At 32.0% G+C, this 70,723-nt stretch overlaps 5 protein-coding genes and 1 non-coding gene across 10 annotated transcripts in view; 3 read left to right on the forward strand and 3 right to left on the reverse strand.

Annotated features, from left to right (window-relative positions):
- LOC118053377 (transcription factor MYB3R-3) overlaps window positions 1-236 on the forward strand; it is a 6,753-nt gene extending 6,517 nt beyond the window's left edge. For both annotated transcript variants that reach the window (XM_035064613.2, XM_035064614.2), the window contains exon 9: window positions 1-236. This exon is cut by the window's left edge and continues 100 nt beyond it. The gene's annotated coding sequence lies outside the window, so the exon portion shown is untranslated.
- Window positions 237-6,261: 6,025 nt separating this feature from the next.
- LOC118053378 (E3 ubiquitin-protein ligase PRT6) lies at window positions 6,262-20,087 on the reverse strand. Of its 4 annotated transcripts, none has more exons than XM_073410019.1 (18): window positions 19,678-20,087; window positions 18,156-19,262; window positions 14,841-16,042; window positions 14,626-14,766; window positions 13,739-13,982; window positions 12,945-13,652; window positions 12,475-12,666; window positions 11,673-12,352; window positions 10,777-10,828; window positions 10,026-10,692; window positions 9,079-9,287; window positions 8,462-8,997; window positions 8,265-8,369; window positions 8,054-8,120; window positions 7,843-7,920; window positions 6,915-6,983; window positions 6,514-6,609; window positions 6,262-6,415 (listed from the first exon to the last, which is right to left on the reverse strand). In XM_073410019.1, exons 1-17 carry the CDS (start codon window positions 19,750-19,752, stop codon window positions 6,535-6,537), a joined length of 6,207 nt encoding a protein of 2,068 aa, XP_073266120.1. In that variant the 5' UTR covers window positions 19,753-20,087; the 3' UTR covers window positions 6,262-6,415; window positions 6,514-6,534. The 4 variants fall into 4 exon arrangements, with proteins under 4 accessions (XP_073266120.1, XP_034920506.1, XP_073266121.1 ...); XM_035064615.2 differs by having other exon boundaries at window positions 10,026-10,665; window positions 19,678-20,086; XM_073410020.1 differs by having other exon boundaries at window positions 6,289-6,436.
- Window positions 20,088-37,899: 17,812 nt separating this feature from the next.
- Window positions 37,900-41,344, reverse strand: LOC118053379 (transcription factor AS1). Its single transcript, XM_035064619.2, has 2 exons — window positions 40,808-41,344; window positions 37,900-39,301 (listed from the first exon to the last, which is right to left on the reverse strand). Exon 2 carries the CDS (start codon window positions 39,249-39,251, stop codon window positions 38,154-38,156), a length of 1,098 nt encoding a protein of 365 aa, XP_034920510.1. The 5' UTR covers window positions 39,252-39,301; window positions 40,808-41,344; the 3' UTR covers window positions 37,900-38,153.
- A 5,636-nt stretch (window positions 41,345-46,980) lies between these two features.
- LOC118053380 (ABC transporter I family member 20) lies at window positions 46,981-49,420 on the forward strand. Its single transcript, XM_035064620.2, has 7 exons — window positions 46,981-47,258; window positions 47,347-47,480; window positions 48,016-48,135; window positions 48,237-48,332; window positions 48,497-48,649; window positions 48,736-48,813; window positions 48,930-49,420. Exons 1-7 carry the CDS (start codon window positions 47,090-47,092, stop codon window positions 49,164-49,166), a joined length of 987 nt encoding a protein of 328 aa, XP_034920511.1. The 5' UTR covers window positions 46,981-47,089; the 3' UTR covers window positions 49,167-49,420.
- A 1,874-nt stretch (window positions 49,421-51,294) lies between these two features.
- TRNAK-UUU (transfer RNA lysine (anticodon UUU)) lies at window positions 51,295-51,366 on the forward strand. Its single transcript has one exon. It is a non-coding gene; the product is annotated as a tRNA-Lys (tRNA).
- A 2,795-nt stretch (window positions 51,367-54,161) lies between these two features.
- LOC118053381 (expansin-A6) lies at window positions 54,162-56,426 on the reverse strand. The gene is made up of 3 exons (XM_035064622.2): window positions 56,067-56,426; window positions 55,551-55,869; window positions 54,162-54,844 (listed from the first exon to the last, which is right to left on the reverse strand). The coding sequence occupies exons 1-3, from the start codon at window positions 56,218-56,220 to the stop codon at window positions 54,535-54,537; spliced, it is 783 nt and encodes a 260-aa protein (XP_034920513.1). The 5' UTR covers window positions 56,221-56,426; the 3' UTR covers window positions 54,162-54,534.
- Between the last annotated feature and the right edge of the window lie 14,297 nt (window positions 56,427-70,723).

Below are 70,723 nucleotides of genomic sequence, written 5' to 3' on the forward strand. Positions count from 1 at the left end.
CTATGAATCCTGCATCATCTATCTAATCAGTCATGCAGATACCATTTTTTCTTGTCTTACAGCTACGTCTTACATTATACCATCCTGTAAAAGGAGCCGGTGGCTGTAGGCTTCTGGTCTGTGGAATAAGAGATATAGGTCCCAATTGTGCTACCTGAAATGTAACTTTCTGTACAGAACCTCCCAATAAGAAGAAAAAAAATAAAAAAAATTGACGCTCCAGAATTATGTCACAACTCACAAGTGATGGTCGTTTCCCATTAGGCTTGTTATTTCTTTATTTATATCTTTATAGTCTTTCAATTAAATCCTTAATAAAAACATGAAATAATCAATGGTGAGATGATATTATTAATGGCAATGATGGTGGTTATGTTGGAAACAAGATGATAGTTATGTTGGAAACAAGATGATAATGGTGGCGACAGAGATGAAAGATAAATGGTTTATGGTTATATTGGTAGTCAAAATCTATGTTAATGGTGGTCACAACTATGATGATGAAGTGGTAGATGTTTTGATATATACTAGAAGTTGATCTAGCGATTAAGACACTGCTATATCTTTATAAGGATAAGAATATAAGTTCAATTCCTAGAAAATATACTTATTGAGAGGGGAAGCCACGGACCTCGAACAAGATTAATTTTATTTTTTAAAAAAATTAAAGGGTTGTGAGGATACTCAGGTAAAAAAAAAAAAATTACTAGAAGTTTGTAAGTTTTTATTTTCTTTTATTCATTGCTTTTTATTCTAAATATGTAATTCTTTGATTATAAATTTTTTTTCAAGGTTTTAATTATTTTGGTTTATGTTATGTATATGTAAAAGAAAACCATATGCTTTTGTTAGCTTGTTACATGGATTACTTATGTTCAGTGTTTTTTTTTTGTTTTTTTTTTTCACACTTTTGATTAAGAAATCTATAATATATTTTCATATTTATACAATATTTAATATGTTAAGATATATCTATTCATTTTAGCTATTTGTATATTTCTAATAGTATCCTAAAAAATTGAAGTAGTTTAGAAGTATGATTTATGTGTTAGATAATCAGTTAATTTTTTTGTTCTAATAATTTAATTCATTTTCCTAGCTAAAGTGGTTGATAGGTGGTATTTAGTGCCTGAAAAGTCGAGGTGATTAGTGAATGATGCTTACAAAAAGCTATCTTTAATAGATGTGAGGACTCTCGAATGTTTAAGTAAATATTTTCATAGAGAAAGAAAATGAAATGATATTTTTAAAAGATAAACTCTGAAAATATAAATGTTAAAAATATTGAGAAAGAAGAAATTATGAACCTTGAACTTGATGGATTCATAAGGTATTTGTAACTAATAAGTCTTGTTCTTTTGATATTTATAAATTAAAGTGATATTTTGAGTTGTATTACATCCATAACAATATATATTATATCAGTATAAAATATCAAGAAACCTATGTAGAATCTTATAAAAAATTCTTAAAGAAGTGTTGAGTTCATGCTTAAGCCTATTAGGGATAAAAATGAACATAAGTCAAGGCCGCGTAGAGCTTAAGTCTAAGATGCTGAGTGTGTGCGTATTTAAACTCTTTTTATTTTTTTGTGGTGCCATTAAAGGTTTTAATCCTGTTAAATTTGAATTATTAATTTCAACATTTTAAAAAAAAAAATTATTGCTCTGGCTCTTCAGGAACACAATCACAAGGGAAAATGCAACAAAGGTTTGATTATGAATTATGATACCTCAAATGCCAAAATACATTAAAATCGAATTGTTTAGTTATAAAAATGTACAGTTCAACGTAGTGAATCGTGAAAAGACATTTGAGATGTGTTATTGAAAGGACATTGATCATATATATCATAGTTTGCCCACACGCTATTCCAAGGCTTTTTTTTTTTGTATGTTGCCGACGTGTATCTTTCTCTGACTTTCTCTTTCATTTCTCAACAACCAAGAAGAATGAAGTTTTAAATAATAAAAAAACTATAAAGAACAAAGATGAAAAAATATAGAAGTTTAGAAACTAAACTAAATGCTTTTACATCTAACTAACAATTAAAAATGGTACTATATGTATGAAGAATCCAATATGCTATTAATTATAAGAGGGTTTATATTAATTAACCTGCCATTTTAACCTAAAATAATCTTTGATACGTTGGACATTAATATATAGAATTTTTAAAGACTAAATTGAAAGATATTAAAATCTGATGATCAAATTAAAACAAATATAAACTTCGAGCTACTTGGAAAGGAAACCGGAGGAAAAAATTTCACTATGCTGACCTAGAAAAGAAACTTGCCCAAAGAACAGTGATATAAATAATAAAATGTGGGAGAATGAATATATATAGTAAAATACTAGTTAGATGACCCGTATAATATCATAGGTTAATTATTTTTTGTATAAAAAATATATAAAAAAATTAATATTTAAAAATATTAGATCTTTTTTATAAAATTATATCCAAAAATTTTAGGTTTGACTGTAACACCTACCTAAAAATAATATTTATAATATTAATAATAACATATATAATTCAAGTTTAAATGGATTTTACTGTAATACCATACCCAACATGGATCTCCTTTAGTTTCCTTGTGTTTTTGGCAGGCTTAGGGTGCTTCAACGTTTGCTAGGCGCAGGTATCTGGAAAGAGGTGTTTCCCTGGTGTGTGTTTCGGTTTCTCGGACCCTTCGTTCTAGCATGATTCATCTTCAACAATACACGAGATTTTGCATGCTTTCATACATATAGAAGGAAGGAAGTTACAGGGTTCGTCTTTCTTCTTTCCCATGACTCCACACAAATGAGTGGTGTGCGTATTCTAAGCTTCTTCTTGTGAGTTTGGGCTGAAGTATTTACTAAAACGACTAGGAATTCTATAATGAACTAGAGCCCACCTGCACAAACACAAGACAGTGAACAAGATTTCAGGGGAGTTTCTTGCAGACGACGAGGACGACGACGACATTGAAGGGAAGAGCTAGCGTTTAAGTGGTTGAGATTAGTTAAGGCATCCACGACTCAGATCAATTTGTAACTTAGGCTTTCCGCATGTCAGCTAATGCAAGGAGGACATCCCATTTGTTCTCTCAAACGGCAGCTTTTATGAGGATAAAACAAGCAGCAGCCCAATTTAGTTTAAACTAGATTTGCTGGCCGTGATTCCTCGCGGCCTGGATAAATGTTTTTTAGGGTAAAAAAAAGAGAGAGATTCAAGTTATTGATTTAATTTTTAATTTAAATAATAATAAAAAAATATAATAACAATAATTGATAATAAAAAAAACAAGAAAAAAAAACAAAAAAAAAACTAGATATGAGCCATCTAGATTATCAAATAACTTAATATTTAAAAAAATTATAAAAAAACTATATATATATATATATAAACATAATCTCATACAAATGGGTAAATTTCTTTCAATTATTCTTACAAACCTTAAAATTAAAAAAAATGGGCCTTCTCGAATTTTAATTGTGTATCACCAAATTAATTATTCCCATGTTATTTTCATAATCAAGTTTCACCTTAGAGATAAAAATTTCCACATCCCATACAATGAACATAACCTCTCCAAAGTCCAAGGATTTAAATTTGCCAATTTTTATAAGATTAATACAAATAAAGCATAACTAGCCTGTATTTCCTACTAGTTTAATCCTTAATTCATGTTATAACACCACAATTCACAGCAATTACATTAATTACTAAAATCCCCAAAATTGACATAAACCCTAGCTTTCTTAAATTAGGGACTTTCCAATTTCTAAGACAACTAAGAGAAAGAGCACAATTAAACCATATAAAAACACCTTACTAATGAGTTTCAATCCAACCTTCCAAGCTCTTTAAGCTCCTCTTTCAAATTTCACTCATTTTTCTTCAATTGAGGCCAGTTTCTTTCTCTAGTTCTTCCACTAAAACTTACCAAGGCTTTATCTTAGGCAAACCTCACTAATCAAACACTTTTTAATTCAGACTTGTAAGGAAAAAGGAGAGGAAATTTTGAGATTTTTTGCAAATTTATCTTCCTATAACAACCGGCTAGAATTTAAAAGATAAAGGGGTAGAGACTTTTCTATTATTTATAGTTTTGCCTCTTCTTATAATATCTATAGGTTAATTCGGTTAATTCCCCAATCATCAGTATTTTTCTTGTACAATTATTTTCTTTATTCCCTCTGAAGCTATACACTAATATTTTAGGAGATTTTATCTCAAAAAAATATTTTTATTTTAATTAATTTATTTATTTTTCCCGATTAAAGATTTACATGAATTATCATGGGTTTACATGATTACCTGACTATCAGTTATGCTCGCATAACGTTTTATTTCTTTATCTTGTTCAAGATTTTATGCTAATTTAATGGGGATTTTTATCCCAAATCATAAAAATTTTCTTCAAAATTTATTATTTTTCAGTCTAGGGTTTACATTATTTAATATTGTTTAAGATTTTAGATAGAGGGTTTACACCTTATCCCTTAAACCTGGTTAAAAGGTTTGATGGCTAATGAGAAATTTTGTCATTATATTATTAGTCTTGGTGAATAATAATTTTCTTAGGGTATTTAGTTTTTTTTTTTAATTCAAATAAGTGATAAATCTGTTTAAAAATTCAATTGCTTGAGTAGATTGAAAATTAGACTCAATTAAAAATTCATTATAGATTTAGAGACCAAATTAAATAAAGAGAACAAAACTGACATGTATATTACATATGCTAGCATATAGGTGAAGCCTTTGCATTGAGTCGGCACATACAAGGTCCTCTAACCTCAGCACTCCTAGGAAATGAGCATTCTACTAAGGCGGTGCGTGTATCTAATAAACCTTTAATTTGTTTTCGATGATCAATTTTTCTTTTTCTTTTTTTCTCACCCTTTTCATTTTTAGATAAACTAAAATGCAGAAATCGCAACTTTGCGCACGATTGATTGCCATATTTTCCATGTACAAAATTATCCAAAATTTAAGGCCCCACGTTGGCCAATGTGATCCCACAATAAATCATGAATAAGCTACGTTGCTTAAAAATTGTCGCAATTCTTACTTTTAATACTGTTGATTTGTTTTTAATTCACTTTCGTGCGTGTAAAAACTAATTAGATCACACTTTAAAAAAAAAACGACACCTTGTTTTAAGATCTCGATGACTATTTAAAGTACGATAAATTTAGCGTTTTTATTATTATTATTATTATTGAAGACTAAAAAGAGATTTTTCCCAAGAAATAATCACTCAACGATAAACAAATTAAATTTTGAGCTCCGTTATAATTTCCAAAAGCGGAAGTGCTCAGAGGATGTGCTTATGTACAACATTTACACAAGGTTGTTAATTTTCCTTTGACAAGAGCAAGTCGCCAAATGCACAGATAATAAACAACCGTGCCTCACATGCGACCACAAAGCCAGTAACATAGGTTCCTCCCAGCATTTTGAGCTGCACATGAGACAAAAACACATGCATGAGAGCCAGCAGTTACAAGTCATGTAGAAGGAATATTAGAAGTATCTGCAAAATCCAATTATATATAAATAATAATAATAATAATGAATAAAACACAGGTAAGGGTTCCTCTGCAAAACACAGCAGAAGGGAAATTAATCTGCACACCAGAGAATCAAACGGGCAAACTCCAGCAAAAAATAATACTTCTTTAAAGCAAGAAAAGGAAAGATGAGGCATTCGTCTGAAAAAGGCATGCCCTAAACCTTCACCAGGCCACTCCAACAACATTTTCTGAACTCCTTTGCATTTTAAACCCTCAACTGAATGTAATCATGGGATGATTAATAATTTACTAGTAACTAAGATCCCAAACCAGTGCCCCAGTTTATGTACACAGCCAAATAGGAATGTCCTCAAAGTGATACATTAAAGATGACAAGAAAGAAATCTGACTTGAATCCTCCCATTGCCATTCATTCATTTCGAGAATTACACAGGTTGCAAAAATATTCTATGTGCATTCAGCTGTTGAGGAACTAGATATTGTTCATAATCTTACAAAGTATTCAGGCCCTAAGAACTCTTCCCCTACAAAACCATACTATAACTCCAGTTTAGAATATTTTACACCCCCCCCCCCCCAACCCAAACTAATCATTTTGCAGTTGACTACAAGGACAACACGAATCCTTTTCAAGTAAAGAAGGCAGGGTGCCTTTTTGGCATAAAAACTAAAATTAATTTGGGAAACAAAAGAGAGTAACACTACAAAATGTAACTGTAGTGAACTCACCGGTATGAAGTGCTTATCCAACTGCAGAACACCTATATCCTGAACCCTGGATCTTTAACTAATTTCCCCCAAAATGTGTGGACGATTTGGCAATCTTTGCATGTACAGAAAAGCACTTGTCATCCTTCCAATATCAATCTGATTCAAAATCCTTCTATGCCTGAGAAATCCATATGGAAAACTAAGAAAAGAAAATAACCTTCAAGAAGCAAATCAATACACATAAGAAAACACGATGAACGAGCTAAAAAAATGAACCTTGAAGATGAATCTTCCCAGCTAGACCAAGAATAAGGATCCAATAGTAGTTTGGCCGAGAACCTTAGAGCTCCGATCAAGGCCATGAGAAGCAACCTAACATGCACAATTAAATAAAAAATCTATGACAAAAACATACAAAAATAAAAAAGAAACATAGACAAACAACAATGTGTATAAAGAAAGACTCCCTACTAAATTGAAAGCACTGCTGCCACAATTACAATATCCACACCATTTTTCTTTTTTATTGTCTCCCAATTGAATAGGTGAGTAATGGATTAAACTCCAACTAGCCAATATTAAGATGCTCAGATGAGGCAAAACCCAATTATATTCAATGGTTCAAGATAGTGGGTATACAAACTATCAAATAAGGAGAGCCTGTCAAACATTCTCACCATGTAAGCTAGTGCAGCATAGCGCTCCTCATTCAGGTACAATGGCTTTCCTCTCTGAATTTGAATATCCTGCAAGAAGTTTTAGGAATATTAACAATATCACATAAAAGATTTCACTTAACTTTGAACTCAAAACAAGCAATTCTAACTTCATAGTATTTTAACTAGATCGAATCCTCAACCAAACATGATGTGCATTTGCAAATCGAATCCTCAACCAAACATGATGAGCATTTGTTAAATGCAAATGGCATGTGCCTTGCAATCCAAAAGGAAGAGAAGAAAGGGAAACAGGGAAAAGTTCATAAAATAAATGAAAACATCATCATTTCATTTTCCAATATTTTATATATAAATATTTATATTTTATTCTTCTCAAATTCTAAGAATATTTTTATTTCAGTTATGGTGATTATATTTTTTTTATATAGTTAATCCAATAAATTACAATATGATATAGCCCTGACACCATCAAACTGAACTCAATTTCAATATGTTAAGGCCCAAAATTCACATAATGTAAAAATAAAAGCCCAAAGTCCAACAAGAAAAATAGGTATGATTAGAAGAATTAAGTAATTTAATGTTGCCAGTTGTAATACACTCAACAAAATCCCAAGTGCATCGTCTTCCTTTTCTCTCAACTAATGCAGGTTTTCCGTCAACACGGGTATGGTGAGGTAAATTGGCAAGTGGGAGCAACAAAGGAGTTTGAAAACAAAAAAGTCAACAAAACATGGGCCCCAGTTAGAATTAAGACTTCAACACTTTACACGACACACCTGCCCGTGCATACACACATCACAAGATACTTCCATTTCTTTCTTAACCAAAATTACCACAAAACATATCAAAATGGCCTAAAACAACCAGTACACAAGATTCCATCATTGAAACACCTTTTACAAGAGCAGAATAAACAACTTGCCTCTTCACCAAATGCATCCAAGTATGGAGATGGCCAAGGAGCCTGGCGTGCGCATCTTTGTAGCAGAATTGTAGTTCTCTATAATTACAAACACTATTATTTGTCACCTCTCCAAATAGAAGACACTCGCAACAAATAAATAAACTTGAAATAAAACAGAATTGATAGGACTTGCCAGAAGCAAGCTAGTAAAAGTAAGTAATGCCCATACCTTGATCAACAGAAATACACCAGTACCAGCACCGCAGGCCATAGCATGAGTTTGGCATCCACTTTCCCTTCGATGAAAATAAACATATCATCAATTAAAATCCATAAAGTGGTGCCTTCTAAAACATGACATTCAGATTCAGAACAACTACGCGTGCAAGTGTTTAGCTGGAGATTTTAATAACAGCAATGAGAATGGGCAAGACATGAACCTGCAGCATGACTTCCAGTTGAGAGAGCAAACTCTACCACAGAGTAGGCAAAGAGCAGGGTCATCAAGCAGAGTCTTGCAGCCAACACATTTCTGTTTTATATACCTGAATAACATACACAAATTCTCTCAGTGAACTGGGTTATTGAAAAAGGTTTTATCTAAAAGCATATATGAAGAGTAATACTCATGGCAGACCTCTGCAGTAGATCCTGGTAAATATGCGGTAGGTGCATTAACTTGAATGGAACTGCAGGTGTGACATGTAGAACATGTTGGGGACTAAAGACTTCATACTGCTTGCAAAAATGATGGAGCCATTTTGTAACTAAAGATCGTAGAGTATGATCCTTGATGACAGAAGATAATGGAGGAATTTTGAACATCTTTTCCAACTCTTGAACTTCATTAAGCTCGTCTTGAGCTCCACTCATGTTATCCATCACGTAATTGACAGCATTAGATGATCTATTCAACACATCCCTATCACAGAATGGTGCTGAGACCGAGGTACTCAGCAATTTCCACAACAAAGCACACCTCCTCAAGTAAGGGAAACTCAATCTCCGAATTACATTGATGATGTCTGAAGACGAATCAATGTTGTTGGAAACAAAATAATCCTTGATGCATCTAGATTCCCCAAAAACCTTGGAGATGTCAGTAATCAGAGAATCATCATAATTTGATTCCCTCATTTCACGTTGATGTTTCCCACAAAATATTACTATAGCCTGTGTTGCAAAATACAGGAATTAGGAAACTAGAGTTACAGGAACATTGAGGGGGGAGGGGGGGGGGCACAGTTATCATACCTGAGCTACAGAAGCACCATAGAAAACATGCACAAGGGACAATAAGGAATCTTGACAAGACAGAAATGGGCATGGGAGACAAAACAGGGCCCACATCAATGATGAAAAAGCATCATGAGCAAGGACAGGTTCAGCAACCCAATTCCAAAATTGAACGTCAGAGTATGAAACTTCCTTCCCAATGTGTGCTAAGATGCACGACATATTTTCTGTGTAGAATAGCATCAACATTACCAACATAAAATAGAGAACAAAACAACACAGTGCAAGATTGGCTATTAGTCAATAAAAAATATAACCATCTTATGAGCAATTTTATCATGTAAAACAAGCACTTCATAAGGCCTTCAAAGTTTTTGATAGATAATTCTGTGGCTTTGTCGAAAGGTTGCCCCCAGGTTTTTCTTGAGGTTGATTTTCAAGATGAAATCCAAATGATCCAAAGATTCCAGCCACAATATGGAACAAAATCATCCCTGATCCAATACATTCTCCTAGTCAAAAAATGAAGATTGAGGATGCAACATAATTAGAGAAGGGGATGGGTGGACTGGTTGGGCAATGTGTGGTTGCATCACAATCTTATAATCTTCATATGGCTGCTGGCAGCTTGCTTCCCTGAGTTTATGATAGGAGTTTCTTAGCCCTGTATCATGTAAGCAGTTCCTTTTTTTTTTTCACCTTTGGCCCTGAACACCCCCCCAACAACAACAACAAGAAGAGAAAATAAAACAAAGCATGCTCCTATCTCTTAAAATCTATGACCAACCAATTATGCTTGACATTATATTTCAATGCAATAGGCACGGTGCAGGCATAACAGATCTTAGAACTACATACAAAATGGTAGCCCGTGACTTGAAAAAAAAACATTGGTGCTTACAAGAAGAAATCAGCAGCAGCAATCCATTGGGTGCATTAAAGCAACACAATAACAAAAGACTCACCTCCACACCTATAAGCACCACTGGGATAATCATTGGGAACTCCTGAGCAAATAGACTCTGCAAATAGCTGAATACCCCTAAATCTCTGAAGCACATGAAGAGGATTCTTACTCCTCAAATTTTGGACAATTTTGAGCAACAAGGATAGTGTAAATCCACTGGTAGATTTGAGTTCCTTGTACAATGCATTTAGGCTATATGTAGGAGTCATTTGAGTTCCTCCACAACGTGCTGCAATCTCCATAGATACAAGGGAATGCTTAAGAGTATCCCACATAATCATGGAATGGTTTACCCTTGCAGATCCTGAGAACTTATCCCATCTGTTTGGGAAATATAGTTTAATAAGGAGACGGGAAATTGAATCAAGATTCGGCCACATTTTTTCACCCCTTTGCAAGGGAATAGCTTTCAAGATATCTCCCTTTTCAACCATTTTTGCAGCAGATTTCAAGAGAAACAAGGCATGTTGAAGCTGAAGAGAATCACATCCTTCACTTGATGAGACCAAAGCCCCCACAGCATGCAGTGAACTGACAGTTGAAATCATGGGCTGTCTCCAAACCTTTTGGAAATCCCCAGGCAATGAAGGCAAGACAGAATTTGCAAGTTGACGACATACAGGGCAGAGAAATTCCCCCTGAGAAAAAGGCGAGAAAAAATGAATCTGTAATGTTTTCCTTCCTTCCCCCTGCAGGGGGGACAATAACCTTTAAAAATGCACAAATTTACTTGTAGAAAAAAGAAGTACCTGATCTGGGTCGACAATATGCCCTCCTTCAAAAACAATTCTTCTGACATATCTGTGTAAAGAATGTGATCACAAAAATTTAGCCTTTTCAGACAAATACATGGCCACATAAAAGGACTATAGGCCTAACCATCTCTTTGTAGCATGTTGTAAAATACCACACAAATGAGAGAAAAAAACTATCCAGACACTAACTTATATATTCGAAGGCATTCATTCCCTTCATACTCGAGGACCATCTAGATGATAATGTCAGGAGCTAGAAGGCATTTTGGGTGTCCTAGATGTTGTTGCCAAAGGGTAACACAATTATATAATGTTTTAAGCCATTACAATTAAGCAATTGTCTCATAAGCAAAAGGTGTGTTTTTGCAGTTTTACGCCTTAACATATTATATGCCATAAGTAAGGGTATTCTAATATTAAGACATTAAACAAGCTTTTCTTATATTTGAGGTGCTGTCTTCTTTTTACTATTTTCAGTATCATTTACCATTAACAGAATGCAGAGAAGTTTCTTTATTAACATGATGCATTGAAATTTAAAGAAATATGCTCAGTTCCATTTATGTTGTTGTATCTCATACCAGTCATTTATTTTATCTCCAGTTGTTTTTCTTGTAAACCATATCCTGGAATAAATTGGCAGCTAAACTTCCTGTGTACTTTTCTTTTTTCAATGCCCATTAGCTATGTATTTGAGATTAAAATGACCATCCAAAGCAATTACCGATCCCAACCCAACAAATTAACTGCAGAAAATAATAAAGCAGGTAGCCTTTTTAAAGAAATTAAAACTCCATGTCTTTACGACAAGATATTTGAGTCAAACTGAAAAGTCAAGTAAGAGATCTGATAGTGACAAGCTTCAATTTTTTCACGCCAGTGGCACTTACCGTTCCTTCAATGATGACAAATAACGATCAAGACATTCCTGATGCACAGCATGTCCACAGGAAGATAGATGAACCCCATCACAATCTGCAGGGCCAAATCCATCATATGCGAGAGACCGGGAAGGAAATTCTGCCTGTAGCTCATCATTAGGAGAACTTTCAGAAGAAGAAGGGTGCTCTGTTATCTCTCTAGAAAGAGCTGCTATATATTTTCCAAGCAAAACAGATTCAACAGGACTGCTTGTCTGACCACCTTCAGCAGCTGTAAATTTCTCAGTCTGCAATCCAGAATTTGAAGCGAGCATATTATCATGCATTTCTTTCCGCATGGAGAAGTACATGTCTTGTTCTAACATCTCAAAAGTATTCATAGTCTTATCTTTCCCATCCTTGGATGCAGAAGATACTTGGGAACTCCTTAATAAAGGGAACCGAGCCTTGATGAATTCAATAATAGCATTTACTTCCCCAGGTTGAGCATAATTAGCAAATTGGTTGACTACATCCTGAACAAAATGTGTTAGTTGAGTAGATGAAATCGTTCCCGAACCACTTGAAGAGCTTATTCCAGATTGATTGGTCAATGCCTTTGCAATTACAGAGTTTTGCTCCTTGTCAGGCAGCTGATCTTGATCCCATGATGGAGGGCCTCTGTCAATGAAGCTCAAAAGCCTTGATTTCTTGGTCCAAGAAATCAGTATCAAATTCACATTGCAGAAGGAAACTCGGTCAACAATCAAAACTATTTCAGTTATCTAATATATATATCCTACAAAAGCTGACCTACAAAGCAGTAGCTTACCTGAAGCAGAACTAAGAAGGACACAGGATTTTTGGAATTGGGATCATGGCAAAGAGAACAAACATCTTGCATCGACTCTTCCAAATTCTGTGTGCCATCTGAGTCAATTCCTTCTGCTCCAGTATTTGAAACATCATCAGTAGCAGAGTTTATACTCGACAAAAATTTGGACTGCTCAGCTTTCATTTTTGCCTGCATTGAAGGTTTAGTAAGCTTTGATAAAATAAAATTCATTAGTATTCAAGATCATATTTCCTTGGGTCAAAAAATCATCTTAAATAGTGAAAAGACAATAAAACTTGGGTCAGCACTGGTTGGAATAATATTCATCTTAAATCTGTGATATTAACAAGAATGAATAAAAAGAAAATGTGCCCTTTCTCTGGTTCACCTTTGGGAAGCAAACTTAATGCAATTTTCATTCTTTGTGAAAATTGAAAAGAATTACAAGATGTGCAACAGCATCTCACCAATATGGTAGCCTGTCTCTCGAGAGCTTTGGCTTTGCGTTTCTCACTATCAGAAGCTGAACCCAATGTATTTTTCTCAATATTTGGAACTGATTGTGATAAATGAATGGCCATCTCAGGGGCAAGTTGCTGCAGTTTGGTCATACATCCAGCATCTATCTCTGCAAACCTCTTCAACAAACTTTCAATCAAAGAAGAGAAGTTGTAACTGCCTGCTTCCAAGAGGTTGTCAGAACTCTCTCTCTTGTGTATCCTCATGAGCAAGACAAGAAGTGACAGCAAGCTCTGGCCACCAGAGCTGTAATTTAATCCCTCTTGGATTTCTTCACCCGCAAAAGCAAACATAGAAGTGGAGTTTTCAATGTGAAATGACATATCCATTTCTTTCTGCTGAATACAGATGTCTAATGCTAATGAGAGCAAGTGCAGTGCAGTTAGAAGAACACCATCAGGTGCACGCTTATGCATGAAAATAGCATAAAATAATACAGCACGGATGATTTTAATGACCACTTTACTACTAGCTATTCTAGCTACGCCCTTAAGAGGAGGGTAAATATTTGTCCACCTAGGAAGCTGTGTTGTTCCTGCAGAAGCACTACAGTAGCGCAAATATCTTTCTTCTGCAACTTGTAAATCCCGTGAATTCCAACGAGGGTGGTACAGATCTAGCTCTTTCCAATATGCCCAGCGCAAAGAATACATCCCCTAAGATTTAAAATACATAGAGCAACTTATTGAAATGAACATTTAACTCTTAAACACCATCAGATGTTGTGGGCCACAAAAATAACCTGATTGAAGCCGGATGGATTAGAATATACAGCAACTGTGTCCAAAACTTCCTGAAGTTGGTCAATCTTGGAGAGATCACGGGGCAAGGATTTAACTAATTGACTGCGAGTGGCATCTCCAATTGCTAACTTATGAACCAACTCTCTCTTCAAATTTTCAGCAGGAGTCAACCCAGAAAACCGCCTTTCCTGGACAATTTGTATAAGAAGCATGAGCATTTCCTGCATCAAAACTGGTTCATACCTGCAAACACAGCATAGCATACATAACATTAATATTATAGATCTGGTATTCTATCAACTTCAATATGCCCTGACACTGAAATGCAGAATGTGGACCATATATAAGGCATTCTAAAGAGAATCAATAAATAAACTTCCTACTGGAAGAGGAAGTCCCTTTTTCTTTAGCATGCGGGGAGGGGGTGGGGAATGCAAATAGAGATTACATGATGCACATATGTCTTGGCCTGGCACTTTATTAATAATAAGCACATCAAGCTATTCTCTTGTTAGTGATTAAACAACAAATTGGAAAAAGAAAATTCAGGAAGATGAAGTGTTCTTCCAAAGGTTAAAGAACAAAACATTTCAAAAATGAATCACTAACGTATTTAATAAGTAGAGGCCCATTTGAAAACTTAGACACATGAAGTGAAAGAGAGTATCTCAGACTTGGACTTTTCAAGGAATTAAGAGCAGCAGTTGTTTCAATTCTTCTAAGGATATGATAACAAAAACTGGGAATAGAAGATCCAACAAGACATGTACATCACCTTTAGAAGCATATCTGAGAATTTCCATTGGATGAAATATCAATAACATGAAGCACCTAAAATTATATGAAACCATGCTAAACTACTAAAATTAAGGGAAAGTTCAAGTACTCTGTAGATTTCTCAGCTTTCAGAGAAAGGTAGTCTGACAACCCAAAGCGTTCTAGAATTCTACTGACATAGAGGTCAGGTGGAGCCAAAGCAGCACAGCACTGCAGAAGAAATAGATCAAACTCTAAACCTTGTTCAGACCTGCATGACAGAAAAGTGAGAAATGCCGCAACCAGTAATATCCAGAAAAAATATAATTTGCACAAAGTACCCACCAGCGTACTGAGCGGTACCACTCACAGCATAAAGTGGCAGAATCCCCATTCTTCCTCCACATTCCAGCATGGACCTGGGCACAAAACACCCTATTCCGCAAAGGGTGCTCCATAACAAAGGCAGAAAACCCACAAGGGTGGCAACCCTCAAGAAGACATCCAAAGAAATCATCATCGGTTCTAGATAATGAAGTTGAGGTGCTAGCATTGATTGCATTTATAACCACAGATCCACCATAACACCTTCTTAATGCTTTTTGTAAAAGCATGGAAAGTAATCGATGCAAAGGAGTGTGCAGAGATACATCATGTGAACTAACATCATAAATTATGTCTGGCCAATCAGACAAACTTAAAAAATGTAGGAGGTCCAATTCTGATGAACTGCTCCCTTCCATCAAACCGTCACTGGAGCCTGCACAGTCAGCATCACCAGGAACTGTTGTTTTGCAGTCCTTTACCACATTAGCATTATCTACATTGACACTCGCATGGCAGCTACTATATGCAACTGAAAAACATTCATCTTTGCTTGTACTGCCATGGCCACCAAATATATATTTGCCTTTTCTAATCTTATACAATTTTTTCTTAAATGCTGAAAAGTTGCTATTGGAAATGCTGCTAGTATCCACAGAGACTTGAGCCCCAGATGAATCATCAGCTCCCAAACAATTCTCAATGGCCCTCAAGCACTCATAGGTTAACCACGTCACTGAGGAAGGAAGTAAGTGATGATAAGTGGAATCTGAATCAACTTCAACAATCTTCTCTGCAGAAATGAATGAAGTACTTTCTGTCACGCTACATACAGAGCTTTCCTGAGACAGCCGTCCAATTTTTGTGTGTCTTATGCTATCTTGTTCATCCATATCTTTTCCATGCATGTTAAGAAAAGTAGCATCATCTGCCTCCTCACACATAGAAAATGCTCCATCCACCAAAAGAGAATGGATGTTGGCAATAGAATGACACAAAACAAAAAGCAAATTAATATTCTCACTTTCTTCTTCTACATAGAGGCCAGTTTCTCTCTTTAAGGGTCCCATCCCCTGCAGAAAAGAAAGAAGTTCCATCCAAGTTCTCAAGACAGCCCTCTGTTCATGAGTTACATTTTTTGGTACAACACCATGGCTCATAACAAATCGAACATCTTCAACTACACGTATACCAATCTCATACAAATGTGCCCACTTGGTAAACTGCAGAAAGATAATAATCAACAATTTGACATGTGAAACATGAATAACAAGAAGAGAAAATTAAAACTTCAGCTGCTAAAAGCAATGAAAAAGAAATATTTAAAATTGAATCCATTAACCTGCTTAACTATGCCTTTAAACATCATCATCAAGACATAATTGCATAAAAACAAGATCAGTTTAGAAATCTGATTTTGTCTCTTATAACACAATATAAAAGCATCTGAAAGCCCACATCTTGAATGGCAATGATTACTTATTAGAAATGTTTGCATGGATCTCATCAACACTCCAATAACTAAGATGTATGTTATATCCTGAAGCTTAATGAACAATTAATAGTGTTCCTTTTATAACACTAGGGTTTTCTTTGTTTTTGGAAATGTTTTCTATTAGCAGAGGACAAATCTTATTAGTAGTTTAAATTGGATTTTCACTCCATTTTGCCTCATCAGACAGAGAAATGAAAAAAAACAGACAGAATGTGAGAACTAAAGTCAAATCAATAACCATTAAACATAGAACATGCACCAGCAATTCAATTTTTACACAAACACATCCCCACTTTCATATTTTTAGTATGCATAAATGAAACTCGTAGTCATACTCTTTATCAATCAGTCTTAAACATTGTACTTACAGAATCTAAAATAAAAAATGGGTAACCAATTGAAGACGTACATTACAAAAGCTCTTTAAAATAAGAACAGATTTTACCATAACAAAAATGTAAAACCCCAAACAAAGGGATTACCAGATTTCAAACAGGAAGAATGTGGATTTCGTAAATTTTCATGGTTAATACAAGAAAATTCTCCACAAGCAGATAAACTAGTCATCTAATTTGCTGGCTCCAATTTCTCTCACAACTGAAACCATGGGGGAAATTATAATGGTAATAACCAATCAAAATTTTTTGTGTCGCATGTCATACCAGCTAACCACAAAAAATTACAATAAGGTGTCGTGGTAATATGCAAACTTATAAAATTCTTTTTGTGCTAAGTGTCAACACGTTCCTTTTTGGTAATATGCAAACTTATAAAATCCTTGTTGTGCTAAGTTTCAACATGTTCCCTTTTTCAGGCATGATTATGATGGACAACAATAAACATTTGTTGTAATTTAAAATCCAACACAAGTCCTTGCTATGAAATATTTGTGTAAGATGCCCCAAGCATAGAAGACACAAAGCCACCTATTCCTTAAATGCCTAACTGCATGGGATATGAAATTGAAGCTGGAATTGTAGTTATTTAATCTTTAATTCTATACATTTTGATATTTCCTGTAAAACTAGTCTATTTAGGAATTCCATCTTCCTTAAAGATAGTAATATTACTTAGGAATCCTAGCTTATATAGGAACAAGAATATTAATTAAGAGCTTTCTATTAGTTATGATTTCCCATTCCTGTTTGGTTTTCTATTTCCTTCTTAGTTCAGAACTATTAGAGGTTTAAGAAGCACCAATTATATACAATCATAGGACTTTGAACAATGAAAGTGAGTATTTGATTTAGTTTACGAGTTGCAGCCCTATGCATTGTTTCTTTCTCTTCTCTTTTCTCCAAGCACTTTGTTTCTTGGCCCTTTCCTTCTATTTCTCCTTGCTATTGGATTAACATTCACAACAACAGTGACAATCCCAATCCCACCTAAAACACATCCTCAATCCCATATACATCAAATCCTAACCCTAATTTTCACATAAATCCCAAATTCTTCAAACCTAGCTTGTCAACAATCACAAAACCAAAGTTGTCCAGAATAAATTATTTAACTAAGAAAGTGGAATAGAGTTCTTTTTTGTTATTATTTATGATGATATGCTTGTAGCATTTTAACGCCACTGCTTAGCTAACATTCAGTAGACTTGGAAAGCTCCTTTATTTAAATTGCTTTAATTTAGTAAATGCCCTATTTTCTTATCATAACTCTAAACTCATTTCTTTCTTAACAAAATTTTGTTCTATCAAAAGTAAAATCAGAGTAAAACTTATTCTAGCTTATTTGCAAACATAATCCAGTTAAGAGGCTCACTACAAGGTATGAGGAGTAAAGTATGAGATAAAGCATTAAAAATATTATAAACTGAAAAATAAATGCATTACCTGTAAACGACCATCTTCTCCAGCACAATAGATGAATATATCATCCAAGCACCGCAACAACAAGCCTAGCAAGTTCATCTCTTTAACAAGTCGGGGGGTGAGAGTGGGCACAGTAAAAATTTGCACAGAGAATATTGATAGCAAAGGATATTTCTTGGGCGTATCATCAACAGTTTCTTTCATTGCTTCATGTACAACAAATGGATAATAACGCAAAAATTCTTTGGCGAACTCGTACTTGAAAAGGGGCTCTCCCAACAATTTCAGGAGCAGCTCATGAAGTTTCTTCACAAAACCCTCACTCAAGAACCTCTCTGACCTCACGAGAATCTTCAATAAACCTCCTAGAGAAATCACCCTCCTGGAAACAAAACTAAGCAAACTCTCACTGCATTTACAGAACTCTAGTAGCATCTCAACAACTGCAAATGTTAGCTGATTTGCAATCTTTTTGCCCATAGCAGCACGATCAGCTGCATTTGGATTTTTCTGGGAGATGGTATCAGCAGACACTAGCTTATTTTTCCAACACCCTAGAAGAGCATCGAGAACAGGCCCTACAGATCTTGCAAACTCCTCTGGAAGGGGTTGTATTTGTTCAGCACCTTTATGCTTTGAGCAAAACCCCTCTCGTTTCCATGCTGTCACATCCCCACAATCACAGCAACCTCCGTTTGTGTATATAATAGAATAGTCATGATCCTTGTGGTTCCCATTCTGAAAACAAGGAACACAAATTGCACATGTGGGGTCATGTTCACAAGTTTGGCACCGATATGCTATATCATTATTTCCCCAAACAGCTCCACAAACACCACGCCCAGCACTCATCTTAGATAGGTTCTTAAGTGCAACAGCTGGTTCGCCCAAAAACATCAGCCATTGTAACCAAACCATGCATTCCCTGAAACAGGATTTCATTGTCTGGCTAGCATGTTTTTTAGAGACTAGCTTAGCATTTTGGAGAATCTCTGCCACTTCATCATCAATAGGCAAGATTGCTGCCACTAGCTCTGGTATGCGAGACCAATTATCCATGATATAATCAACCAGGCCAGAATGCAACATAACACGGTACTCCTTGGGAACTCCAAACTGAGTAAGCCTCTGTTACAAAATAGAAAGATTACATATATAAAACAAGGTAGAGAGAGAGAGAGAGAGCACATTTTAAATAACCAAAGAATCGTTTGGTATCAATTCCATTGGTTAAATTTTTTTCTTAAAAGTTATCAAAACTTTTGAAAAACACAAAAGAAAAATAATGGTCTTCTTTTTTAGATTTCTAATAGACACCATCTCCCACTCCTCTTCCCGAACCACCACCATCACTGTAACCGCCATTTACATACACAATTGAAAGAACAACAACAATAAAGCTAGCAGAATTCGTAATCAAAACCGTAGATTCAAATTATAAATTGGCAATCAATTGGACACAGAGATCCTGCTAAGTAAAAGCTGAAACTGAATTCTTTTATATATATATATAACGACGATTTAACAGAGAAATGGAGAATACCAAAAGAAGTCGATCACGAGGCTCGATGGAGCTAGGAGGTTCTGGAGGCAAATCGATATCCATGTTATCTGTCATCTTAAAACGCAACACCCAATCTGAAAAACACCACCGACGACTCAATAATACTTGCAAACCCTAAACCTGCACCAATTAAAATTTTATTTTGGATCAGCAAAAAACCATTTCTCAGTATCTGTATCTTCCTTCGCTCTCAGTTTGTTTGGGTTAACCTTGTTTTTCTTATCTGGAAGAATCTATGAGGGAGGACAACGGAAGAAAGAGATTACTAGCCTCCTCCTCCTTCTTTTTTGGTAATTTTTTATTTAAAAAATAAGAAGCAAATAAAAAATTATGTTAGGGGGGTGGCGTGGGCATCTTGATTAGTCTGGCTTTTTCGTTTTCATATGGAGTAGTTTCTGTGAGGCTAAAGCTTGTGAAATATCAAGTCGTATGTGGGCTTTCGCCTATTATTTCAATCCAACAATATCCATAGCCCATTATACTCGCCTTCTCGGTGGCTTATTTGTGAATGAGAGAGCGTTGATTCATTCATGGAACAAGCCTCATTATAAATAAAAAAAATATTTTTGATTTAATTTTTTATAACCTTATTCCATAAAAATAAAATTTTAAATTATAGGAGAAAGATAAAATTTAAAAAGATACTATCACAATGTAAAACACATTGAAAATACATTGCAAATTTCAAAGTTTTTGTGAATTTTATTTTAATTCTAAAGTTAATTTTATTTATTTTTGAGTTTTTGAGTTTAGAAAGATTTGGAAAAACTTATACAAAAAAAAAAAAAAAAAGTTATTGTTTGATAACATTCTGACCATAGAAAAGAATTTTATTCGCATCAATTAATTTATGTGATGAGAAAAGTTTCATTAAAATGTTTTTTTATTTTTGATTTTTAATTTTTAATTTTTGATTTTAGATTGGGGTTAAGAGATATTTTTTATTTAGTTAAATTTTTTTTTTTTTTTACCAATTTCAGGGTATTTAAGTTGATAAATTGATTTACTGATATTATAAAGATGCTTTCTAAATTTTTTAGGTAAAAAATGTTGAAAAATAATATTTAGAGTCTACAAACCCAAAACTAATTTTTCAATAACCTCTCTTGTGATAAAAAAAAAAAAATAGATTTGTAAACAATGCATCATCTGACATGATTAGATTACAAATCATTTGTTTTTTTAATATATATAAAAATATGAATAACATGTCATTTATCCTTTTAGCCAAAAACAAATAAATAAATCAACTCTGGCGCATAACCTTAGGCTTCTAGACCAATGCATGCTTAGACTTTAGAGTTGGCAGGGTGCATGGTCATGGCTAGCAAAGTCTAGCAACACCCAGCCTTTTTTGTTTTTTATTTTTTTTTGTTTTTATTTTTTTTTAACTTTCACTCCCTCTCTTTTATTTATATTTTTTTTAGGATCTTTTAGTTTAACTTTTAATTCATCCCTCTCTTTTTTTAAAAAAAAAACTTGTTTAGTTCATCTATTTTAAATAAATAACTTTTTCCTTCTAAAAACAATTACAATGCTTCAAAGAAATTATATTTATATTTACATAATGCATTTATAGTTTCAAATTAAAACAAGCTGATGTAGTTTTGGGTTCCAAAGCTTAAAACCTGATTTTCTAATAATTAAAAGTGATAAAAAAAATATTATTAAAGATGACTAATCGTAGACTATAGTGAATGACATGTTGTCCATTAAAAAAAAAAAAAAAAAATCCCTCATATGAACAATTCTTTGTTTGAGCTTTTGGATTATTAATTAGGTATATGGGCCTAGCCTATCAGATCCTCATCGACAAGCTTTTTTTATTTTTATTTTTTATAATTTTAATTAATACCCTGTCTTTTTACTTATTTCTTTTGCATTAGTATTTTTTATTTAAGTTTTATTTAACACCATCCCTCTTTATTTATTTCTTTTAGATTAATTTTTTTATATCTAAATTTTAATTAATACCTTATCTTGTATTTTTTTTTAACTTATTTAGTTCATTTTTTAAAAAATAGTACTTATTTTTTAAGTGGTTTTAAATTTTATAATTTTTCAAAAACTTTATTGTAATTTATTTTAAAAAAATTCCTTTTATGTTTTATATAAATAAATTGAATTTGCATGATTTATTTTATAATACTAAAATTTATTGTTCTTGGAAAAAAGAATAATATTGAAGATAAAATAAATAAAAACATTAAAATTAAAAAAAAAATATCATGGTTATATATTTGCACATGAATTTGTTTTTTTTACTAATAGAAGAAAAGCTAGATTTCTATTTTAGTATTTAATTAGTATTAATAACTTTTTTCTTAATTTATCAGTTCATATATATTTTTTATTTGAATATCATGGTTATATATTTGCACATGAATTTATCTTTTACTAATAGAAGAAAACTAGCTTTCTATTTTAGTATTTAATTACTATTAATAACTTTTTTTTAATTTATCAGTTTATATATTTTTTTATTTTCTTTAATAAAAAAATATCATGATATTTTTTTTATTATGTTCAAAATTAACTTAAAATTATTCATATGGTGTAGTGTGGTCGCTAAAACTAGTTTCTAGTATTGCTTTTTTTATTTATTTTAAAACTTTTTCATATAAGTCAATACCTATTTATTTAATACATATCAAAATTTTATATTTGTATTTTTTGTGTTGTTTGAATCTTTTATTTTTATTTTTATTTGTACGTACTAATGTTAATCTTTTGTTTTTAAAATTATTTATCTTCAATTTGTTTTTTTTTTTTTAACAACCATTCAACACAATGTGAAATCCTTTTATTAGTTGAACTAAATGTTGACACGTGCTCTTCTCTTTTGTTTTTTAATAATTACAATTTAAAAATTTACAGAGAAACTTGAGAAAGCTTGTAATGAATTGTTGTCATCGTAATAAAGAATGCTTCTTTATTTATAAATAATATTAATAGTCATGTAAACTTGAAAATTAAACGAGTCTAATTAGAAATAAAATTCCTCCTATAATATTTTTTTTCTAAACAATAGTTATTGTAATGTAACTCAATTCATGAAAAAATTGTTCCCCAAATTTATTGTTGGTTATGCACCTTATTCCTCACAACTGTAACAAAATTTGCCTTGTCCTTTTCTCATTTTATCCTCCTTGTTTGTTAACTATTTAGACTTCATCCCTAAACAATAAACTTTTTACAAATTAGCTTAATTATTAATGGCCAATTAAAAGTATTTATTTAGAACATTAACAAAATCTCATATTTCATTAAATCAATTCAAAATAGAAATAACAAATCATTATTGCAAACAATTTCACATCTATAATAGCAACTTTTTTTCTTCTAAAATCAACTGAGAAGGGTTCTAAAATTAAATCTCGAATTTAAAAATTAAAAATCTTGTTTTCACCTCTTAATAATCTTATCACAAGACCTATCAATTTCTTCTCATATACTCACCAAAATAAAGTTATGTCCAATATTGTTGATACTTCAATCTGTTGTTTGCCTAGTAGAGAGATAAAGCAAGGTGTGTCAGGTTTTTTGTTTTTATTGTTATGATTAAGGAGGAAATGGAGTTTTAGGCAAAGGAGTTTATAATGAGTTGAGAATGATTTTAGAGATGTGTGGGATTTTTAATGGAAATAAAAAGTGATAATCCTTGTTTTAACGGGTCCAAAAAACCCCTTTAAAAACTTTTATTGGATTCAACCAAGGGAAGGATCTTATCATTTTTGGGCTTAGCTAAGGGAAAAACCCCACTTACATTGGGCTCAACCAATGAAAGAACTTTTTTTTTTTTTTTTTTGCTTAGTCAAGGGAATGACTCACCTTTTATTGGGCTCAACTAATAGAAGGACACAATCTCTTTTGAGCTTAGCCAAAGGAAGAACCCATATCTCTTGGGTTTAGCTTAGGGAAATAGTCTAGTTTTGCAGACACAACTATATTTTGAATCATAATCTTTCTATATCCTTGAGTGTATAAAAATCCTAAGAACCCACCATATTTCTATATATATATATATATATGTTGTGTAATGAATAATATGTAAAAATCCTTTAAGAGCCCATCATATTTCCATCAATATTAATATATATGTTACAAATATTTTTCTTTGTTAATACATATGTCAGAGATATTTTCATCAATATTAATACATATATCAGGAATATTTCCTACAACTTTAACACATATATCAAGAATATTTTACATCATTAAAACTATAAAGGTAATATCATGCTTTAGCCCCTTCTCTCTATGTTTCCAACAAAAAGAGGTCCAAACCTCTATTATCTACTACATATTTATTTTCAAAATATCTTTTTTGTAATATTATTATATTTTCTCTCAAAAAGTCATTGACTAAATCATATGAGAGATCCTAAATTCATCAAATAAGATCTTTTACAGGGTATTAATCATTATTCAAACTATTTTAATAGTACAACTAACTCATTGTCAATTATCTATATAAATTCAAATTTCAATACATTTATTGAAAATTTTAACTTAACGATAAAATTGAAAAAATATAAAATAGACCCGTTAAGTAAGCCATTATTTATTTCATCACAAAACACCAAGTCACAAATTCAAATTAAATTTTATCAATTTTCAAACAAATATAATTTTATAAAATCTCAAACAAACTCTAATATGTATACATCCATACAACAAATTTATATGAGAAAAAGCTATAAAACAAGTAAATACCAAAATAAAATACATATACTACAAAAATATTTAATAAAAATTAACATTTTAAAATTGAGTTCAAATAAAAAAAAATAGATAATTTTGCTTACTTAAAGTAGAGAATTCTCAGTATAATTTGAATCATAACAAAGATGCTAACAAATCGAGTGTTGAGGTGGTTGGATTTGTAGTGGGAGATTGATTTGTAATAAAATTAGGAGTGTTATGGTGTTTGTTGTAAAGAAAAATGAAGGAAAAAGAATAAATAGGGGAGGGAGGGAGCAGGGTTGCTCCTCGGGTCATCAATTAAATATTACAGATAGATTTACATTGAATTTAATTGATTAATTTAAATCCATTAGTAATTCTATTTGTAAAAATGACACATTATTGTATTTTTGGATTTTTTTTTTCATTCTTTCTTTTCCCACTGTAAATCCTTGGGTATATACCGAAGGAATATTTCTGTCGATATTTACTGATAGCTATTGTGAGGGCATATTCAGTCATAAAAAATAACAATAATATACTGATGGAATATTTCCATTGGCGTGTCTGTTTATATTCAGTAATTTTTTGGTAGTGTAAAACATCAAATGAATTTATTTTAGAAAAAAACCACCTAGTATCGAAACTCACTAGTTTAACCAATGCTCTACTGTGAACTATATTTTTTTTTTCAACAAAAAAGTGAACATGCAAGCTTTCTCAACACACTTTTTTACAAAAAAAAATATATTAAATATAAATTAAAAAGCTAATGCACACATTTAATTAAATAAATCAAGAACCATACATATCAATAAATAAAAAAAATAAGTCATTAGCAATAATTAAATACGCAGCTAGAAAAGTTGATAGGCAGATGTAGATCAAGATATTTAATTTTGCAACATGTGTTATTTATTAGATTGTGTTCAATGATTTTTTTAAAAATTAGTTTTTTATTTAATCAAATGATTGTAGAAATAGATACACACAATTGATTGGTTAAAATTAAAGAGAAAAACATATCTCGCGGGGTTGCACTTATTATAAATACTATCCAAAAATAATTTTTTTATTTTAAAAAATAAGTTTCATTGATATAAAACATAAAAATAATTATAAATAAATTAGAATAATCTCTTCAAAAGTTAAATACATACAAAATAATTAAAACTCAACCACTATTTAAAAAATGTTAAATATAAAAAATAAAAAATCAAAGAGAAGGGGTATCATTTAAAAATAAATTAAAACATTATTTAAAAAAAATTATAAAAAATCATGAATATTCTTTTAAAATGAAAAATTATAGGAAAAAAAAAAATCATACGCCGTTAGGCTTAGTGAGTCAGGCCAACGCCTAGACCATTTAGAAAGGGCTATGAGGAGGCCTTGTTTTTCTTAAATGTAATTGGAGCACGCAACATGTCTTCCATCCTAATATTTTTTGAAATAAAAATTTACACAACGTGTTGTTTGATTTTCCTCAAACAATGGCTAAAAATCAGGGTTTGTGGTTTTTTTAATCTAAAAATTTATTTTTAACCAATTTTTGAACCAAAACACCCATAAAAGACCCTAAAAACCTTGATAAATCAATAAATATCCTTAAAAAAACTAAAAAAAACACACAAAATAAAAAATCAATCCAAAACAAAAAAATCTTCATGGGTTTAGATCTAGGCTTTTAGGCATTTTTAAGGTGAAAAAACACCTAAGTGGAACTCTCATCTACAAATGGAACCCGTTGATACCAAAATAGATCATTTTAGTTACTAGAATTGGTGTCAACATCGATTTTCTATCGCTATCACCGAAATCTAGCAATTCCTTTCTCCTCTCTCAAAACAGGAACTAAAAAATAATAATAAAAATGAGCCTTTGTACCAAGATTGAATTGTTAAAACATTGAGAGACTGTATGTGTATGATTTTGAAAGTTTGAGAACTAAATTGAACTTTTTACAAGAACTTTGAATAATTTGGCTTCAAAAGAATGCAATCATGGAAAAAAAAATTGAGAATCAAAATTAAAAAATAAATAAATTTGTGAACAACCAGTCCGCTGAGAGATGGTAAACAATGTTTTATGTATAGTAAAATTCTTACACATTTTAGTGTTTTTTATAATAATTCCAAAACTAGAACCCAATCTATTATATATATTAGCTAAAATTTTAAACCAAACCTAGAAAATTAATTAATATTTTCTATCTGTCAATAAAACTTACCTCTCTCTCTTTTCCACTCTTCTTTACCACCAATTATTCTAACAAGTCCCCCCCCTACACAACTACATCAAACAAAACCTATGAAAGCAATTCTCACTCTTGCTCTTCCATTGCTTTTTTTTGCTATTAATGACTACAATGATACTAATAATAAGGTTCTTTCTTCATTCAAAAAATAATTCTTATTTAATTAGAAAAAAAAACCTTTGGTGTAACTCCAATATATTTGTCTCTTTTCATAAACAAACATAGTCCATTCTTCTTTAAATACATTAGTATATCATGCAATTACCAATCTAATATAAGCTAACTCATTAATTGAAAATCACAATATCTCAAATATCTACCTTGATTTAAATTGTGAAAAATGATCTTTCATTTCGAACTATTCATTCAAAAAATAATTATTCTTTAATTAGAAAAAAAAAACATTCGGTGTAACTCCAACGTAGTTGTCTCTTTTCATAAACAAAATATGTCAACATGTTTCATTTTTCTTCAAATACATGTAGCATATCATGCAATTACCAATCTAATATAAGCTAACTCATTAATTTAAATCACAATTCAACAAATATCTACCTTGACTTAAATTGTGAAAAATGATCTTCCACTTCAAACTATTCTTTCAAGTTAACAACTCATTATTCTTTACCTATACTTGCTTAAATCTTCCAAATTTATTTTAATAAAAACCTTCTTCACTGCTAGCTATCAAAGCAAAACTTCTTTTTATGCAACCAAACAATGCATTATTTACTTCACAACATGCATTACTACATGCTCCATTTTAAATTGCATTTCTTATAAACTTGCCTAAGTTATTACGTATCAATTTTTCTTTTATCACTACTAAAGTATTACGACTAACTCTTATAAATCTACTTTAAATGAATGCTTATAATCACGCGAATTAGTTCTACCAAATAAAATCAAATTTATGTCAATGTTTTACACATACCTAACATCACTAAACATATTAAATGTACCAACATGAATCTTAATTTCTATACTACTAATTTTAGCAACCTCCACAGGCAATAAATTTTCCATCATAGACTTCATAACTACCAAACCAATCCTTATTAGCACAAATATAAAAGGAGCAAGAAGGGTATAAAATTCATGAATCCTTACCTTTGCTAACCATATGAAGATCACTATCTAAACTTCACTAACCTTAGTAAAAGCTACATCTTTATGCTTGTCCGTAACTCTTATTTGTCATCTCTTTCAATTATTTAATATTATTTTTTTAGCTTTTTACAATAAAATTGGATTAGACACTTCTTTTGACAATAATAACAATGTTTATTACTATAATCTACTCATTTTTTTACTTATTTTTTTTTTGATTTTATTATTCAACATTAGTAATTTTTTAAAAAGATATGAGATTTATGGTTTTCTTTATTTTTTTTTATTGAATTATCCCGATAGCATAACATAGATTAGTTTGACATGTTAACTTGAGATAACTTGACCTCTATTGCTAGAATTACATATTTATCATGTTAATTCGGGCTGACTCGAGCTAGTTTTATTTTTATTTCTTTACCCAATTTCATCATTCTAGGTTTAATTACGTGAGAATTTAGTTGCATTATTTTTCTATTTTTGAAAAAACAATTCCCAACATATTGTGATCATTTTTTTATTTGATCCATTTGCTACCATGATTTTTTTTTATTATCTAATTAAAATAAAACTATCTTATTTGATTTAGTCGGTTCTATAACTTGAGTCATAAATTCTTTTTTTTAATTATCTAATTAAAAAAAAAAACTAACTTACAGCATCATAACATTATTTTTTATGAATACAAATATTATATTCGGCCCTATGACGTCGTGGTGCAAACCCACGTCTAGTAAAAAAGCTATACCATCAAGGAATGAGAAATTTGAGAATAAGTTCCTTTCTTAGCTTGTTATAAAGTTTATGATAAATAAGCCATAAGAAATACAAGTACAACTTTATCATTTAGTGTACAAGAATGGTATTGTTGTGTTGTAATGTATTATTTGGTATTTGGTGTGGTATTGTATGGTAAAAATGATGTTTGATAACTAATTAATAATTTATAAATGTTAAAAGCAGCTAAGTGGTATGGTTAAATTCTTTTGATTTGGTTTTGATGAATTAATGCTTTCCTAGATCCCTCAACTCTTTCTTTAGTGTTTAAAAGGCCCTTCCACCATATTTTTTTTGTTTATCTTAATACCATTCTTATACACTACATTTTTGTTATCTTCATATCCTTTCGTAGTTAAAGTTATTAAAACATTGTCATGATCCTCCAACATAAAAATTTTATTAACATACATTTTTTGTCCCTTGGATTTTTTTGAGAAATTTACTTTGGTACTTATATTTTCTTTTATCATAAAAAAGTCCTTGAATTAAAGTTTTTTAGTTATTATATTTTATAATAAATACAATCAGTCTCTTATAATATATTTTTTTAATTAAGTTTTTATATGTCAAATCATAAACTTTGTCAACATTCTCATAATAGATATATGTTATTATAGGAAACGAAAACTTATAATAATAATAATATAATAATAATAATATCAACTATAAACATAAAAAGTAATCACATTAATGATATTGGAATCCAATCGAACAAAAATCGCCAAGAAGTTTAGGTATTAAGCTATTACTTTGAGATAGAATTCAGTCCTATAATATCATATACCTATTATAAAACAAAATTCCTTTTTTTTTTTTTTGTCTTAATGTTTAGGCTAAAATCATGATATATATTTAAAAAAATAAAAAGAAATTTCTTATAATAGGTATCAATATTATACGAAATAAAAGTTTCATTTTTTAAATGGTTATAACTTATTGAAATTCACTTAACTCCTACCTTATTCATCAATCCGTTTAAATTATTTGACTAATCTTGACTAAGTTTACAATTTGATATGTAGGGACTTAATTAAGAAATTAATTCGGGGACTAAATTATGTTTATTATAAAATATGATGACCAAAAATATATTAATTAAGGCATATTTGTAATTAAAATATAAAATAAAGGACTAGAGTAATTTTAAAAAAAAATCAAGGACCAAAATATACATTAATAAAAATTTCACGTTACACGTCAATTTTTAATTATGTTAGCGACACCAACTAATGGAAGGATGTGATGATGATAAAAATATAACATTGATAGATGATATTAAGATAATAAAAAAATGATACATGATCTTTTAAACACAAAAGAAAAGGTAGAGGGATGTAAAAAAACATTAACCCCTTTTGAGATATAAAATGACTAATGAATACTATATCTTACTAAAAATATTCTAAGAAATAAATTTTTATTTATATTATGTGATGTATATATGACTTCTCAAAATGTTTGCATATTATTTATAAAATTGATTCTTAAATTCAAAACAATAAAATAGGATAACAATATATAATAAACACATCTTTTAATAAAATCAATGATATAAACAAAATAATTTTGAAATACAATTACATAAAACACTAGCATCTTTAATATATATTATTAAAAAACTTAATAGAGGAAATTATCATTTAATTAAAATAAAAATAAATACCACAATAAGTAGGTGTGATTTTGGTTAAAAGCAGGGGGTATCCCTGCTTTGTTTCAAAAGCAAAACGATATATATATTTTTTTAAATGACACTTGCTTTTGTTTCAAAAAAAAATAAGCATTACCCAAACATTCATTTCAAATCAAAAGCAGAAGTGCTTTAAAATCACAAGTACTAAATATGCACTTAATATTATGGAAACAAATCTTATGTGGTTGATATAATTAGAAGATATATAAAATTTGCAGATTTTATTTTGTTTTAAAACGTAGTTTAGTAATGTTTTCTCCATGATCATATCAAATAAAATGTGTTAGTCAATAGTTTTTGTGAATATAAAAATTATTATTTCATATAATAATAAAATACTTGTAGCTTTTTCTATTAATATAATATCATTCATTAAAATGAATATATATGGATGTACTCCAACGGAATATTACGTAGGCATTTAGTAATTTTCTAGTGGTATCATTCTATAATTATTGAATTATTTTTTGTAATTCTAAATTGAATTTAAGTATATTGTTGAACATCATCCAACTTCTTATTCTATTTTATTAATATTCAAAAATCTAATAACTGATGAAGATGAATATTTAATAATTTAGTGCCTTATATAAGTTTTCTTTTCTTTTAACATGAGATATGATAGTGGAACTTCTATCTTTTGTTGTTTAACTTGATTTTTTAGCATATAATATTTGAAAAGGTGAATTTAATGTGTTGATATAGCTATAAGAAAACATTTAGTAATATATTACCTTATAAAAATTTTCTTTTCATTTATTATCACGAGATAAATTGATTGTTTATCGTTTATCGTTTACTGTTTATCGTTATAGACGTTGATCGGTTATTGTTATAGCTTTATTGTTATTGTTTAATTTCATATATTGTTAATTACAAGTAAAGACTTTAAATTTCACTTTATATATAATCACCTTATTACTCATCTTTTCCTGTTTTTTTCTTAAAAAAAGAAAAACACTGAATTGGATTTTAGCAACCAATTAATAATTAGGGTTAGTAATTTTCTCAATTTTAAATATAGTTAAAAAATAATAGATAACTGACAACAAAATGATATAGATAAATGAAGAGGTTTTTCAAAGAAGGGTAAGGACATAAGCGCAATATGGTAACGAGGCATGTAAGGAAACATGTTCTTAAATGGATTTCCTTAACAAATAAATATTTGAAATTAGATATTGTCTGTATATCGTCAAATAGCCTTTTAATAACAGAACACGAAAGTCTAGAGATGGAAAGATAAGCAATTCCTTATTTGGGTTTTGCATCAGCGCCATCTATCTAGATTTCATATAAACCCCCTCAACATGTCTTCACTTCCATCTGCAGCATCTATCAGTCTCTCCTTCATCTTGCTTCGTTAATTATACCAGTAGTACTCTCTAAATCTTCCTCTTCTCTAGGGCACGATATGGCTATTTTCTTTTAAGAACTGCCCGCACTTGCATGAGCTTGAAAGGTTTCAGTATATTACAAACCAAATCCCAAGCACTGATCTGCACCGTTTCAAACACAAAAAACCAAACACAGGCTGTTGGGTTGGTGATACAAACCACCTCCATTACAGAGCAGATGGATCCCACAAGAATATTGCAGATTCAACCCGTCCTTCCAAATAATGTTGAGATCAACGTGTCAGAGGTGCAAACTATTGTCTCGAACAATATGAAGTTTATCAGCTCAAGGGTTAATAGTGAGATTTTGTCAAAGCTATCGAAGATGATTAAAGACCAAATTAAGGTAATATATAGTATATATCTTTTTATTTTTAAATTGTTTTTGAATACTTTTTTTCTTACACCATGTTATATGATGCCTAATCTTATAATCTTAACAGGCTTCCAAAAAAACTCTTATAGAAATGAATGGGATTTCATCAAAAATAGAGATCAATGGTTTTTCAGACTCGACGAGTCTGGTACCTTGCGTTCCAAAAGGTTGGCATGCTGCTAGTTTACAAGAGGTAGTTTCATAATTAAATTCTTTTGATTCCTGCTACTGCTCTCCTCTTTTTTTCTTTTTTCTTTTTTGTATAAAAATAAGCATTCGTGCGATACGTAATGGACGCCATTTTTATTAAATGAAGGTCTTGCACAATTCAATTCGTGCACGTCCATACAACTAGATTTGTTTAACCAGATTTCAAAGCATATGTGGTAGGAATGATGAGATTTTGTGTTGCAGTCTCTCACACAGCATTCCTCGAAGAGAAAAGTAACTAAGTCAGTGTTGGTTGGCTTGTTACCCTTATCATTCGAAATTCCTGGAGAATATCTTGCATTGGACATGGATAAGGTAGTCGATTTTTATTATATGGGCTCTCTTCTCAAGTTTGTCGCATAATTTCTTTCTTCCTGAAACCGTAGATATCAGTATAGTCGCTGACATGTTATTTGTACGGTTACAACAGCTACTACTGCCTAATTTGGATGTGCATGAAGCACCGGTTCATAACAAAAAATTGACCTCGTTTCCTTTCTCTGAGAGAACAAATGCTTGGATATTCGAGCGTAGAAGGCGAACAGATCAGAGACATGATTTGGTAATTTCTTTTATTTTCTACTGGATATATATGAAATCTTCTTAAGTTGATAAGATGATGTTAGGAGCATGTATATATATAAAAAAACTTTCTTGCAACTTTTCCATCGACTGAAAGTGTATCTGTTTTTATATGTGATATCCTCCTTATCTTGAAGTAAACATCTATTATTGAAGGGATAAAAGTAAAGAGAAGACAGATTAATATATTCTCATGAATGCATCATAATTGATTTTGTTTTAAATGAGAAAATAACATGAATATTCGATGTTCTATGTAGTATTATCATCATGAGAAATCAAATGTGACATTCCGGTCAACTACCGAGGTAGTCAACTTCATACTTTATAATGCTTATCCGGGCAAGAAGCAATTGACTGGGAAGAGTGCATTGCAAGAAAACCCTTTGGTAAGTCTACACACACACACACATCAAGAAAGATAAGCTGGTTCTGTGATTTTTTACTCTAGGATTGCAATGTCTTGTTCAGGAACAAGGATCTGGAACGAAAAGAAAAACATTATTCCATGGAAATCAAGCATCCTCGAGTTCTGGTGTGCGTGAGCAATTAAACAAGAATCAAACGGAAGAGGACTTTGTAGGATTGAAGGGAGATTCGTATAAAACTCTTCCAAGTTCTGATAAAGAAGTTGAAGTTAAACCAGATAATTTAGACAACTCTGACAGTGAGGCTACAGAAAGCGATGAGGATGCATATCCAGCTCCGCAACCTTTTCAGCATCCTTCCAGTCAGGAAATTAAGGGGTTGAAGAGTAATTAATTCTGTTCTCTATGCTAATCACTACCAAAATCATCATTCTGTGTTTATTCTATCTTTAATGCTTTCCAATGTCTGTAGGAAACAAAAGAGAATACGAACCAAAAGGGCAAGGGAAGAGTGGGCACTCCTCATCTGCAAATCAAGCCCTGGTGAATTCTGGAGATGGGAAGCAGAATAAAACTGTCATTGAAAATGTTTCTAGCGAAGAACAAGGAGATCTTGCCATACAAACTCCTGTTGAATCAGTGGTGGTGGAGAAGAAGGACAACGTAACGTTAACTTCAAACCCTACCGAATCAAATACGGGAAAAAAAGGAGACCTGGAAGATATATTTGGTCAATTAGGTGACCTTGAGGATGCTTCAATAGCGGTACAGGTCCTGGGCAGCCAATTTAATCTCGGAGATGTTATAGATAAAGACCTCTGTTTTTATTAGAATGATTCAAATCTTATTTCCATATTTAATTAGTTGTTTGACAAAGTTTATGAAACACATTTTTGATTGCTTTCTTAATTATTGAGAACCTTTTTTATCCTATGTTTATTTTTTTATTTCTTCAATAATGATATATGCTTCGTAACATTTTGTGCTAATAGACTCAATATATAATTTCCTAGCTCGATTAATTAGAAGTTTACCCTAACTTTGTTATATAACAAAATATTAAAGATAAGATGTAGTCTTATAATGTTGGAGAAAAATAAAAGTAAATTTTATGTCTTGTGAGACTTTGTTTTTATTTACGGGTGATCCAATATATTTATATACTTTATTACAATGGTTTTTTTTCTATCTTGAACGGGTAGAATAATACTGTAATTAATTGGTAGAAATGTTAGTGTTTGAAATTGTTATTGCTGGGATAGGTGGTGAAAGACAACGATATATTAGCAAAAATAAATAAATCTGCTGAGTTACATAGAAAATAACTCAGACTTGCATTGTTGATCACTGACTAAAACCTATGGTGTCTGTAAAAGTTATAAATAATCAGTCAAAGATATCTCAATTAATTATGAAAATATTGTGTGCGGCGGTGCGGTACCGCATTCTGCCATCCCAAGACTCAAAAAATTGCATGGGGCTTGCTGAAGAAAAAGGAGGAAAAAGTGCGGCGGCGCATTCGGCCAGGCTGGGAAATTTTCAGGTGCCAGATAACCGTTTAGATCGAGAATGTCAAAGAAACATCTCAATCCAATAACTTAAGCTATTAGATGAGGTTTCAGGATATAATTTATATTATTTTCTAATATATCCCCTCAAGTGAAAGCTCTTTGAGCTTGAAACTTGCACAGATCTACATTACTTCGTGTTTAATTTTTATCAAATAAATATGGATAATGAGATTCGAACTCGTGACCGCTTGGTTATTAAGGATTTGATACCATGTCAAAGAACCATCTCAACCCAATAATTTAAGCTGTTAGATGAAGTTGCAGGATATGATTTATACTATTATTTAATTAAGCACAAGCAGCAAAAAGCTAATCTTTTTGTTTTTAACCCATTTTATATGCACTACCATTTTTTTCAATACACTGTCGATGCTTTTCTTAAAAAAAAAAAAATCATTTTCCTCTATAACATCAAGAGAGTTTAATCTCTTTTCTTTCAATCTCATTCATAGAGAAATCAAAAGAGAGCCATGGAAAATATTAAGGAGACGATGTCCAATCGAGTCCGCTAACAAGGAGGCGAACTTGAACTTGACGTTGAACTGAGATTCCTATGCTACTCTTCTCTATCCTTCTCTCTTCCAGGAAACTTTATTTTCACATCTTGATTCAGGCTAGGATCATGAAAGAAAAGCCTGCTCGCGTCTTGAAAGGTACGTCGATTGCCACTAGAGAGCTCTGTTTTCTTTTTATTTATATTGAACCCTATATTGCTTCTTAAAAGCTTCTCCAGGCATTGAATGGGATGACTATCAATATCTTAAAAAGATTGCAGTGTAGATAATTTTGAGGGGTTTAGATTAATTGGTTATGTTTTAAATTTGTTCTTTAAAAATTACTAATTTAAATCTTAGAAATATTAGGAAAATTAAAAACTTACATGATCGTTAACTTTATAATTAGTAAAACTAATTAAGTTAAGCGGAAACTGACCATTCATGTTAATAATAATAAAAAAACAAAAAAACAAAAAGAGAGATTGCAGTGTAGATTATATTCAACTGTAGATGAGTTTCGGTATAAGTCAGATGGCGGCTAACTTTGCTTGTAATCTTAGTAATGCTGAGAAAGTCAATAAAAAACCATGGCATTTGGAGGACCTCGCCAATGGAGAATATGATCCATTCAAACTCAATAGTAGTTTGGAAGTGGGCTCACCTGCTCTCATTTCTGTTGGGTTGAATTTTTTTGTGGTATCAAGGTAATGACTCTAAATAGCCATAGCCTCTCGAGATCAAGAGTGGATCCATGTATTAAAGAGTGGACACCACTAAATTTGAAAAATAAAAAAATAATAATTAAAACAAAAACTAATTTTTTTTTTGTTAGTGTTATAGGACAAAAAAGAAGAAAATATTAGGGACAGAATACAAAACATAACAAGATAGACACACATAATTATGTTTAGAGTGTGTTTGGTATTGCAGTACTATTGTGGTTATGGTTTTAAAAAAAGTTGTTTTATAAAAAGTACTTTTAATTGAGGTTGGTTTGAAAAAATAGGTGTTTGGTTAAAACTGTGGTTGAAATTGAGGTTGAAGAAAAAGTAGTTAAATGTGTTTGGTTATAATGCTTTTGAAATTGAGATTATAAAATAATTTTTTAAAAAATATATTAATATTGATGGTTTTAAATTTAAATATTGTAAAATTAATTACTCCTATTACATCATGAAAAAAAATAATTTATATAAAATATTTTTTATTATTCCATTAAACTATTTATAATTCCATTACGTACAAAATTCATCCGATAAGAACTACAATTTTCATAATTTTTTGAGCGTGTAATAAAATTAGATAAAATATTATCAGATATAAAATTGATATTACTGTGCGAGTGAATTTAATTCACTCTATACTAGTTTTTCAAAAAAGAATATTGTTCACATCGCAAATGAATTTAATTCTTTAAACTAGTTTTAAAAAAAAATTAATACAATTAACACACTTAATTTTATTTTTTAAAAAAAAAAAAAAAAAAAAGAGGACAGTGCAATTCATGCATGAACAGTGCAGTAAATTGCATTGTTCGTTAATTTTTATCAGCTACAGTGCAAATAAAGCAGGTTTTTGTAGCTTTTCCTTTCCGGCGTTTGAAACGTAAAAAACACGTGGGTCTCATGCACAATAAATTGCTTTTTTTTGTTACCAAACGGCTGCGGATTGCGTTTTAAATAAAACGCAGCCGCAGCCTCGTAGACAAACACTCTCTTAGTAGTAAAGTACAAGATAAAATGATTATCTATGTATCTTATTTGATTAATGATAAACAAGACAAAATAAATTATAAAAAATATATTTATTATCTTTAATATATATTTATGTTAAACTTATATATTTTAAAAAATAATTAGATATTATTTTTTATTTTAGTTAATATTGGGTTTTAAAATTAATAATAGTATATATTGAGTGGAGTGTGAAAATGGCAATTCATTGCATTTTGCTCAGTGATCGCAAAATGACATTTTATAATTAGAAACAAGCAAATGGTTCTCTGCTGAGTGTGTTTTGAGGGAAAGCAACTTGGTGTGGACACCATACTCGTGTTTCTTCGACTGAAAAGGTGAGACATGACAAAGTTATGTTCATCAGATATGGAGGTGGGGTGTGACTTTGATGTAGCAGTTCATGGCTTCGTAATTCTACTTGAAAGTCATCAATGGTCATGGTGACGGTCCCGAGACTTTGTTGTCCGAAGATATTTTGTGCAAGATTTGTAGTCTTGGCGAGTTGCTTTAAAGGAGTAGCATGAGGCTTTGACCGAGAGGCAAATTTCTTAGCCAACAGGAACCAGACTTTCCTGGAAGTGGTCGTGCCAATTACGGTAGAGAGGACGGCTTCTGTCTTTGTGGCATCGATCCTTCTTGGTATAGATAATAAAATCTGGATTTATCTTGGGTGTGTGGCTTCAGAAGTAAAGGGAAGGTGTTTTGGCGGGCAAGATAGTCAAGAATTGTGACACCCATAGTAAATAATTTTTGGTGTTCAACTTGATTGATATGAGCTAGGTGATGTTAGGGATGAGAACATCAGGAGCAGTAAAACAAACGTCCGGTTCACTTTCCGACCATGTAAATAGAAACGCCGCAGCATCCATTCCGGCGATTTATGCAGGACAACGAAAATCAACGCTAAATCCCTTTCAGGAGCAGGTCTAGAAAATATCGATCATCAACCAGCAATATAATTATGATATATATATTTCTGAAAAAGAGAGATAGAATGCAAGACAGGGTTGATCACGCTTATACTAACACTCAGTCCAAGTCATAAGCAGTCATGGAAATATAAATAGATGCCAACAGATAAGAGTTTCTGAAGAGGATGGATATCAGATCAAACAGAGAAAATGAAAGGAAGAGCAACGACCCTGTGTTTACCAAACTGTAGAGCTGATACAGCTGGACGTAAGATATCTCCTTAACGACTATTAGGCTCAGAAAGCCTAGGTCTGCAAGACATCTGTTCGAGAAACTTGGTAAGACGCAAATGCTTTGCAGTCCACTGGTCGGACAATTTCTGTTCCTTGGTTTCTGCATCCCTTCTAAGCCCTGTTAATTGTTCCCTGTACTCTGCTTCAATCCTATCAAGAGATGCCTTTTCTTCTTCCCTGAGAGACTTGATCTTTGACTCTATCTCTTCCATTTTCTCCCTCCTTCGACATGACTTCTCTGACTCCAGCTGCAACTCTACCCTTCTTAGCCTCCAGGCAGCCTCCTTTTTGTGTGCAGCCCAGGCGCGGTGCCCTTCTTCCAATTCTCTACAGCAATCGACCAACTCAGACATTAAGAAGCTCTCACCACAAACAGGGACTATTCCATGAGGTGGCAAATTGCCCAAAACAAGAGGAGTGTTTTCCGGACCTCTCTCCGGCTGAAGCCATTGGATTGGAGGGGATGCCGCGACTGTTGATGGAGAGAGGCTTAGCGTTACAGAGGGGGATGGTGGCCTGACAGTGGAGGTGCTGTTAGAATTAGAAAGCCAAGGGGGGAGCATAGTTGGTGCTGGAGTAGATGGATGGGGATGGGGATGGGGATGGGGGTCCGTATGAAGAAAGGTCCCATTCGAAGTGGCCATTACAAATGCTGGAGAAGGGCGCTCTTTCACTAGCTTCTCAGCAAAAGTCTCTAAAATCCTATCGTACTTGCCCTCGTCAATTGGCTCAACTGTCTTGTTATTTTCCTTCAGCTCTCTCTGTTGCTTCTCTTTGAACACTTCCCACCACTTGCCTAGTCTCTTAGCTGTTCGACCTGGAACTTCAGCTGCAATTTTCTTCCATTTGTTCCCGTGTTTCGCCTGAAGCCGAATGACAAGACTCTGTTCTTCTTCTGTAAGTGATCCTTTCTTTATCCCTGGTTTGAGGTAGTTCTTCCACCTTTCTAAGCAAGATTTAGCATCCCTGTTTAGGGGTGTGTTCATGCGCTGTGACACAAGGTTCCATTCCCTTGGACCATATTGTTTCACGTATGCACGTAGTAAAGCGTCCTCTTCAGCTCTCCAACGCTGCCTCTCCTTCATTTCTAGGTGTAGGCACCACTTTCCATTGCCTTGAACTCTTCATAATGTATCTGAAACATGGCAGAGCATGGCATCAGTCTCCTTCACCGTGGTAAAACATGTAAATAATTACTCTGCTATTCCACATCAAAAGAAAAGCAGGGTTTAGCCCAAGATGAATATATAACATCTAAATAAGTAGGTCAGCACTGCAGAAATTAACATAAGGATTCCAACAAAATTATCAACCTTGGACCCGCGAACAAGGGCCATAACCTGCATCAAGAATGTGCAAACGGAGTAATGAAAAGCTCGCCTTCATGTGTATAATATATATATTATACACCTGAACAAGTTTAGTAGCAGTATCCGTAAAAAGACATAGAATTAATAAAAAATAAAATAATCCTAAAACACACAACAAACACATTGCTTCAATCATTGGCAACAAACAATCACGGAATAAGCAAAGATAGAATTTCTTATCATGTCATAAGTCAGGCACAACTGCACAAGTAAGCAATTACAACCGATAGCAGATTGAGCAATTTATTGGGTTCTGATGATAGAATTCCAGCCCAAACAGCAAATGATGTCAAGCAATAATTCACCAAGTAGCTCCATTTTTAGAAATGCTCAGCACCAATAATTCACCATTGGTATTGGGCCATAGGCATCAGCAACGAAACAGCATGTGATGTGGTCTAATACTTGAGAAATTCATCCAAATACAAAATCTCATCAAATCCTTGTTTCCCCTACCATATCATATGTAACTCCCAAAAACGTGTTTAGCAATGATTTGTAAACCCAAAAGAATTCAGGGAAACTTAACTTATATCTACCAGAATTCTTCAAGAAATAATAAACTTCAGCATATAAAAAAGGCATATTATGACAAATGCATCTTTGTGGATTTATGTGCTGCACAAAATAATAATAATAATAATGGTCGTGAGCATCCCACGATCAATTACCAACAAATAAGGTGCGAAAAGCCAAACTCGTTAACCGTACGATCCATTGTTCTTGATATCCATAACTTTTATTTATTTATTTTTTCAAGCCACAATGGAAATATAAAACTATACATAGACCACCTTAAGAAACAGAAAAACAAAGAACCAAATTTCTATCATCATCCTCCAAATCTAATGGCTGTGTTTCAAATATCAATATTTCTGAAAAATCTAAGAGCACAACTTATATATCAGCCACAAATCAGAGGCATCTGAAAAAGAAAATCGTTTGAGCTACTGCAACAACGTTATAAAATATTAACAATAGCACTCTTCATCGAAACAACACAATCTCAAAAAAAAAAACACAAAAACACAACAAGCAACTATAATTTATTACCGGGCTGACAAAACAATTTTTGTGTGAAAATCTTTACCGTTACTTGGGTTTTTTTTACTACTCTAATAATGAACGAGAAAGCAAGAGCTGCAGTCATTAGATCCAAGATATATATATACAGAAAAAACAATCCAGCAACCAAACCTCTTATTTGGAAGGAAGAAGCAAGGGATAGCAGGAAAAGAAAAACTATATTAAAGAGGAACATGGTCACGTACATTTTTCTTCAAGTGGTTGAAACCGAACTTCTTTTTCGACGCATCTCGAATGAAATACTGTTAATTTATATAAAATGGGAATGGAAAAAGGCTAAAACAAACCCTGGAGGAGATGGAGAAAGATGCCTGCCTAGCTAGAGAGAGAGGAACGAGCAGGAACGGAACAGAATACGAGAGAGCAAAGACAGAAATGAGAGATTAGACTTGAGACTGCAAATAAAATTAATTTTTCGAGAAAAACACTAACAAACTTGAACATGTAGAAAGAGAGAGATCTGACTACTGACACTAGGCTTAAAAAGGGGGCACGCGAATGACAAAGGGCAAAAACAAGATTTTCCTCTTTTTTTAAAATAATAAGGAATGTCCTAGGGTCAGCTACTCCGGTGCACCTCCTCCATCACAGCCACCACCATATCTCCACAACAGCAACTGACAGCACAGTGTTTGCAGAGAAAGACAGAGCTAGGAGAGCAAGAGAGAGTAGGTAGCAGTGTCTAGAGAGTGGGAAGTGAGAGGCGCATTAAATTAATGGGGTTTACAGAGGATGAGATATTGACAAAAAAAAAAAATAATGAGACAACGGTGTACGCTCGATTTCAGCGCTTAAAATGCGCCACATTCCGTCATTTTGCTGCTTGCTAGTTTTATGGGTTGATTATCACTCCTCCTCCTGTAATCATGCGCTCTTCTGTTTAAACACATATGACGTGAATCCATTTTTTTAAAAAAAAAAAAAAAAACGTAGCAGATACAACAAGCATGTTATTTAAGGGTAGTGAAGGGCAAAATCACAGCCATGGATATCTCTGACTTTAACAAGTCAACTTTTCTCTCGATTTTTATAAACGATGCATATGCCACCAGCAGTCAAGGTGATTGAGGGCTACAGCGGTTTTATGATGTTGGGAAGCGTGACACTATCAGGCACGTACGTGGTCCCTGATGCTCTTAAAACAATTACTCTAAACATTAGCCCATGATAATAATAATAATAATAATCCTAATTGATCTGTTGCTTGACTTAATACTATTAATAAAAACCTAAGTCAACGAGGAGTCCGCTTGTAGCTTGTATTAAGACAACCGTTTCAGCGCACAATAGCAAAACTTCCGTAACATCAAGTTTTTTTAATTATTATTATTACACGAATTTTTAATCAAGTTTTATACTTTGAGTTTTTAAAAAATTAATAACAGTATAAATCTTTAGTAATTCAAAAATTTATGAAATTCAAATTAATAATTTTTAAAAAACAAACTTAAAGTCTAACCAAGTAAGCTAAATGATATTGTTTTATTATTATTATTATAATATAATTGCTGGGACCGCTCATTTCCTGTTTATTATCCTGCATGCAATGCAAAATTTCTATGAGATTCTATTGAATTTTCCATCACATAGTTACAATATCGATGCCTTGAATTTTAGTATAAAAGCCATAAGCATTATTATTTAAGATTTTATAATAATTTAGGAATTACAACAATTCCTAATTACAAAGAGAAAAGATTCGATATCGAAGTCAAACTCAGCGTCGCAGGAGGAATCCTGTAAATAATGGACGCAGCTTGTTGTCTTGCCTCTTCGATGCAATAAAGTGGTATGGAAGTGACTGCAGAAAAAAGGCTGATATTTTACCAAAAGCAAAGTAATTATCGACCACGCCATTATTTATTATTCCATCAAACCCCTCGCCCCGTCTATAGACGTCACGTTTGCCGTTTGATTATCATCAAATTAATAGTTACACCAAGCGTTGATGATTCCCAAGAAAATTCTGAATTCCCCTTGCGTTACAGTTCACAGAAACAATTTGAGAAACTAGCCTCTGCCTCTCTGCTCTCTGCTACTCTATATTCTATAAAGACGGGCCTAGCAGATACATAGTCACCTGATTTAGTTTCCCTAGCAGCATATACCGCGTATTGAAATAATATTTATTCTTTTAATTTATTTTGCACACCAAAACAATAAAAAAAAATAATTTAAAACAGAAGAATAACATCCCAACAAGAAAATCAGGGCAGGGTAGATTCACTAGAGGGGGGTAGGATGGGATCTTTCAGGAAAGAGGAGCTGGTGTTGCATTAGGACTTGGGAGAACTTTTATTTATTTAATTTTTGTAGTTTGAACTTTTAATTCCTTGAATAGGGTAGTTATTTATAAACTTATTTGTCGAAACGACATGCTTTCTGCCAATGTTAGCATTGAAACACAACTGATTTATCGATTAGATGACATTGAAATTCATGACAAGAGAAAACGACAAGGAAATTGAAATTAGTCCGAAATTAATTTTGCATTAACACTCCATTAACGGTCAAAGCCAGGCAACCTCCGGTTGTCTCTGCTGTCCACATGAACAATGCTCATACATCGCAAATAAGTAATTAGGGAACCCAGGAGAAAAGGGCAGAAAAGACATCTCTCTTCACGTTAACTTCTGTTTGTGTTGGAGATTTTCTTGCCACGCAGCTGTAAATGTTCTTCCTCGTTGATGATGAATCAAAGGGAAACTTTTCCACGAAATAAATGGGCATCAGCGCTATTCTCTCCGAACCACAAACCCCTCTGCAGCACAACAATGTCTTCTAGATCTTGTGCATATGAAATTGTTTGGATACACGTTGTGTTTTCGATAGATATTTATATATATTATGTGATATTTAGATAAAATGGATTTCCTGAGCACGTGATTGTGTGGGAATTAAACATATTTATCAGAGTAATTTAGATCTACGTGGGAAAATATCTTCTCGTAGGAAATACGCTATTTTAAGGAAATAAGATTTTTGAAAACCCTACTTGGACCTGGGAGGAAAGGTGGGCCTACTGGGGTGGGGGAGACTGTAGTCCGGGTTTCGCGGCACAAGGAGACGAGAGGTGAAAGAGACAGGACGCTCTGGTACGCGCAGCAAATTTGTCAGTGATACGTTACGTCGGTTTTTTCTCCCTTTGCTTTGTTTTTATTGTCTCTCTTTCCATCTATCTCTGGCTCTACTTGCTAGTGGGCCATTTTCTCCTCACCCTTTTATAATCCCTGTGGTTATTGGCTAACAGTACAAATAAACCCCAGGTTTGTTCCATGCTACTCCCCCCTCTCCCTTCCCTTTTTGCCCCTGCGTCCAATCTTATATTTAATTTTCGACCCATATCAATATAGTTTAATTGTTCTTCGGATGATAAAATTAAAATTATTTTTTAAAAATTAAAATAAATTATAAAAATTTAATTTTTAATCAATTCAAATAATAAAAGATAAAATTAAAAACAAAATCAATAAAAAAAAAAATCTAAGAACTCAAGTCAATTGCATTAACCCATAAAATTCATGATTCAGGTCATGAAACCAAAACAACATTATATGAATCAAACAAAAATAAACTATAAAATTTAATTTTTAATAAATCTAATGTTAAATAAAAAAATTAAAAACAAAAAACAAAACAAAATATTATTTCAAGGAATAACACTTTACATGGAGAAAATAATAATTTCCCCTCCTCAACGAATTATTAGTTGTTTGAACTAATCTAAGTTAATATTTATTTATTAAAATAATATTATTATTTATTTTAAAAAATATATATATTTCTACTGAATCTTTGAAGTTTAACTAAGTCGGATTTTGTTTTTCAAATTAAAACCCAGTCTAGGTCAAAATTTTGAAGATTTCTTAAATTAACTCATCAAATAAACTAGTTTAATAAAAATAATAGAAAGCAACAAGTTAGTTAAAAATTTATGAAATCAAGTTTCAAGTTTTACTTTCCATATATACAAAAGAATCTTTTCTGGTACACATAGATGATTGACCTCAAACATACTTAGCTATGTTTATAATATAGTGCAAAAGATAAGGTCCATCCCATTTAAAGAGAAAATTATAGCTCATATGTTTTGACATGATTATTTGATGTACCGTCGAGATAGGATCTTCTACTAGAAATGAAAGTGGTTGCATCTTCTTGTTGAAAGCCCTGTAAAGTTAAGCTTGATAGCATTCTAAGCATTGTTGCGGCTCAAAAAACTTCTCATCCAAGGCTCTAAGTTCTTTGGCACATAGATATTGTCTTCATTAAAGAGTCCTTCTTATATTACTATCCTTAGAGATGGAATTTGACATTCTAATGGAAGATGACTTCAACACCGTATATCAAAAAATATAGAATAACTTGATTTTAATTTTGAGTTTTATTATTCTCCATATCTATAGGGTGAGGCCCTTTATATAGATTCATAGGAACACTCAAGTTTTTTTTTAATGTCACATGATATTTTATTTATTTATAAAATTCTGTATTTATGATAAAATATCTTAAATATCTCATCTCGTATGTCAATATTTAATTGATTAAGAAATACATAAATGTCCATTTATTTTTCATATTATTTTTAAAAAATATCATTTGAAGGCCATTCCATTTGTCCCATATAATCAAATTGCCACGGTAAAGGATGACATGTAATTAAGCCAACAAAAACTGAAGGAAGACCTTCCACCTCGAATAGAGTAATTTTTGGAGCTGTAACCACTGTCAAGTATTTATCAAAAATGCTAGTTATTGGAATCATAATCTTGAGAAATTCGATGGAGTAGTTCTTGAAATAGGAAGGAATAAACCATACATATAAAAAAGAGAGAGCAGAAGATAGCAGCAAGGAAGCCATATTCATCATCATCGAAGAAGTTCAGTGTTAGACACACACCGAAGTCCGAGAGAGATCTCCCATCAAGCCTCAGGCGAAGAGAACTCGAAGCTGAAATTTCTCTCTCGAAGAAATATTTGGTGGGCCAAAAGGTGAAAAAAAGCAGAAAAGGTGATTTGACGCATCGACGTTATTGTAAAATTGAGGGAGATCCTGCCTAATCTCTTCTATTCTGATTTCTGAAAAGCCGAATAGTTTTTGCGGTGGAGGATAGTGCAGCGCCAGCACAATTAGTTGTCGCCTCGCCTAGGAAGGAAGTACATCTTCCTTAAATAATATAATTCACCATTAGGATCAAAAACTTTCTCCGAGGATTGCTAACTCTTAGCCATCGATCTTGCAGTCGCGCTCATCTTCGCTGCTCTTTCGTGACACGTGCCGCCTTCACAAACTCCAAAACTTGCTGCAGACAACACAATTTGATGATGGCATTGCTGTAATATTATTAGATACTAGGCTTCTTTCCTTTTCTTCTAGCCGAAGCCTTTCCTGCTGTCACCTGGTGGTGGAAGGAAGCCAAATAACTATGACGTTTTTTAAAATTAACACAGGCAACAAATAGTAAATGTAACATAGTTAGAAAGAAAACACTGTTGATTGATCCCAAAAAATCCCTGGTGGGGCCAGTGGTTTTTTTTCTTAAAGCCAACATGTTTTTAACTTTTGTGGGCTGTTTAAATATGTTAAGTCAGTTAACTTTTATGTAAATAAATTTTTAAATTTAATAAAAATACAAGTACATGATCTGTTGTAAGTTCACGGAGTTAATCTATAAATCTTGGGTTGACCTAATATAACAAAAATATTATTTAATAAAAAAATTATATTTTTTACCAATCATTCAAATTATTTTTAAATTTTTCAAATCAATTAAATTATATTAAAATAATTTTCATACATGATAATTTTAAATGAAAGCTAAACAAAGAGTTTGAGAGTTATGAAAATTCAAAGTGGACTCTGTCTTCTTTGTATGAAATTTAATAACAATGTTTTTACTACCTAGATTTTTTTGGACAAGTTAGAAAGCTTAGTTATAACTAAATCATCATAGTTTATGAAAACTAATCAATTAGTCCCTGTAGTATAGAAAATAACTAATAATCTCTTTATTAGAGTTGGCCATATTCAACTTGGTAGGTTTTTTTAAACCCAAACACGCCTTTTTTTTCCTTTCCCATCTTATCTGCTTCTCTTTTCACTTTTTTTTTTTTTTTAATTGGAAAATCACTAAAGTTAGAAACGAACCAAAGAATTTATGGATTAAATGTATGTTTTATGAAACCATGAGGTCTAGTTTAATTAGTTCAGGTTCCAAGTTATAGGATATTGAGAGCACAATACCTAAATTGCCTTCGTGTATCCATCCCTCTTGATCGTTCGTTCCACGAGACCCGCCCCCACATGCTACTCTTAAACGGTTGTTGACTGACCACGCAGTACTATTAAAATTTGCCACGTTGTAGGATCCACAGCCCCAAAATTTTCCCATCGAGTTAGGTGAAGAAGAAGAAGAAAATGAGACTTGAGAGCTTAAAAACAGAGACCGCTCTCTCAGATTGTTGTGATGGGCGATATGGAGCATCAAGGACCAATAATAGATATCAACGGCCTGAGATTCACGTACCCAGGAATCAACGGTCACCCACCGCCTGGGTCTAAACCGTTGATCGATGAGTTCTCTCTCACCGTCAATTCTGGTGATCGATGCCTTCTTGTTGGATCCAACGGCGCTGGTTAGATCTTTGTTTGTTTTCATAAGATAATAGTATTAGTAAGCAAAACACCAGAATAGTAATGGGTTTGTTTTGTTGTGCTGTAAAGGGAAAACAACAATTCTGAAGATATTAGGAGGCAAACACATGGTGGAACCCCAAATGGTTCGTGTTTTAGGAAGGTCTGCTTTTCACGACACTGCTTTAACTTCTTCTGGTGATCTTTCTTATCTTGGAGGAGAGGTTAGAAATTACAATTCATTCATGGCTTTGCCTTTTCTTATTATCGACCGTTGCTGTTTAATTTAAAATTTGGAAACTGGTGTTTTATTTCTTGTCTTCAATAAGACGTTGAGGAACATTACCCCCTCCAGTAATGTGTTATTGCATATGCCAATCTAATCCTCGGAAGAACAAAAAAAAAAAAAGAAATTCTTTGTTGCATTGCAATGGATATTCCTTTCATATCCTAGCTCTTTTTCACATGAAAAAGGATTCCAGCCTGCGAAATGGGAGCAGCCTAAACTGTCAAAAGAGGCCCTGCTTAAATTAATTATGAGAACAATGTTGGACTGGATCTCTATCATAATCAAATGGAATAGTTTGTTTTACTTTTGTCTAATATTGAGCATGATATGCTTGGCGTTGACTATACTATGGTGTGTTTGGGACATTTCGATAGGAAATTGTTTTTTTACCTAATTATCCGGATTTCGAGATTTTCATATTCAAGGTTTTATTTGTTGATAATTGTTGATAAAAAGTCTTTCTTTTGCAGTGGAGGCGAGAAGTTGCTTTTGCTGGTTTTGAGGTTCCGATACAAATGGATATTTCTGCGGAGAAGATGATACTTGGGGTGGCAGGTATTGATCCTCAAAGAAGAGCTGAGCTAATCAAGGTGAGTTTCAATTTATTCAAGTTGCATTTCTGAGAAACTATTTCTTTAGGTGTGCCATTGACAGCAGTGGGACATTACAACTTGTTATCTTGATTGGATAGGTATTGGACATTGATCTGTCATGGAGGATGCACAAGGTTTCTGATGGCCAGAGAAGGCGAGTGCAAATTTGCATGGGTCTCTTGAGGCCATTCAAGGTATCCCTTTTTCTTGCTTCATATCTCTCGCTTATATCATGAGTTTCCATTACAATTCTTGTAACTCCTCATTTGGACGAGTTATTGTTTGTTGAGGATATCTTTTCTTCGTTTTTCCCATTCATGTCTTAATATAAGCCGACTTTACCTCCTTGTTTATCTAGGTTCTTCTTCTTGATGAGATAACAGTTGACCTCGATGTGCTAGCAAGGGCTGACCTTCTGAAGTTTCTAAGAAAGGATTGTGAAGAGCGAGGTGCATCAATTATCTATGCAACACATATATTTGATGGTTTGGAGGAGTGGCCAACGCATATTGTATGTCTTGATTTCTTCAGTAGTTCAACAGGCATCACATATAATGCTTGCTCTTCTCGATGTCTAATTGGCTTCTTCTTTTACAGTTGTATGTTGCTCATGGGAAGTTGCAATTCGCAATGCCAATGGCCAAAATAAAAGAGATTAGTAATTTGTCACTAATGGTTGGTAGCTATGTCTAATTCTCTAATCCACTTTTCAACTTGCTGATAGTTTTTCAATTTCCAGAATATAAATCCTCTTGCGTTGTGTAATGCTGAAACGAAAATGGGATTTGCAGAGAACAGTGGAGAGCTGGCTGAGGAAGGAAAGAGATGAGGAGAGGAAAAGAAGACAAGAGAGAAAGGCAGGAGGTCTTCCAGAATATGAAAAGCAGGTTGAGGGAAGTCGAGTGACCGGTGATCCAGCTCGTGTTGCTGCTCGTGTTATGAACAATGGTTGGGCTGCAGGAAGGCTGAACTCCACTATTGCGGGTGAAGAGAACTTCATCTTGAGCTCAAACAGAGTTTTGAGGTAGTAGATAAATTCAATTGAAAATATGAGAGATCTGTTTGCTATCAACATTTATACAGCTGGGAATTAGTATTCATACATACACGTTTTGCTCTTTTTTACTTTCAAGTCTTTGTCGAGTGAGCATAAAAAACGATGTTCAAAATAATAGATAGCAGCATCTTCTTATTCATTTTATTGTGATTCATGGATAATGGTTTATGTTAACGTCTCCCCTGTAATTTGTGAAGATCAATAAGAATTTCAATTTCTCCTTTAGATCATCTTATTTACACTGTGATTCCTTTTATGAAGTTTAAACTTTACGATGCGAAAATTATGCGTCGCTGTTCTTGATAGTCGTTAATTGCTGTTACCTCGGTCATCCTACCCTGCAGCAGCTCGGAAGACGTTCAAAACACTGGATTAGAACAATTGAATTATCCTTGAAAGTATTGAATTACTAGACATTGCAGAATTAATTGGGGGCAAATTGGTCTACATATTTATTTTACCACAATATAATAAATTTCTTATCCTTAAAAGCAAAATAATATATATCTATCACTTGAAAGTATTTTTGTCTTTTTAAGTTTAGACGCAAAATAAATCATCGAAATTACCTCTAGAAGCTGAAAAAAGAAACTGGCTTGCAGGGGAATTTGTGTATTTTCATTCTGGTTTCTCGGTAATAATTGAATTGACAAAAGGGATGATATGTTTTTTTACCCCATATATAATATTATTTAAATAATTATTAGGGTGGTGTGTGTGGGAGTTCTAGTGAAGTTGTAGAGGCGTGTGCGGAGGCTTTGTTTAGCCAAACGGTGGCTTTTCAAAGCGACGATAAAATCCTCTCAGCGTTTCTTACCTGCGAGTTTGATATAGTAATCTAGGTTTCATTGGTTTTTTTTTCTTTTTTAATATTTTTTTTCTTTTGAAAAGATTTTTCAATCAAAACAAATAACAGTGGCTAGTTTTTTTTTTTTTTGTCTTTGTTAGATTTAACTTGTTTAAAAATATTTTTATTTATTTAATTAGATTAAATTAATATATTTAAAATTTCAACATTTAATTAATTGATCAAGTTTTGAGCTTTTTGGTTCAAACGAGTATGGAGTTTAATGAATTGTGGGTTTAAAAGATTAATTTGGATTTAGAAACTTCATCCAAACTTTTTGGTTTTTTTTTTTGTTCTGAGCTTATATTTTTTTTTTATCCTTAATCATTTTCTTGCTTTTGAAAAAAAACAGGAGTTATTTTGGGTTTTTTTTCGGGTCTTTATTAAATTTAACTTTTTTATAAGAATTTTTTATTTTGAATTAAATTAAATTAATTAATTGAATATAAAAATGAAATACTCGTTTTATAATATTTTTTCACTTACTTTCTGGGTCACCATTCTAACAACATGGGCTGTCTTTTATTACCTAAATTTTAGATGTTTCTTACTTATTTGAAAACGTTAATGTTGAATGAATGTCTTTTTTTATGTTGTGAAAAAATAGCCAAGCCCTCGGCATAGCGCAGATCATCTATGTTATTTTTTTGTTTTTTTTTTTTATTATTTTTTTATAATTTGTTTTATGAAAATCATTTTTTTTATTTTTTGTAGAACAAATTATTATACAAAAAGTTAAAGGAAATGATGTTTTAATATAGCAATTGAAAAAATTTCTTGTTTTTCTATTACATTAAAAATTAGTTAGACATCTTATATATTTTTATTAACATATATAATCTTCATTTTATTTTATTATATGTAAATATAAGCTTTTTGATTTATAGTTATAGTTTTTAATTGATGTCAAAAAATATTATAATAACACCTATACATTTATTTTTTTGTATTAAAAATAATATTTAACCCATAGCAAAGCAAGTAGAATAGACAAGTTAACATATATATATATATATATATTCAGCACAAATTATGTTCAATTTTTTTAATTAATTGCATGCATAGATTTTACAATTTATAATTAGTTTTTTTTTTTGTAAAACAATACGTTGAAAAAACCTGCATATTTATTTTTTTATCAAAACATTTATTCAACCCATGATAAATAAGACATGCAGGGAGTCTGATTTGGATGCGGTATTAATTTTATTGGTAATTTGTTACTGGAGAAACAAGGGACAGAAAACATGTAGCCGTCTTAGCTCAGAGGTAGAGCGCATGGCTTTTAACCATGTGGTCGTGGGTTCGATCCCCACAGACGGCGATTTTCCTTTTCATTACCTTTTGATCAAGTCTTAAACTAGGCCCACTACTTAAAGCCCATTTATCAAAATAAGAAATTACATAATTCATGCAAGCATTGAGTATCAAAATAAGAAATTACATAATTCATGGCATTTGTTTTCTTTTTAAACATTGAGAATACAATATATTAGATCGATTTAGATTAATTAGTTTTAATTTGTCAAACTTGCTATCCGGTAATAGACTACACTAAGTTTAATAACTTTGTTTTTTTAAAAAAGAAAAACTATTTTTTCATTTAATTATATGACAAAAAATACATGCTCGTAAAATCGAGTATCAACCCAATATTGTGATGTTTGTTTAAAGCCACGTTAACCTTATAAAAAGCAAATCAAAATAAATTATGAAACTCAATTTCCAATAAACTCAATGTTAGATAATAAAATTTAAAAATATATACTTTAAATTTTTTTAACTTGGTTTGACTAGCAACCAGAGTCACAGACTCCATCAAATTTAATGACTTTGGTTAGCTTGTCAATATCATTATCTAAGTCACAGAATGAACTGAGTTTAATAATTTTAAGTTATTAAAAATTCTATTTTATTTAAAAATAAGATAAATAAAATAAACACTCACAAAATAAAAAGACCAACTCAAAGTCGAGATGCTTTGTAAATTGAAAACATTTTTTATCTAAATCAAAATCCATAATGGTCATATAAGGAAATTAAAAAATAAATGAAAATAAGATCTTAGTTATGATATCATATCTAATTAGTTTAGATATCCATTTTTGTTGGGTTGGGTTACCGATTTTATTCTTGAGCATATATTTCAAACTATGCTAATAAGTTTTAATTTTAAAGATTTGACCTAGTAAATAAGGTCTTCATTTCAGATCTGCCAACATAATAGCCAAAAACTCTTTTTCTACTTTAACTCCCTCACATAATACATCATATTCAATTGTAAAGTCTTTTTAAAAAAAATAAAAAAAATAAAAATGATAATGCTAACAGCGGTTTCATGATTGCCTTTTTTTGGGTAGCCTGGCTAGTTAGTACCTATAATCTTATGTGAAACCTTTTATAATCCTTGATTAGGCCTAAACATCCTTTTAAGGATTTTATGTTGTTGGGTCTGGGTCATTGAACCATAACCTCTACCTTTCTTATATTGAAATTTACCCCTTCCTCTAATACTATATGGCCTAGGTATTCCGGCTCCTTACTAGAAAACTTACATTGAGATCTTTTAGCATTCCTCACTCCCATTATAGACTATTATATCATCAAATAAAACTAATACAAATTTTCTAAGATAGGATTTAAATATATCATTCATTAGAGCTTAGAAGATAGATGGAGTATTGGTTAAACCAAATGACATGATCATAAATTTATAATGTTCTTTGTGAGTTCTAAAAGTTATTTTTAAATATTTCCTAGTCTTATTCTGATTTGATGGTGCTCTAGTCTTAGATTCAATATAGAAAAATAATTAGACCACGAAACTCATTTAATAATTCCTCCATCAATAGAATAATTAAATTGACTGTTAAGTACTCGGTAATCAACAAATATCCTTCACGACCTATCTGTTATTTTAGCTACACTCGGGTGCATGAGATTATGTTCATTCCCGATGTGAATCAAAACCATCATCTATCACAAACCTTGAATTCTTAGAAGCATTGGCATGAATTTGCATACAAATTGACATGTACGATTGGATTCCGAAATTCAGCGTAAGAATGATATAACTTGGCATATATTCCAATTCCCTTGTCATGATTCCAGCTATAAACCTCAAAGTTTTGCAAGAGGCTATTTCAAGTCACACACCCTATACTTGAGTTATGATCTACATATCACGAGGATAATTTGGGGTTGAAGGATTATTCTTGACAAGCTAATTGATCGATAACAAGTATATGGTCGCAGTCGGTCCCACTTTACCTGTTGTTTTCTTGCCGAAAGTTGATTTTTCATGATCCGAAAGATATTGTTGATAAGGAATAAATGCCTTCCTTTGATGGCATGCCAGACATGGTTTGCCTCTTTTGGGCTTAGCGGGTATCTTAACATAACCGGATAGGCCTCTTGTCCAAGCGTGCCCAGATTCCCACAGCTTGGAAAAGATGGGTGTATAGCAGGTGATTTGTCTGCTCTGAGCTTGGGAAAACATTGCATGTGAAAATGGGAGCCATCTTGCCCTAGCAAACCTAAATGCTTGGATCGAACCGGCCTGCCTTGTTAGCTTATTCCGGCAGAAAAGTAGATGCGATAAGCCATTTGGTACAAGCAGACGCCTGAGCGGAGAAATAACGGAGGCGTTGCATGATTAGATACGTGAACGGGTTCTGTGCTAGCGAGGAAAAGGAACGATGAAATTGGCAGAAAAGAAGTGATGCTGATCAGTGTCGGTGGAGAGGCACATGGGGAGTTGCGAGCATATCCACCGACAAGTGGGGACGGTCTACTTGCAGGAATCCATCTAATCTTATTGCCAATTTGAGACTGGTTGTTGCAATTCAACGCCCTAATTTCCTCCCAGCTGGGATCAACTTTTTTTTTCTCTTTTTTACTGTGATTATTATGTAACGTAATGTTGCATGATCTGATCATAGAATAGTAACCCATCATTTCCCAGAAGTGGCAAGATGATTATACATTTAGCTGCTGGGCGTCTCAGAGAGGCTCATTCATCCTTGGCTATCAATCTAGTTAAGTGGGTGGCCATTACTGTTTTCAGACACAATGTTTTCAGGACAGTGGATCATAAAGTTGAGCGGACGAGATCGAGCAGATCACAATTATAAAGTTGGTAGTAGTATTATAGAGATGAAAACATGCATCAACAGGAGCTGCGGGCTACAAGTTCCTTACTGCAGCCGCTTCAGCCTTTCCTGCCATTTTACTTTGACCAGCAGCTCGACTGGTTCTTAAAACTTTCAATCTAACCAGTCCGCTAAGCAAAAGACACTTCTCCCACTCAAAAAGACACTTTGGAGTCACTGTCCTGCCCCTATTTTCATCCCCGTGAACCCCAATCACTTCCAAGTTTTCCTGAGAAAATTAAGGAAAACTGAAGGCGGGGAAACTCACATTACAGTACTAGTAGGTAAATACTAACATGTAAGAAAAGAAAAGAAAAGGAAAGAAAAGAGGAAGAGGGAGCTCAGACGCGGAAGTTTTTGCCCGTGAAGGTCTGACCAAACTGCCAATTAGGTGATGCCACGTTCTTAGAAGTAGAGGTGCGGCCATCGCTGCCTCTAACCCTGAAAGAAAGCGACTGACCCACAAGTACGGCGTTGGATTGCCAGTTCTGTCCCCAGTTACGGCTCATGGTCATCCAATCAGTGTTGGAGCCCTTGATCCACACATTCACGATATCCCCTGCACCCGCCACGTTGGTCACCAAAACCAGGTTGAAGTAACGGAAACCGTTGATAGTGAATCTGATGCCTCCTTGCTTCCTGCACGGTACCCTGTAAACAAAAACAAATCCAAATATATTTACCCCCGCCAGAATACGATAAAGATAAGACAAATACAAATACGGCATGGAGTTATTTTATTCTATTAGTGGTGGTAGTGGCGATGAGGAGGTGTATTGTCGCTTCTACCCTGATTTTCCGGGAAGATAATGCCATTTATGATGGGAAGGCTATCAAAGTCTTTTAAAAACCTACAGAACGGGCAACGGCAGACCGCCGATGCGGGTTTCCGATGGTTTGTTTGGGTAAAACAATTCTTAGCTAAAGTTGGGGGTTGTGCAACTATACGCTATTGAATCTTTCTTTTTTCAAGGACTACTGCTGCTACTATCCTGTCATAATAACATATCAAGCACCCTGTTAATCTTAGCAATACAAGGCATTTGCTTCCCCAGAAAGATGCTTTAGTGAAGGGCCTAAAACTCTCAAGGAAATACAAATACAGAGAGCAGAACGATTTGTCTACAAAAAGAAATTGGACAAAGCAAAAATGAAGAAGCGGCATTACAAGATTCCATATAGATTCGTATCTTCCAAACAGACCATTAAATCAAATAATAATAACCCAAAAGCAAAAGTATCTTTACTCCTGCCGCTTCAAAGTAAAAACAGGAAAATGACACATCAAGAAAAGAACAGAATGGGCCACGCAAACCATTAAGAAAAGAAATAAAGGACAGAAAAGCAGATTACTCACCGGCGATGAGCGACAGGGACAATACCAGCGCGGTACTGCGCGATCTTAAGGAACATGGGCATAGCAAGGTCAAAGTGAGGACGAGGTGGGTTACACCAACCACCATTATCGCTGGGTTGAGCAAAGTTAGGAGGGCAGAAATTAGTGGCGGTTACAACGATGGTTGGGTTTCCTGGGTTGCACCATCTTGGATCATCTGCGCACTTAATCTCGAAGCAAGCCCCACAGCTCAACCCATTGTTGAATAACGCTGTGCTTAATGCTGCTGTGTTCACTCCATATCCCTGGCTATACAGATTGCCATACCCACAAGCACCTCCTGAACACAAATAAACGCACAAGATCTATCAAACAAACAAAATCAATCGAACAACATTTCACATGCTTGGTCTATTACAAGCCTGGCTATGACATTTCTTTATTATATATGACCCGCTACTATTTTTTTAATTTTTTTCAAAGAGGCAAGCTTTTAGAAGGGCAAGAGGAAGAGATGAAAAAGAAAGGGAGGGTTACCCATAGTTCCGGAGGCGTCACTCCCGCCATAGAAAGTAGCATGAGCACTCTCCCAAGGTCCGCCGGTGAAAACTCCAGGGATCCTCGCATGAGCCAACACAAAGACCGAGACCAGGAAGACAATGCAGAGCAAACCTGACCGATGCTGAGCCATTGAGAGAAAGGTAAAGTCTTTTTCTGGGTGTGTGATATGAGGGAAAGCGGGAAGAAGGTGGGGGTATTTATGGATGGAGTGTGGGTGGTGTGAGGTAAGGGAATCGACTCTAGAATTTACTGCGGTGCAGCTAGGACTACAGCGCTGTGTAATTAATGATTCTTTGCTTATTTTGTTACGGTCTCGTCCCCTACTCTCTCTCTCTCCCTGGATCCATGTTGTGCAATTAAAGTCTTCCTCATTAATTTTTTTCCCCTTTATTTTTAAGAATCGATTGCCCCCACCAATAGGAATCCATGTGCACTCCACGTGATCACTTCATGTTAGTTTTGTTTGGTCAGAGCCGGGGCAACTTGGAACCATCTTCAATATAAGAAATTGAGGGGGGGGGAAAGAAGAAGTAATTTTTAAATTTTTATTTTATTTACAAAAAGTATTTATTTTATTAGAAAATCTATTTCTTTGCTGGTGAATCTTCTTCGCTAAAATATCTTTTTTATTAATAGCATGTTTTTTTCATTTTTAATTTGTTTCTCCTTCTTTTAATTATTTTTATATCATAACTTTAAATATGATTCCATTAAATCACCTTTAATTAAATTTAAAAATTTTAACCGAACACCTTCAATTTGCAAAAATGATGATAATATCTTCATATATAATATATTGCAAACAGGAAAAAATGACAGAGCACTCACTCTCATTCTTGCATGCATCCCCCCCCCCTCTCTCTCTCTAACAAAATTAGTTTTTTTTTTTTTTTGAAATTATTATCATTGAATTCAACATGGTTTCAAGTCAAGAAACCGATCATTATAATAGCAATGAAGGGGTTTTCAATTTCGGTCCAAATGTTAACTGAGATCACAACAAGCTGAGTAAAGCCCAAAAAATGATGGTACATACTGACCCATCCCTACCAGTAACATTGAAGGATTCATGACCAGAAGATAAAGCATATACTCAGACAAGAGCTTGCAGATATGATGTTTTGAAAGAATGATGCTATCAGCGGTAGAATCTTCTAAGTTGAAGCATATTTCTCTAGCAACATGCCGTATGAGAATGCTTGAGTCAAACTCTGCCTCAGTGCTCCCATTGTTCTCGCTGATCGACAATGCTAAAGTGCCTCAAGATTCCAACATAACCCACAGGTTTTTCTTCAAGGGTAAGGCTTAGCATGCTATATTGGGCCATGAAATTCGAGAGAGAAGTGATTGCTTTCAAGGCAGATGCTTTATTATTTGTGCTCAGCTCTTATTAACCCGAGTCTGATTGGCCTGGTCTTCAATCACCGGAAAGTCGATCGCCCTTTGTGGTATTGTAGTTCATCTCCTGAAAAACTCAATCCATGGGGGTTTTCCCTGCCACCGATTCCACAAGGTGTTTGATGGTCCTTTTTTTATTCTTTTAGATGGAAAATTACGCAAGGTGTTTGATAAAAGGTTGGAGTAAAAATGGCGGCTAGGGTTTATGTTTGTTAAAGAGAGGATGAGTGATAATTTGTAAATAAATCCAACTCTTTCGTTGTATTTTTTTTGGTGTGGATCAGTGGATCTAAAGTGTTAAATAATTTATAAATTATAGGATGTAAAGTACGAAATCAAAGAAAAAAACAATCAAATTAGAAAAGGCTTTATGTAATTTAATATATTGGAGGTTTTTTATCATATATATTATATATCATCCAATCAACTTCCATACACCAAAAATGAATCCCACATAAAATTTAATTTTTAAATAGTATTATATCTTGAAATCCACTTAATGATCATATTTAGCCTTCAAAAGTTCCGTATAATACACGTGGACAAATCATGCATCTCCATATACTAGCCAGTTCATGGAGAAACCCCACCTGGACAGACTTTGCTTGTGTTTCAAGCAGTGCCTAACCAATGGCTCTGATTTAATTACTAATAAAAACTCTCACTTTCCTTCAGGACACGTAGCAAGCGGAGATTGAATTTGTTGATCAAAGAAAAACGCGGAAGAGTTTACAACGCCGATGCATTCCATTACACGTAAGAGATAAAAAAACAAAAAAACAATAAACCCAAACGCGTAAAATGTGGGGACAATCGTCCGTATATAAGCTAGCCCCATTGCATGGTGACGACGGCCCTATAACCGTAAAGGGGTCCCGTCCCATCTCAAGCCGCGCGCGTACTCACCCTCACTCGCTGCCACGTTACATGCTAGTGGCAGTTTGTTTTTCAGCACAACCATACTTCTTAAATATTTTGATTTGATTTTGTTTTAAATTATTTTGTTAATATTTTTAAATTATTTTAATATGTTAATTATTGTTATTAAACCCGGTCATGGTTGTCTTGGTAAAGGGACCGGATCCTGGATTTTATAGGCCAGCCTTAAAAAAAATTTAAAAAACTAAAATTTTAATATTTTATGTGAAAAAATTAAAAAAAAAATCCATGTAAATATAGATTATACATATTGTAAATAATAAAGTTTAAAGGAATATTTTAAAAAGTTTGTTGTCCCACATTAAAATGATATCATGTTAAGATTTTAAGTTGAAGCATTTAAACCAAAAAAAAAAATTTATCCCACATTGAAAAAACATTGCTTTTTTTTTTTTTTGTGAATATAGAGTATATATACTAATAAGTTTCAAATCTCATATTAAAAAAAATATTATGTTAAAATTTTAAGTTGAAGTATTTAAACCAAAAAATTTTTTTATCCCGCATTGAAAAAATATAGCTTTTTTCTTGTGAATATATAGTATATATACTAATGGGTTTCAAATCTCATATTAAAATGATATTATGTTATTCTTTTAAGTTGAAGTATTTAAACTGAAGGGTTTTTTTTATTCCACATTGAAAAAACATAATTTTTTTTTTGAAACATAGAGTATATATACCAATGAGTTTCAAATACTACATTTGAAAAAAAAAAAAAAACACTGGGTCTAGCCCGGGTCGCTAGTTGACCCACCGGGTCATTGCACCAGCTGGTGTTTTTGCAAACCCGGACTAGTCCAGCCCCCGGGTCGACCCGTCGAGCCTGTTCGAGTTTAATAACTATGGTGTTAATATTAAAATTAGTTTTTTAAAAAATATTTTGTTAATACATTTTTAAATTAAAAATATTTTTAAACAACCATTACAATAATACCAAGCTTTACCTATACATAACTCTAGTTCTTATTCATCGCTCTCAAGTCCAAGAGGAAACTTTCATATTAGTATGATATTTTAACTACTAATTTAATGTATATTCATCCGGAATGAAATTATAAATATAATTGTTGATTTTAGATTCAATTATCTGAATTGAGGAAGATAAATAAAATAATAAGAAATTAAGTTACGCCATTTTTATCATGTACTTAAATCAAATCTATTTTATTTAAATTTAACGAATAAAACAATCATATTTATTCGAGGATCTCAATCTAACAAACAAAATAGGCGCTGTTCATTTTGACTTTTATTTTGTATGTTTGTGAAATTATGGCTACAGCTTCTTATTTTGTTAATTTTTATACGTGCGCTTTTTCTTAAAATCTGGTATGTTTGAAATTGTGATAATTATTATAATTTAAAATATTTTTTATTTAAAAATTATTAAAATAATATATTTTTTTTATTTTCAAAAAATATTTTTAAAATCAGCATATTAAAATAATATAAAAAAATATATAAAAAATTAAAAATTAAAAAAACACAGTTTCAACCACGTTCCTCAATGTATTCTAAATACTTGTTATCTAGTTTGACTTGTTTCTCTCATTTTCAATCTTTTTCTCTATCAATTGCATCATCCTATAGCCTAATGAGATGAAATTAGTTTTGGAATTATGATAAACACATCAAATTAAAATGTGTTTATAAAGTGAGAATTATAATAATTTGACTTTCTTCTCTCATTTTCAATCTTCTTCCCTTTCTATTGCATCATCCTATAGCCTAATGAGATGAAATTAGTTTTGGAATTATGATAAACACATCAAATTAAAATGTGTTTATAAAGTGAGAATTATAATAATTTGACTTTCTTCTCTCATTTTCAATCTTTTTCCCTTTCTATTGCATCATCCTATAGCCTAATGAGATGAAATTAGTTTTGAAATTATGATAAACACATCAAATTAAAAAGATGGATAACTAAAAACTATAAAGTGCAGAAAATTTATGGCAAATCCCATATTGACAACCATTTTTATTTTAGTATAAAAATTTATTTTGTATATTTTTTTAGTTTTGAGGTTAGAGAAAGGAAAGAGAAGCTTTTTGAAGAACGAAAAAAAAAAAAAAAGTTGTTGGTTGTCACATTCCTCACAACTAAAATAGCTAAGTTTAGTGTTAAAGAGTTCCATTTAACAAAAAAATTAAAGGTGGTGGTGGTTTTTAGCACAAGAAATATAAATTTTTTTTATTTTTAATTATTTTTTACCTAATAAAATGATAATGCAAGCAAGCATTTATAAAATTAAACACCAACCATATATTTAAATTTATAAAATAAAAAGGGAAGAGTATTCTTAAATAGTGGTATTATTTAGCCAATGTCAGGAGTTAATTAAGCGTGCACAGACCACCGGTTTTACTCATCTGTCGGGTCTCTACATGGCCGAAGCACAAACCCCCTCTGCACCAAATCCCAACTACCTGATCTTTTATCCATTAAAAGTCGTCGAGATTTATACAATATGCGCTCCTCCTATCTTTTACTCCAAAATATACAACAATATTTTCTGTTGCTAGCAGGCAAATTAAGCAATGAAAAGGGTAGGTGACTTTTTATTATTATTAATATAAGTGTCTGTGTCAATTTATATATATATTGATTAATTTTATGAATTTTAAATTAATAGTCATATAAACTTTCAGTCATTTTGAAGTTTATAAAACTTGAATTTATAATTTTTAAAGAGTAAATTTGAAATCTAAACAATTAATTGTATTTTTTAGGATTATTAGGTGACTTTCTTAATTGATCTAAGAAGCGATATATTCTGATTAAAGGGGTGGATAAAGTCAATGAAAATAAATTATTCCAGTTTGAGAACATGCAGGACCTACGGTTTTCAATGTTGGTTTGGTTGTTACATTCTGAATATCCATTAATTAATTTTATCTAATTATGTTTATTGAATTTATTTATTAAAATTAATTTGTATTAAAAATCGATATATAAAAAAAATTATTAAATTAAATAAAAAAATATATCATGCAAGGTTAGATATATTACAAGATTATAAAAAATAAATATTTTTTATTTTTTAAAAATAAATTTCTCTTTTTAGAACAAGAATCTATTGTTTTGTGGCTGGAATTGTTGCAACGATAACCTTTTCCTTCTAGGTCGAAATCCGTCGATCTCCCCTCTTCTCCCACCAAAAAATAAATGAAAACTTATGAAAATAAAGTTTGGTATCAAAATTAATTTTTCTAAAATTAGAGGGTTCGTTTACCTAATAGCTAAAAAAGATGAGGGATTTAAATGTACTTTTTAAGCAAATTGAAAAGTCATCACCTAATTTACCTGTGTTTTTCACTTCAGTCCTCTAACTTTCAATTCAATCTTTTTTTTTAAAAAAAATGTAATTGGATGCTAATCTGGGCTAAAAAAAGCTTAGTTGTGCAAAAAAAAAAATTTGAGGATCAAATTGAAATTTTTAAAGGAAAAAAAACCCAAGACAACCTGACTAACTTGTAAAATTCATATCTTAAGTTGTGAGAACGTAATAACTTCATATAAAACAAATCAAAAAATAATTATGAAACTCAATTACCAATATTCATTCCAATGTCGAAGAATGAAGTCGAGAAAAAAGTAAATAAAAAAATAATTGAGTCAACTCGCAACCTGGGTAATGAGACCGGGATAACTTTTTAAAAAGTAAATTAAAAAAAAATTATGAAATCCAATACCCAATAAATCTAATATCAAAAGATGAAATTAAAAAAATTAAAAACTAAATGTGACATTAAAAAAAAAAAATCCTTGGAAATCTTGAGAACCAAAGTGAATAAAGGCTTGCATTTCACTGTTCACTAACATATACTAAGGCCTTGATATTAATATTTTTAGGTAAAAAAGACTACAATTTTTAGTCTACGATCTACAAATTTTATGTGCATTTTATTTACCCGTGTAAATGATCTTAGCATCCTCTGCGTTTCTGTGCCAAATGGGTTTTACCTTGGCCATAATCTGCATCTCATAAAAGAGTCCCCTCTGATCCCGGCAGCCGACGCTTCATTCAATCCAGATTCCGGAGAATGATAGTAAATAATTTAAATATAAATATAAATAAATTGGGGAGGAAGGCACCGCTAGTGTCACATCAACGACATGTGCCCTCATCCGCCACCGAATCAAAGTTGCATTGTGGAGGAGGTAATGCATGTGAGTAAGTATTGTTTTTGGCTTCTCCTTCTATAATTCGTGACACCATGTGCCTTCACTCATTGCCCCCCCTCCCCTTTCATTTTGATAGGAATTCTCAATTTGTTTTTTAATTACATCTTATATGCCCATCCAGCTGTTTTGAGAAAAAAAAAACAATGATATTTTTGTGTTATATATTTTATACTTTGATTAAGACTAAATTCTTCACTCTAAAATAATAATAATAATAATTTCTTACAACTCACATCTTATATTAGATTAATGCATTAAGGGAAATGATCTTCGAATTTAAATTTATAAGATCGATGGTTTTCTTGACTACTCGACTTATTCCTCCTCGGATTTCATGTCCCTCTATCTTTAATATTTATATTTTCATAGATATGTAATCTTTCATTTAGCATTTTGAGAATCGCTGACTTTTCTAAAAATAATTCAGCAATGAAAAAAAAATCCACTCATTAGCTAAACCTCTTTTTTTACCTTTTGGTCGAAAACCCTAAAAGTTAGACTATCATATTACTTAAATGCAAAACACATATAATTAATAAGGAAAGCTAATTGGTAGCTTTCTGAATATTCGTTAAAGGTGTTAGTTAGGGGTGATTAAATGTTATAATAACTAACCAATGAAATATTGGTCTAGCGGTTAAGGCACTGTTATATCCCTATAAGGATGAAAACATAAGTTTGATTCCTAAAAGGCGCACTTATTAATATTACCAATACACAATACAGGTCAACATCATAACTTAACCATTTCAACACTAACACAACCACCACTATAACAATAAACCACCTCTATAACCACCAACAATCCTCCATTGCCAACCATTATTAGCGATGTCATTACAATTATAATCATTATCAACATTATTATAATCACCGTTATAACCAAAAATTTCCAATATTCACTATCACCACTATAACAACTAATAACCTCTACCATCGTTATTATAATGTAATCATTATTATAACCATTGTCGATACTTTTATCATCAAAACTATTTATGTAATTTTTTTTATCTTATAACTATCATTCGAAAACTATTGACAAAAAAACAACTTATTTTATAGAAAAAATTTCTTTGAAAAAATATTTTTCAAAACAAAAGGAAACCAAGTAATTATTTTATATTTTTGCATATTAATTTGACTTGATCCAATAATATCTCGATGGGAAGAAAAAAAAAATTCATTGTGAGAGTTTTATGTAATAAGCACATTAAGTCCAATATTATTTTAGGTAAAAGGCGACATTAAAATTAAAGAGGAAGGAATGCAAACTATATTATTTTATAACGGTGAAAGAACATGGTTTGAACATGTTGAGAAAATATATCAACTATCAACGACTATCTCCACACCTTCCAATCTAGAGAAGAATGTATGGTTGAGATTCAATTCCAATTTGCCATTTTTTAGAGATTAAACTAACAAGAACAGCTTGTACGCAAGGGTACAATCAATTTTTTTTTAGATTAAACTAACAAGAACAGCTTGTACGCAAGGGTACAATCAATTGCCATTTTTTTTTAGATTAAACTAACAAGAATAACATGTACGCAAGGGTACAATCAAATAATCCAAACCCGGCTTAATGACCGGTTTAATTTTATATTTTAAAAATATTTTTAAAAATAATTAAAAAAATTATTTATTTTAAATTAATAATTTTTTATATTTTAAAATTATTTTAATGTGCTGATATCAAGTAAATTTTTAAAAATAAAAAAATAATTTAATATATTTTTAATTAAAATACACCTTAAAAAATAATCATTTATACATTTTTAAACACAATTTAATATTCTCTGGCGTTTGACTTTTGCATGTGTACGGTGAAAACGTATTTTAGGGATACACAATCACATGGAGTTCCATGATTATTATTGTTTTTTTGTGGTTAATATAATGTTTTAGGGCATGATTTAGGACAATGCACCATGCTTTTGTGCCGTTCTGCGCGCCACCGCATGTACTTTTTGCGTTGATGGTATGGCTAGATTTTCTTGGCAGCTAGTCTACTAATCATTTGCATAACTCGAGGAAGGCAAATCACTTTTGCAACTTCCTTAAACAAATACCATTGGCTTAGGTTTTGTAATTACAAATGTATTTTATACTTGGCTTTTTATACGAGGAGGTTTCTTTGGAGCCCCCTCCAAGGGTATTTGGTATTTTATACGAGGAGGTTTCCTTGGTGCCTCCTCCAAGGGTATTTGTCATTGATATTTATAACATATGATAATATTAAGTGAGAGATACGAATAAGTTCATTTCTCATTTCGTTTCAAATAGAATAAATAAATAAATAACTTTTATGATATTTTTGTTAGATTTCCAATTTAAAATCTTGCTCCAAATAAAATTATGTTTTATTATATTTTCTACAGGTTTCTTATAATATATTTAAAAATGTGTTGTTTATCTTCTTCTTTTTGAAATACTTTACAACAAGTTTTGCAACGTAAATTCATTTAATTTATGCTTTTTTTCCTAAATATTTTTTTTAGATTTCTTTAAATTAAATGTTTATTATCATACATTTTATGGATCCAATGTAAAAATTTAGCACTAAATATTAACAAATGTAATTATTTTACTTTAATTTTTTTATATGTAGTTGTCGCGATACCCAAAAAATATCACAGAATTGTGTTGGTATCAAAAAATTATCTCAACATCGTAGTATTGTCTATGTTTTAAAAACATTTAGTTAAATAAAAAACCTTGTTAAACTTCGTAGAGTCAATGATCTGGTTTGTGAGTTTAGTGAGGTAACTCGGGTTAGCCTAACTCGCGAATTTGGCAGGATACCTTTTTTTTTTAATAAAATTTAATTTTGTGATTGTCTATTTTTTTATCACATGGTTAAAAAAATAGTTTTGAAAAAAAACACATTATTAAACTTTAGAAAGTTCATGGACTTATTCGCAGACTTGACATGTTTATTTTTTAAATTTATATGATATTAGATTGATGCTCAATTTTATAATCTTGTATTTTTATCATCATATGGTTAAATAAAAAATAGTTTTAAAAAAACAAGTTATTAATCCCAATGAAGACGGGTTTAACTTTCCTTTTCTTTTTGTTAAATTCTTTTTTTTTACCTGATTTTATCATTTGATATTGGGTTGATTGGAAATTGAGTTTTATAATTTGTTTCATTTTGCTTTCTATGATGTTATTAAATTTTCAGAAAAATATCCTGGTATCGGGTTGGTGCTTGATTTTGCGATCGCTTATTTTTGTTATCATATTAATAAATAAAAATACTTTGAAAAAATAAGTTATTAATCCTAGTGGAGTCTATGAGCCGGTTCGTGAGTTTGACGTGTTACCCCAAATTACTTGATTCATAGGTTGACGAGTTTACCCACCTAACCCGATATGGTTTTTTTTTTTTTATAGTTTTTGATCTCTAAATTTTTTTAATTATTTTTTTATTTCATCATTCAATATTGAATTGATTGGCAAATAGACTTTATGACTTATTTTTATTTGGTTATTATAGGATTATCACGATCTTAAATAAACATTTATTTGAAGATTGACCTTTGATTTTATAAGCATCTATTTTTTTTTTTATCATGTAATGAAATAAACATAGTTTACAAAAACAACAAAGTTAGTAAACCAAGTGGAATCCATGATTCAAGTCATAGGGTGATCGAGATCAATCCAATTTGACGTTGTTTCAATATATATAAAAAAAGTTATCATCTTGAAGTTTTTTAAAAAAACTTAAGTTATGTTTTTACAAGTCATTTAGATTATTTTTAGATTTATGAAATTAGCTGATTCATGTCTAATTAACTCTTACATAATTTAATTAGAAATTAAAGTTGAACAAAAATTTTAGTCGGAAAATTTCAAAACTAACCCTCTTAAATGAGTTTAATAAAATTTTCAAAGAATCTCCCACTTTTAATATTTTTTATATTTTTAAAAAAATATGGTGTGACTCGCTACATAACATGTTCGAATGGACAGTTGATAATACTATAACATGTATTTTTTTAAGTACTCTATTATCTTGTTTTTGTAAGTACTCTATTATAAATGAATTTGTTTGCAGTACAGAGGACGAACTTCAAAAAACAATTTTCCGTACGTACCTCTTCACGGGAAGAGTTCAGTTTAGGCATCACCATGTAGGAGCTTAGCTGGCTTGTATTTTTAATTGAAGAAACGAGGACAGATCGGTGGCTTAGATCAGATAGCATGTATTTAATTGCGAGTTCTTTTTCTTTATCTCTTAATAATAATAATTATATATTTTTCTTAATAGTCAATGGAATACAGTAACATGATTTTTTTTTCCAACATGCACTGTTCTTAATTGATGACTGGCTTATCTTGCAGGCTTGGAGGGATATTCCAAAACATTAGAGATAGAAGGGATATGTTTTTATATACTTCAAGTTTTAAAAATATAAAAACTTATCTTAAAATTATCATAGAGATAAATTTATTTTATGTTCTTGTTTTTATCTCTTTAACCAAATATATTTTTATCTTTTTTATATATGTTCATTCTATCTTTCAATATTTATTTGATGATTTTTCATGAAAAAAATAAAAAAATATATGAGTTTCACTTGACTACTTAGAATTTTGATAATTAAACTGATTAAAAAAATCTTATTGAGAATTTATTGATAAGTCAAAGATTTAAGTTTTGAGATGAAAAATTGGTTGGGACCTAATAAAGATTGCCTCCAAATCTTTGAGACTTTTACTATGTTTTCCTTCTTCTTTCTTCCACCACCAAACTTTCAATATTCCAATTTTCAATAAATTTATAATTTCTATTTTAATTTTTGATCAAATTCTAAAAATCTCTCCTGAACTTAAATGTATAGTTGCTAGACCTGATACTGGGTCTAACCATAAAAGAGCTTAAATCACTAGAATTACTAAGTCAATTCGCAAGTTATCAAGTCAATCCCGATTAATCTTTTATTATTATCATCATCAAAACAATAATGTTTTATTTTTTTATTAAAAAATTCCTTGATGTTGAATAGGTGGGTTTGGATCGGGTTTAGTCAAATCAATTGAGTCACGGGTCAATTCAGATTGAAAGTTAACCCGGGTTATTCTCTAAATCACAAGTTTTCTGGATCAACTTATTAAATCTTGTCAAGATAATAACTATACTTAAATGAAAAAACAAATACCCCACTAAACAAAATAAAATCCATTATTATTCATCATAAATAATACGATTTTTTTAATGTGCCTCTTTTATTGAGAAACTGGTAGAAAAGCCTATAAAAATCCTTCTAATCTAGCTCTATCTACAACTCTAAATATAACACAAACACAACACACAATCCATCTTGATATTCTCTCTTCAGCCTTTGATTCTAAGCTTGTAAGCCATAAAGAAAAGGAAAAGTCAAAGAAAGGATCGCGACCCTTACAAGTAGCTTAAATTGAAATTTTCAATTAAATCTATCTCCAACAATCCTAATTTGAAAATAAAAAACATTTCTAAAAAAATTTCACTTAAAAAAAATATATTCAATTAACCATAAAAAATTAAAATACTTCACTTAAAACAACAAAAATTGGATGTACTTAATTGGAAAAAATTCACAAACTTCATATTTTTTTATTATATTTTTTATTTATCTAAGGATATTGGATATATGTGTGTGTGTGTTCTCCCAAAGCTAGGGTAGAGTTTTTCCTGACATATTCCCTTGAGAAAAGAAAGGAAAATAATTTATAATATAGCACTGGGTCTAGACTAGAAGTAATTTTTATCTCATCTTGATTTTTTATAATTTTGTCCCACCTCCGAAATGATAATATTGTTTCATTGAGGATTTGTCTAATCAATCCAATATAATCTTCATATTTATAATTTAATCTCGATTAACACACAAACTAGTTTGAGTATATATTTTATCATCAAATAAAAAATCTTTGAGCTCTTGTGAATTATTTCAAGGTGTCTTTTCTTTAGCGATAAATCTAGAAGAAAGTGATTAGTTATAATTTTCCCATCCACAAAAAAAAAAAAAAAAAAGTCAAGCAATAAATATTGTTTTTGTTCAAGAAGAAGAATAGCAACAGTTGCTATGATTTACGAGGGATTATATAAATTCGAAATCTTTCTTGACATCCATAATGAGTATGATTTAAAGAAGGAATTTTAAAGAAATAATTCTATCCATCTATTAAAATTTAAAAGGTCAGAATTGATGTAACATATCACCCAATCTCTAAAAACATACGAGGTTTTTATCTATTTTATGATATGGAGAATTTATTTATCTTAGAAGTTCAAGAATTAAATAATTAAAAACTAAGATTAAATAGCAAGTAATTAAGAGGGGTAGTTTAATTTATCATGTTTTAAATTTATTTTTTAATTTTATAAGTTTGAATACTCTCATGAAAACTAAAAATTTACATAATTATTAAATTTAAAACCCATAAAATTATGAAAAGTACATGCAAAGCAGGATGAAACACCTTAATAGAAAAAAAGAAAGGTTAAATAGCGCAGCAATTTGTCGTAAAATCTGCTAAAACATAGATAGTGTTCGACTCATCTCGGAGATGAGCTTTGGTAAAGCTTGAAAAACTACGCCCACAGGAACAAGGCATAGCACATGAGAGAGTAGTATTATGGAAAGCAGGATCAAGGCGGGTGCATGGGGCAGGCACAAATTATGAACACAAGCATGTGGGTGTGGCCGCCTTAATTATTGTAAGGGACAAGACCAGCCACAAAAACAAACGTGACCTAAGCCATGTGATCGCCGTCTTCTCCGCTTCCACTTGATTTTCTGTCCAGTTTCGGTGGCCATTTCCTCACTCAACATGTTTACACCAAAACCATCTTTTGATCCGTCAGGATCTGGAAACTCCGTCAGCTCACACCATTCCAAAATTCTGACACTTAATAGTTTGTTGAATCCGAGAGGTTGTAGATACAGAATATTTGAAGCATGTAAACGCACATTATAGAGATTTATTAGCTAGGTAGAAATGTAGAAGGCAAAACAAAGATTTCCTTCCAAAAACGTCAATGGTTTTTTTTTTGAATGGCTAAAGGTTAAGAAATAAAAGAATAAAAAGAGCAGTTAATCCTAAAAACCGGGTTTCATTCATAGAATTCGAAAGGTGGTAAAGGTCTTCTAAAAAGAAACCCTAGAATGCTGTATTATTCATAGATTTATGTGGCTGTTGGAGCATTGCAAGAAGTGAGCAAGCAACACAAAAGAGTGAAAGTGGGCTCATGGCCTTTCATTTCCTGCTATAGGTCTATTACTGAGAAATAGAAAGCCCAGACACAAATGGCGTCCTTCTCCCTTGCCTGAGTTCCTTATCCGGTAGGGTCCTGGCAGCTTGAGAAGCAGCTCCCACAACACCATTCACAGTCTGGCCTAAGGAGGTAGCCATGCAAGCTGGTAAGCAGAGAGTAATGCGTGTGGTGGCCGTTAAGATCACGGTAAGCATTAAATATTGCTATTGTGACTGGGAGAAGACAGACCACATGCACATGAAGACAAACCATGAAATTACCCCACCACGCCCGAAGCCCATAAGAGAATAATAGCTGATGTTTGTTTTAATCAAAATCATGAGGATATCATCCAGTACTGTTTGCAATTTCCTCATATATCAAACTCACTCCCGAAACCAACATGAATTAATATGTAATGAACAGAACGATGCTTTAGCATTAAAAACAGTTCTAACCATTATTGTGTAGCACTTGTAGATGGGTTTGTTTTTGCAATTCAACCGTATTTTTAAAGAATTTTGATTTTTTTTTCTTTAAATTTTTTTATTGGTATTTTTGATTTGTTTTAATGTACTAACTTTGAAAATAAAAAAGTATTATTTTGATGTATTTTCAAGCAAAAAAAAAAAAAAACACTTTCAAAAACAACCTTCATCACAATCTCAAACACTATTTTTGTTGTTAAATGATAAAAATTTTAAAAAAATATTCAATTAAAAAAGAACATAAAAAAAAAACTGAGTGAACTTGATTAACCTTCTAAATCCATGACTCGGGTTATAAGATCAGGGTAACTCTATAAAAAAAAAATAAAAAAAATTATGAATCCTAATTAAAGAAACA

This window comes from Populus alba, chromosome 6 (genome assembly GCF_005239225.2).
Source record: "Populus alba chromosome 6, ASM523922v2, whole genome shotgun sequence".
In the NCBI taxonomy this organism is placed as follows: Eukaryota; Viridiplantae; Streptophyta; class Magnoliopsida; order Malpighiales; family Salicaceae; genus Populus; species Populus alba.

Coding starts and splice junctions, on each gene's coding strand:
- LOC118053380 (XM_035064620.2), top strand. CDS start 47,090: ATGGGCGATATGGAGCATCAAGGACCAATAATAGATATCAACGGCCTG. Junction 47,481..48,015: donor TTTCTTATCTTGGAGGAGAG/GTTAGAAATTAC, acceptor TTTCTTTTGCAG/TGGAGGCGAGAAGTTGCTTT. Junction 48,650..48,735: donor AGGAGTGGCCAACGCATATT/GTATGTCTTGAT, acceptor CTTCTTTTACAG/TTGTATGTTGCTCATGGGAA.
- LOC118053378 (XM_073410019.1), bottom strand. CDS start 19,752: ATGACAGATAACATGGATATCGATTTGCCTCCAGAACCTCCTAGCTCC. Junction 10,829..11,672: donor TTGTCATCATTGAAGGAACG/GTAAGTGCCACT, acceptor TTCTTTACACAG/ATATGTCAGAAGAATTGTTT. Junction 7,921..8,053: donor GTGTATTTCTGTTGATCAAG/GTATGGGCATTA, acceptor TTGTAATTATAG/AGAACTACAATTCTGCTACA.
- LOC118053379 (XM_035064619.2), bottom strand. CDS start 39,251: ATGAAGGAGAGGCAGCGTTGGAGAGCTGAAGAGGACGCTTTACTACGT.
- LOC118053381 (XM_035064622.2), bottom strand. CDS start 56,220: ATGGCTCAGCATCGGTCAGGTTTGCTCTGCATTGTCTTCCTGGTCTCG. Junction 55,870..56,066: donor TGACGCCTCCGGAACTATGG/GTAACCCTCCCT, acceptor ATTTGTGTTCAG/GAGGTGCTTGTGGGTATGGC. Junction 54,845..55,550: donor GTCCCTGTCGCTCATCGCCG/GTGAGTAATCTG, acceptor TTTTGTTTACAG/GGTACCGTGCAGGAAGCAAG.